The 72,089-nt window shown below is 46.0% G+C and overlaps 1 protein-coding gene across 7 annotated transcripts; it reads left to right on the top strand.

The window, feature by feature from the left end:
* Positions 1–41,003: 41,003 nt before the first annotated feature.
* LOC123189746 (endoribonuclease Dicer homolog 4) lies at positions 41,004–69,955 on the top strand. 7 transcript variants are annotated; one of them, XM_044602231.1, is made up of 25 exons: positions 41,004–41,270; positions 42,184–42,361; positions 42,538–42,648; positions 42,962–43,102; positions 51,093–51,165; positions 54,376–54,440; positions 54,535–54,669; positions 54,786–54,914; positions 55,865–56,000; positions 57,014–57,107; positions 57,414–57,606; positions 58,367–58,527; positions 58,633–58,839; positions 58,930–59,195; positions 59,269–59,543; positions 59,631–60,058; positions 60,909–61,009; positions 62,324–62,529; positions 62,617–62,826; positions 64,677–65,120; positions 65,215–65,487; positions 65,901–66,230; positions 67,769–68,123; positions 68,626–68,740; positions 69,586–69,955. In XM_044602231.1, the coding sequence occupies exons 1-25, from the start codon at positions 41,197–41,199 to the stop codon at positions 69,752–69,754; spliced, it is 4,869 nt and encodes a 1,622-aa protein (XP_044458166.1). In that variant the 5' UTR covers positions 41,004–41,196; the 3' UTR covers positions 69,755–69,955. The 7 variants fall into 7 exon arrangements, with proteins under 7 accessions (XP_044458166.1, XP_044458165.1, XP_044458167.1 ...); XM_044602230.1 differs by having other exon boundaries at positions 62,321–62,529; XM_044602232.1 differs by lacking the exon at positions 41,004–41,270 and having other exon boundaries at positions 51,082–51,165; positions 62,321–62,529.
* Positions 69,956–72,089: the final 2,134 nt, after the last annotated feature.

Genomic DNA, 72,089 nt, shown 5'->3' with positions numbered 1-72,089 from the left:
TATCTTGTTCTAAGTATCGAGTTGTAATTTTTGAGTTGTAAATAAATAGAAGTGTGATAACCATCATTCATAGAGCATTGTCCTAAAAAAGAGGGATAAAGGCCAAATAAAAAAATAAAGGCCAAATAATATATATATAAGGGACAATGCTACTATCCTTTGCCACACTTGTGCTTCAAAGTAGCACCATAATCTTCATGATAGAGTCTTTTGTCACTTTCATATACTAGTGGGAAATTTTCATTATAGAACTTGGCTTGTATATTCCAACAATGGGCCTCCTCAAGTGCCCTAGGTCTTCGTGAGAAAGCAAGTTGGATGCACACCCACTTAGTTTCTTTTGTTGAGCTTTCATACATTTATAGCTCTAGTGCATCCGTTGCATGGCAATCCCTACTCCTTGCATTAAAATCAATCGAGGGGCATCTCCATAGCCCATTGATTAGCCTCGTTGATGTGAGACTTTCTCCTTTTTTGTCTTCTCCACATAACCCCCATCATCATATTCTATTCCACCCATAGTGCTATATCCATGGCTCGCGCTCATATATTGCCTGAAAATTTATAGGTTTGAGATTACTAAAGTATGAAACAATTTCTTGGCTTGTCATCGGGGTTGTGCATGATGAGAGCATTCTTGTGTGACGAAAATGGAGCATGACTAAACTATATGATTTTGTAGGGATGAACTTTCTTTGGCCATGTTATTTTGAGAGGACATAATTGCTTAGTTAGTATGCTTGAAGTATTATTATTTTTATGTCAATATGAACTTTTATCTTGAATCTTTCGGATCTGAATATTCATACCGCAATTAAGAATAATTACATTAAAATTATGCCAAGTAGCACTCCACATCAAAAATTCTGTTTTTATCATTTACCTACTTGAGGACGAGCAGGAATTAAGCTTGGGGATGCTTGATACGTCTCCAACGTATCTATAATTTTTTATTGCCCCATGCTATATTATCTACTGTTTTGGACATTATTGGGCTTTATTATCCACTTTTATATTATTTTTGGGACTAACCTATTAACCGGAGGCCCAGCCCAGAATTGATGTTTTTTTGCCTATTTTAGGGTTTCGAAGAAAAGGAATATCAAACGGAGTCCAAACGGAATAAAACCTTCAGGAACGTGATTTTCTCACCGAACATGATCAGGGAGACTTGGACCCTACGTCAAGAAACAAAGGAGGAGGCCACGAGGTAGGGGGCATGCCTACCCCCCTAGGCGCGCCCTCCACCCTCGTGGGCCCCCAGTTGCTCCACCAACGTACTCCTTCCTCCTATATATACCTACGTACCCCCAAACGATCAGATACGGAGCCAAAACCCTAATTCCACCGCCATAACTTTCTGTATCCACGAGATCCCATCTTGGGGACTATTCCGGAGCTCCGCCGGAGGGGGTATCCATCACGGAGGGCTTCTACGTCATCACCATAGCCTCTCCGATGAAGTGTGAGTAGTTTACCTCAGACCTTCGGGTCCATAGTTGTTAGCTAGATGGCTTCTTCTCTCTTTTTGGATCTCAATACAATGTTATCCCCCTCTCTTATGGAGATCTATTCGATGTAATATTCTTTTTGCGGTGTGTTTGTTGAGACTGATGAATTGTGGGTTTATGATCAAGTCTATCTATGAACAATATTTGAATCTTCTCTGAATTCTTTTATGTATGATTGGTTATCTTTGCAAGTCTCTTCGAATTATCAGTTTGGTTTGGCCTACTAGATTGATCTTTCTTGCAATGGGAGAAGTGCTTAGCTTTGGGTTCAATCTTGTGGTGTCCTTTCCCAGTGACAGTAGGGGCAGCAAGGCACGTATTGTATTGTTGCCATCAAGGATAACAAGATGTTTTTTTATCATATTGCATGAATTTATCCCTCTACATCATGTCATCTTGCTTAAGGCGTTACTCTGTTTTCATGAACTTAATACTCTAGATGCATGCTGGATAGCGGTCGATGAGTGGAGTAATAGTAGTAGATGCAGGCAGGAGTCGGTCTACTTGTCTCGGACGTGATGCCTATATACATACCTAGATATTCTCATAACTATGCTCAATTCTGTCAATTGCTCAATGGTAATTTGTTCACCCACATTAAAATACTTATGCTCTCGAGAGAAGCCACTAGTGAAACCTATGGCCCCCGGGTCTATCTTCCATCATGTTAATCTTCCAATACTTAGTTATTTTCATTGGCTTTTATTTTACTTTGCATCTTTATCATAAAAATACCAAAAATATTATCTTATCATGTCTATCAGATCTCACTCTCGTAAGTGACCGTGTAGGGATTGACAACCCCTTATCGCGTTGGTTGCGAGGATTTATTTGTTTTGTGTAGGTGCGAGGGACTCGCGCGTAGCCTCCTACTGGATTGATACCTTGGTTCTCAAAAACCGAGGGAACTACTTACTCTACTCTGCTGCATCACCCTTTCCTCTTCAAGGGAAAACCAACGCAAGTGCTCAAGAGGTTGCAAGTGCTCAACAGTAATTCGTTCACCCACCGTAAAATACCTATGCTCTTGAGAGAAGCCACTAGTGAAACCTATGGCCCCCGGGTCTATATTCATCATATTATTCTTCCAATACTTAGTAATTTGCTTTGCTTTTATTTTACTTTGCATCTTTATCATAAAAATACCAAAAATATTATCTTATCGTATCTATCAGATCTCACTCTCGTAAGTGGCCGTGTAGGGATTGACAACCCCTTATCGCGTTGGTTGCGAGTATTTATTTGTTTTGTGCAGGTGCAAGGGACTTGCGTGTAGCCTCCTACTGGATTGATACCTTGGTTCTCAAAACTGAGGGAAATACTTACGCTACTTTGCTGCATCACCCTTTCCTCTTCAAGGGGAAACCAACGCAGTGCTCAAGAGGTAGCAGCTATTTAGTTAATTATTTTTGCAAATGATTAATAGATAAATTCCTCACGTCCAGCAATTTATTTTAGAATTTTTGGGGTTCCAGATCTTGCACTAGCTACAGATTACTACAGACTGTTCTGTTTTTGGTAGATTCTGTTTTTCGTGTGTTGTTTTGCTTATTTTGATGAATCTATGGCTAGTAAAATAGTTTATAAACCATATAGAAGTTGGAATACAGTATGTTTAACACCAATATAAATAAAGAATGAGTTCATTACAGTACCTTGAAGTGGTGTTTTGTTTTCTTTCGCTAACGGAGCTCATGAGATTTTCTACTTTAAGTTTTGTGTTGTGAAGTTTTCAAGTTTTGGGTAAGGATTTGATGTATTATGGAACAAGGAGTGGCAAGATCCTAAGCTTGGGGATGCCCATGCCACCCACAAGATAATCTAAGGACAGCAAAAAGCCAAAGCTTGGGGATGCCCCGGAAGGCATCCCCTCTTTCGTGTACTTCAATCGGTAACTTTACTTGGAGCTATATTTTTATTCACCACATGATATGTGTTTTGCTTGGAGCGTCTTGTATGATTTGAGTATTTTATTTTTAGTTTACCACAATCATATTTGCTGTACACACCTTTTGAGAGAGACACACATGATTTGGAAATTATTAGAATACTCTATGTGCTTCACTTATATCTTTTGAGTTATATAGTTTTTGCTCTAGTGCTTCACTTATATGTTTTAGAGCACGTCGGTGGATTTGTTTTATAGAAACTATTGTTCTCTCATGCTTCACTTTGATTATTTTGGGAGTCCTACAAAACAGCATGGTAATTTGTTTTAGTTATGTTAGGCATCCAAGATTAATAATAAATTTCTCTTATGAGTGTGTTGAATACGAAGAGAAGTTTGATACTTGATAATTGTTTTGAGATATGGAGATGGTGATATTAGAGTCATGCTAGTTGAGTAGTTGTGAATTTGAGAAATACTTGTGTTAAAGTTTGTGATTCCCGTAGCATGCACGTATGGTGAACCGTTATGTGATGAAGTCGGAGCATGATTTATTTATTGATTGTCTTCCTTATGAGTGGCGGTCGGGGACGAGCGATGGTCTTTTCCTACCAATCTATCCCCCTAGGAGCATGCACGTAATACTTTGCTTTGATAACTTGTAGATTTTTGCAATAAGTATATGAGTTCTTTATGACTAATGTTGAGTCCATGGATCATACGCACTCTCACCCTTCCACCATTGCTAGCCTCTCTAATACTGCGCACCTTTCACCGGTATCATACACCCTGTTGGAAATATGCCCTAGAGGCAATAATAAAAGCATTATTATTATATTTCCTTGTTCATGATAATTGTCTTTATTCATGCTATAATTGTGTTATCCGGAAATCGTAATACATGTGTGAATAATAGACACCAACATGTCCCTAGTAAGCCTCTAGTTGACTAGCTCGTTGATCAACAGATAGTCATGGTTTCCTGACTATGGACATTGGATCATTAGGAGAATGATGTGATGGACAAGACCCAATCCTAAACATAGCACAAGATCGTATAGTTCGTTTGCTAGAGTTTTCCAATGTCAAGTATCTTTTCCTTAGACCATGAGATCGTGTAACTCCCGGATACCGTAGGAGTGCTTTGGGTGTACCAAACGTCACAACGTAACTGGGTGACTATAAAGGTATACTACGGGTATCTCCGAAAGTGTCTGTTGGGTTGACACGGATCAAGACTGGGATTTGTCACTCCGTATGACGGAGAGGTATCACTGGGCCCACTCGGTAATGCATCATCATAATGAGCTCAAAGTGACCAAGTGTCTGGTCACGGGATCATGCATTACGGTATGAGTAAAGTGACTTGCTGGTAACGAGATTGAACGAGGTATTGGGATACCGACGATCGAATCTCGGGCAAGTAACATACCGATTGACAAAGGGAATTGTATACGGGGTTGCTTGAATCCTCGACATCATGGTTCATCCGATGAGATCATCGAGGAGCATGTGGGAGCCAACATGGGTATCCAGATCCCGCTATTGGTTATTGACCGGAGAGCGATCTCGGTCATGTCTACATGTCTCCCGAACCCGTAGGGTTTACACACTTAAGGTTCGGTGACGCTAGGGTTGTAGGGATATGTATATGCAGTAACCTGAATGTTGTTCGGAGTCCCGGATGAGATCCCGTACGTCACGAGGAGTTCCGGAATGGTCCGGAGGTAAAGAATTATATATAGAAAGTGCTATTTCGGGCATCGGGACAAGTTTCGGGGTCACCGGTATTGTACCGGGACCACCGGAAGGGTCCCGGGGGTCCACCGAGTGGGGCCACCTGCCCCGGGGGGGCCACATGGGCTGTAGGGGGTGCGCCTTGGCCTATATGGGCCAAGGGCACCAGCCCCAAGAGGCCCATGCGCCTAGGGTTCTAGAAGGGAAGAGTCCCAAAGGGGGAAGGCACCTCCTAGGTGCCTTGGGGAGGAGGGAGTCCTCCCTTGGCCGCCGCCCCCTAGGAGATTGGATCTCCTAGGCCGGCGCCCCCCCTGGGCTCCCTATATATAGTGGGGGAAGGAGGGCCTCTCAACCACGCCTTTGGTGCCTCCCTCTCCCTCTCCAACACATCCTCCTCCTCGATAGTGCTTAGCGAAGTCCTGCCGGAGTACTGCAGCTCCATCACCACCACGCCGTCGTGCTGCTGCTGGAGCCATCTCCCTCAACCTCTCCTTTCCCCTTGCTGGATCAAGAAGGAGGAGACGTTACGCTGACCGTACGTGTGTTGAACGCGGAGGTGCCGTCCGTTCGGCGCTAGGATCTCCGGTGATTTGGATCACGTCGAGTACGCCTTCCTCATCCCCGTTCTTTGAACGCTTCCGCGCGTGATCTACAAAGGTATGTAGATGCAATCCAATCACTCGTTGCTAGATGAACTACTAGATGGATCTTGGTGAAACCGTAGGAAATTTTTTGTTTTCTGCAACGTTCCCCAACAGTGGCATCATGAGCTAGGTCTATGCGTAGTTCTCTTGCACGAGTAGAACACAATTTGTTGTGGGCGTTGATGTTGTCAACTTTCTTGCCGCTACTAGTCTTATCTTGCTTCAACGGTATTGTGGGATGAAGCGGCCCGGACCAACCTTACACGTACGCTTACGTGAGACCGGTTCCACCGACTAACATGCACAAGTTGCATAAGGTGGCTGGCGGGTGTCTGTCTCTCCCACTTTAGTTGGAGCGGATTCGATGAAAAGGGTCCTTATGAAGGGTAAATAGAAGTTGACAAATCACGTTGTGGCTTTCATGTAGGTAAGAAAACGTTCTTGCTAGAACCCTACTTCAGCCACGTAAAACTTGCAACAACAATTAGAGGACGTCTAACTTGTTTTTGCAGCAAGTGCTTTGTGATATGATATGGCCAAAGTTGTGATGAATGATGAATGATCTATATGTGATGTATGAGATGTTCATGCTATTGTAATAGGAATCACGACTTGCATGTTGATGAGTATGACAACCAGCAGGAGCCATAGGAGTTGTCTATATTTTTTGTATGACCTGCGTGTCATTGAGAAACGCCATGTAAATTACTTTACTTTATTGCTAAACGCGTTAGCCATAGTAGTAGAAGTAATAGTTGGTGAGCAACTTCATGGAGACACGATGATGGAGATCATGTTGTCATGCCGGTGACAAGATGATCATGGAGCCCCAAGATGGAGATAAAAGGAGCTATGTGATATTGGCCATATCATGTCACTATTATTATTTGATTGCATGTGATGTTTATCATGTTTTTGCATCTTGTTTACTTAGAACAACGGTAGTAAATAAGATGATCCCTCATAATAATTTCAAGAAAGTGTTCCCCCTAACTGTGCACCGTTGCGACAGTTCGTTGTTTCGAAGCACCACATGATGATCGGGTGTGATAGATTCTAACGTTCACATACAACGGGTGTAAGACAGATTTACACATGCAAAACACTTAGGTTGACTTGACGAGCCTAGCATGTACAGACATGGCCTCGGAACACAGAAGACTGAAAGGTCGAGCATGAGCCGTATAGAAGATACGATCAACATGAAGATGTTCACCGACGTTGGCTAGTCTGTCTCACGTGATGATCGGACACGGCCTAGTTAACTCGGATCATGTTATACTTAGATTACAGGAGGGATGTTTATCTAAGTGGGAGTTCATTGAATAATTTGATTAGATGAACTTAATTATCATGAACTTAGTCTAAAATCTTTACAATATGTCTTGTAGATCAAATGGCCAACATAGTCCTCAACTTCAACGCGTTCCTAGAGAAAACCAAGCTGAAAGACGATGGCAGTAACTACACGGACTGGGTCCGGAACCTGAGGATCATCCTCATAGCTGCCAAGAAAGATTATGTCCTACAAGCACCGCTAGGTGATGCACCTGTTCTCCCTGCAGAACAAGATGTTATGAACGCTTGGCGGGCACGTACTGATGACTACTCCCTCGTTCAGTGCGGCATGCTTTACAGCTTAGAGCCGGGGCTCCAAAAGCGTTTTGAGAGACACGGAGCATATGAGATGTTCGAAGAGCTGAAAATGGTTTTCCAAGCTCATGCCCGGGTCGAGAGATATGAAGTCTCCGACAAATTCTTCAGCTGTAAGATGGAGGAAAATAGTTCTGTCAGTGAGCACATACTCACAATGTCTGGGTTACATAACCGCTTGACTCAGCTGGGAGTTAATCTCCTGGATGACGTGGTCATTGACAGAATCCTTCAGTCGCTTCCACCGAGCTACAAGAGCTTTGTGATGAACTTCAATATGCAGGGGATGGAAAAGACCATTCCTGAAGTATTTGCAATGCTGAAATCAGCAGAGGTAGAAGTCAAAAAGGAACATCAAGTGTTGATGGTGAATAAAACCACTAAGTTCAAGAAAGTCAAGGGTAAGAAAACCTTCAAGAAAGACGGCAAGGGAGTTGCCGCGCCTGGCAAGCAAGCTGCCGGGAAGAAGCCAAAGAATGGACCCAAGCCCGAGACTGAGTGCTTTTATTGCAAGGAAAGTGGTCACTGGAAGCGGAACTGCCCCAAATACTTAGCGGACAAGAAGGCCGGCAAAACGAAAGGTATATGTGATATACATGTAATTGATGTGTACCTTACCAGTACTCGTAGTAGCTCCTGGGTATTTGATACCGGTGCAGTTGCTCACATTTGTAACTCAAAGCAGGAGCTGCGGAATAAGCGGAGACTGGCGAAGGACGAGGTCACGATGCGCGTCAGGAATGGTTCCAAGGTCGATGTGATCGCCGTCGGCACGCTACCTCTACATTTACCTACGGGATTAGTTTTGAACCTCAATAATTGTTATTTAGTGCCAAGTTTGAGCATGAACATTGTATCAGGATCTAGTTTAATTCGAGATGGCTACTCATTTAAATCCGAGAATAATGGTTGTTCTTTTTATATGAGAGATATGTTTTATGGTCATGCTCCGATGGTGAATGGTTTATTCTTAATGAATCTCGAGCGTAATGCTACACATATTCATAGTGTGAATACCAAAAGATGTAAGATTGATAATGATAGTCCCACATACTTGTGGCACTGCCGCCTTGGTCACATAGGTGTCAAACGCATGAAGAAGCTCCATACTGATGGACTTTTAGAGTCTCTTGATTCCAAATCATTTGACACGTGCGAACCATGCCTCATGGGTAAAATGACCAAGACTCCGTTCTCAGGAACAATGGAGCGAGCAACCAACTTATTGGAAATCATACATACTGATGTGTGCGGTCCAATGAGTGTTGAGGCTCGCGGTGGCTATCGTTATGTTCTCACCCTCACTGGTGACTTGAGTAGATATGGGTATGTCTACTTAATGAAACACAAGTCTGAGACCTTTGAAAAGTTCAAGGAATTTCAGAGTGAGGTTGAGAATCAACGTGACAGAAAAATCAAGTTCCTACGATCAGATCGTGGAGGGGAATACTTGAGTCACGAGTTTGGCACACACTTAAGAAAATGTGGAATAGTTTCACAGCTCACGCCGCCTGGAACACCTCAGCGTAATGGTGTGTCCGAATGTCGTAATCGCACTCTATTAGATATGGTGCGATCTATGATGTCTCTAGCCGATTTACCACTATCTTTTTGGGGCTATGCTTTAGAGACTGCCGCATTCACTTTAAATAGGGCTCCGTCGAAATCCGTTGAGACGACACCGTTTGAATTATGGTTTGGGAAGAAACCTAAGTTGTCGTTTCTAAAAGTTTGGGGATGCGATGCTTATGTCAGGAAACTTCAACCTGAAAAGCTCGAACCCAAATCGGAAAAATGCGTCTTCATAGGATACCCTAAAGAAACTATTGGGTATACCTTCTACCTCAGATCAAGGCAAGATCTTTGTTGCCAAGAATGGGTCCTTTCTAGAGAAAGAGTTTCTCTCGAAAGAAGTAAGTGGGAGGAAAGTAGAGCTTGATGAAGTATTACCTCTTGAACCGGAAAATGGCGCAACTCAAGAAAATGTTCCTGAGGTGCCTGCACCGACTAGAGAGGAAGTTAATGATAATGATCAAGATACTTCTGATCAAGCTCCTACTGAAATTCGTAGGTCCACAAGGACACGTTCCGCACCAGAGTGGTACGGCAACCCTGTCTTGGAAATCATGTTGTTGGACAACGGTGAACCTTCGAACTATGAAGAAGCGATGGCGGGCCCGGATTCTGACAAATGGCTAGAAGCCATGAAATCCGAGATAGGATCCATGTATGAAAACGAAGTATGGACTTTGACTGACTTGCCCGTTGAGCGGCGAGCCATAGAAAATAAATGGATCTTTAAGAAGAAGACAGACGCGGATGGTAATGTGACCATCTATAAAGCTCGGCTTGTCGCTAAGGGTTATCGACAAGTTCAAGGGGTTGACTACGATGAGACTTTATCACCGGTAGCGAAGCTGAAGTCCGTCTGAATCATGTTAGCTATTGCCGCATCCTATGATTATGAAATATGGCAAATGGACGTCAAAACGGCATTCCTTAATGGTTTCCTTAAGGAAGAATTGTATATGATGCAGCCGGAAGGTTTTGTCAATCCTAAGAATGCTGACAAGGTGTGCAAGCTCCAACGCTCGATTTATGGGCTGGTGCAAGCATCTCGGAGTTGGAACATTCGCTTTGATGAGATGATCAAAGCGTTTGGGTTTACGCAGACTTATGGAGAAGCATGCGTTTACAAGAAAGTGAGTGGGAGCTCTGTAGCATTTCTCATATTATATGTAGATGACATACTTTTGATGGGAAATGATATAGAACTCTTGGACAGCATTAAGGCCTACTTGAATAAGAGTTTTTCAATGAAGGACCTTGGAGAAGCTGCTTATATATTAGGCATCAAGATCTACAGAGATAGATCAAGACGCCTCATAGGCCTTTCACAAAGCACATACCTTGATAAGATATTGAAGAAGTTCAATATGGATCAGTCTAAGAAGGGGTTCTTGCCTGTGTTGCAAGGTGTGAAATTGAGCTCAGCTCAATGTCCGACCACGGCAGAAGATATAGAAGAGATGAGTGTCATCCCCTATGCCTCAGCCATAGGTTCTATTATGTATGCCATGCTGTGTACCAGACCTGATGTAAACCTTGCCGTAAGTTTGGTAGGAAGGTACCAAAGTAATCCCGGCAAGGAACACTGGACAGCGGTCAAGAATATCCTGAAGTACCTAAAAAGGACTAAGGAAATGTTTCTCGTTTATGGAAGTGACAAAGAGCTCGTCGTAAAGGGTTACGTCCACGCTAGCTTCGACACAGATCTGGATGACTCTAAGTCACAAACCGGATACGTGTATATTTTGAATGGTGGGGCAGTAAGCTGGTGCAGTTGCAAGCAGAGCGTCGTGGCGGGGTCTACATGTGAAGCGGAGTACATGGCAGCCTCGGAGGCAGCGCATGAAGCGATTTGGGTGAAGGAGTTCATCACCGACCTAGGAGTCATACCCAATGCGTCGGGGCCGATCAAGCTCTTATGTGACAACACTGGAGGTATTGCTCTTGCCAAGGAGCCCAGGTTTCACAAGAAGACAAGGCACATCAAGCGTCACTTCAACTCCATTCATGAAAATGTTCAAGATGGAGACATAGATATTTGTAAAGTACACACGGACCTGAATGTAGCAGATCTGTTGACTAAACCTCTCCCTAGAGCAAAACATGATCAACACTAGAATTCCATGGGTGTTCGATTCATCACAATGTAACTAGATTATTGACTCTAGTGCAAGTGGGAGACTGTTGGAAATATGACCTATAGGCAATAATAAAAGCATTATTATTATATTTCCTTGTTCATGATAATTGTCTTTATTCATGCTATAATTGTGTTATCCGGAAATCGTAATACATGTGTGAATAATAGACACCAACATGTCCCTAGTAAGCCTCTAGTTGACTAGCTCGTTGATCAACAGATAGTCATGGTTTCCTGACTATGGACATTGGATGTCATTGATAACGAGATCACATCGTTAGGAGAATGATGTGATGAACAAGACCCAATCCTAAACATAGCACAAGATCGTATAGTTCGTTTGCTAGAGTTTTCCAATGTCAAGTATCTTTTCCTTAGACCATGAGATCGTGTAACTCCCGGATACCGTAGGAGTGCTTTGGGTGTACCAAATGTCACAACGTAACTGGGTGACTATAAAGGTATACTACGGGTATCTCCGAAAGTGTCTGTTGGGTTGACACGAATCAAGACTGGGATTTGTCACTCCGTGACGGAGAGGTATCACTAGGCCCACTCGGTAATGCATCATCATAATGAGCTCAAAGTGACCAAGTGTCTGGTCATGGGATCATGCATTACGGTACGAGTAAAGTGACTTGCCGGTAACGAGATTGAACGAGGTATTGGGATACCGACGATCGAATCTCGGGCAAGTAACATACCGATTGACAAAGGGAATTGTATACGGGGTTGCTTGAATCCTCGACATCGTGGTTCATCCGATGAGATCATCGAGGAGCATGTGGGAGCCAACATGGGTATCCAGATCCCGATGTTGGTTATTGACTGGAGAGCGATCTCGGTCATGTCTACATGTCTCCCGAACCCGTAGGGTCTACACACTTAAGGTTCGGTGACGCTAGGGTTGTAGGGATATGTATATGCAGTAACCCGAATGTTGTTCGGAGTCCCGGATGAGATCCCGGACGTCACGAGGAGTTCTGGAATGGTCCGGAGGTAAAGAATTATATATAGGAAGTGCTATTTCGGGCATCGAGACAAGTTTCGGGGTCACCGGTATTGTACCAGGACCACCGGAAGGGTCCCGGGGGTCAAAACAACCACCATACCTACCTATCATGGCATTTCCATATCCATTCCAAGATATATTGCCATGCAACTTTCCACCGTTCCGTTTTCTATGACACGCTCCATCATTGTCATATTGCTTTGCATGATCATGTAGTTGACATTGTATTTTTGGCAAAGCCACCGTTCATAATTCTTTCATACATGTCACTCTTGATTCATTGCATATCCCGGTACACCGCCGGAGGCATTCACATAGAGTCATATTTTGTTCTAAGTATTGAGTTGTAATTGTTGAGTTGTAAGTAAATAAAAGTGTGATGATCATCATTTTTAGAGCATTGTCCCAAGTGAGGACAGGATGATGGAGACTATGATTCCCCCACAAGTCGGGATGAGACTCCGGACGGAAAATTAATAAAAAATAAAAAAGAGGCCAAATAAACCCAAATAAAAAAAGAGGCCATAAAAAAAATAAAAGGCCCAAATAAAAAAATATGAGATAAAAAGAGAGAAGGGACAAAGCTACTATCCTTTTACCACACTTGTGCTTCAAAGTAGCACCATGATCTTCATAATAGAGAGTCTCCTATGTTATCACTTTCATATACTAGTGGGAATTATTCATTATAGAACTTGGCTTGTATATTCCAATGATGGGCTTCCTCAAAATGCCCTAGGTCTTCGTGAGCTAGCGAGTTGGATGCACACCCACTTAGTTCCTTTTGTTGAGCTTTCATATACTTATAGCTCTAGTGCATCCGTTGCATGGTAATCCCTACTCACTCACATTGATGTCTATTGATGTGCATCTCCATAGCCCGTTGATACGCCTAGTTGATGTGAGACTATCTTCCCTTTTTCATCTCCTCCACAACCACCATTATATTCCACCTAAAGTGCTATGTCCATGGCTCACGCTCATGTATTGCGTGAAGATTGAAAAAGTTTGAGAACACCAAAAGTATGAAACAATTGCTTGGCTTGTCATCGGGGTTGTGCATGATTTAAATACTTTGTGTGGTGAAGATAGAGCATAGCCAGACTATATGATTTTGTAGGGATAACTTTCTTTGGCCATGTTATTTTGAAGAGACATAATTGCTGAGTTAGTATGCTTGAAGTATTATTATTTCTATGTCAACATTGAACTTTTGTCTTGAATCTTTCGGATCTGAATATTCATACCACAATTAAGAAGAATTACATTGAAAATATGCCAGGTAGCATTCCACATCAAAAATTTTGTTTTTATCATTTACCTACTCGAGGACGAGCAGGAATTAAGCTCGAGGATGCTTGATACGTCTCCAATGTATCTATAATTTTTTATTGTTCCATGCTATATTATATTCTATTTTGGACATTATTGGGCTTTATTATACACTTTTATATTATTTTTGGGACTAACCTACTAACCAGAGGCCCAACACAGAATTGTTGTTTTTTTGCCTATTTTAGGGTTTCGAAGAAAAGGAATATCAAACGGAGTCCAAACAGAATGAAACCTTCGGGAACGTGATTTTTGGAACGAACAAGATCCAGGAGACTTGGACCCTACGTCAAGCAACCAACAGGGAATCCACGAGGTAGGGGTGTGTGCCTACCCCCCCAGGTGCACCCTCCACCCTCGTGGGCCCCCTGTTGCTCCACTGACGTACTCCTTCCTCCTATATATACCTACATACCCCAAACGATCAGATACAGAGCCAAAACCCTAATTCCACCGCCGTAACTTTCTGTATCCACGAGAGCCCATCTTGGGGCCTGTTCCGGAGCTCCGCTGGAGGGGGCATCGATCATGGAGGGCTTCTACATCAATACCATAGCCTCTCCGATGAAGTGTGAGTAGTTTTACTCAGACCTTCGGGTCCATAGTTATTAGCTAGATGGCTTCTTCTCTCTTTTTGGATCTCAATACAAAGTTCTCTCCCTCTCTCGTGGAGATCTATTCGATGTAATCTTCTTTTGTGATGTGTTTGTTGAGACCTATGAATTGTGGGTTTATGATCAAGTTTATCTATGAACAATATTTGAATCTTCTCTGAATTCTTTTATGTATGATTGGTTATCTTTGCAAGTCTCTTCGAATTATCAGTTTGGTTTGGCCTACTAGATTGATCTTTCTTGCAATGGGAGAAGTGCTTAGCTTTGGGTTCAATCTTGCGGTGTCCTTTCCCAGTGACAGTAGGGCAGCAAGGCACGTATTGTATTGTTGCCATCGAGGATAACAAGATGGGGGTTTTATCATATTGCATGAATTTATCCCTCTACATCATGTCATCTTGCTTAAAGCATTACTATGTTCTTATGAACTTAATACTCTAGATGCATGCTGGATAGCGATCGACGTGTGGAGTAATAGTAGTAGATGCAGACAGGAGTCGGTCTACTTGTCTTGGACGTGATGCCTATATACATGATCATACCTAGATATTCTCATAACTATGCTCAATTCTGTCAATTGCTCAACAATAATTTGTTCACCCACATTAAAATACTTATGCTATCGAGAGAAGCCACTAGTGAAACCTATGGCCCCCGGGTCTATCTTCCATCATATTAATCTTCCAATACTTAGTTATTTTCATTGCCTTTTATTTTACTTTGCATCTTTATCATAAAAATACCAAAAATATTATCTTATCATATCTATCAGATCTCACTCTCGTAAGTGACTATGTAGGGATTGACAACCCCTTATCGTGTTGGTTGCGAGGATTTATTTGTTTTGTGTAGGTGCGAGGGACTCGCGTGTAGCCTCCTACTGGATTGATACCTTGGTTCTCAAAAACTGAGGGAAATACTTACGCTACTCTGCTACATCACCCTTTCCTCTTCAAGGGAAAACCAACGCAAGTGCTCAAGAGGTAGCAAAGATCAATGATCAATTATTGTGTCTCTGGGGTGCCCCACTACCATCGTATATAAAGGAGCAAGGGGGAGGCTGGCCGGTCCTCTATGGCGTGCCAGGAGGAGGAGTCCTCCTCCTAGTAGGAGTAGGACTCCCCTCTTTCCTTCTCCTACTAGGAGGGGAAAGGAAGGGGAAGAGGGAGAAGGAAAGGGGGGCGCCGCCCCCCCCCCCTCTCCTAGTCCAATTTGGACCATAGGGGGAGGGGCGCGTGGCCTGCCCTAGGCCAGCCCTCTCTCTCTCTCTCCACTAAGGCCCATAAGGCCCATTATTTCTCCCGAGGGGGTTCCAGTAACCCTCCGGCACTCCAGTTTTCTCCGAAACCACCGGGAACACTTCCAGTGTCCGAATATAGTCGTCCAATATATCGATCTTTACGTCTGGACCATTTTGAGACTCCTCGTCATGTCCGTGATCATATCCAGGAATCCGAACTATGTTTGGTACATCAAAACACAAAAACTCATAATACCGACCATCAATGAACTTTAAGCGTGCGGACCCTACGGGTTCGAGAACTATGTAGACATGAACGAGACACGTCTCCGGTCAATAACCAATAGCAGAACCTGAATGCTCATATTGTCTCCCACATATTATACGAAGATCTTTATCGGTCAAACCATATAACAACATACATTGTTCCCTTTGTCATTAGTATGTTACTTGCCCGAGATTCGATCGTCGGTATCTCAATACCTAGTTCAATCTCATTACCGGCAAGTCTCTTTACTCGTTCTGTAATACATCATCCCGCAACTAACTCATTAGTTACAATGCTTGCAAGGCTTATAGTGATGTGCATTACTGAGTGGGCCCAGAGATACCTCTCCGACAATCGGAGTGACAGATCCTAATCTTGAAATACGCCAACTCAACAAGTACCTTCGGAGACACCTGTAGAGTACCTTTATAATCCCCCAGTTACGTTGTGATGTTTGGTAGCACACAAAGTGTTCCTCCGGTAAACGGGAGTTGCATAATCTCATAGTCATAGGAACATGTATAAGTCATGAAGAAAGCAACAGCAGCATACTAAATGATCAAGTGCTAAGCTAACGGAATGGGTCAAGTCAATCACATCATTCTCCTAATGATGTGATCCCGTTAACCAAATGACGACTCATGTATATGGCTAGGAAACATAACCATATTTGATCAATGAGCTAGTCAAGTAGAGGCATACTAGTGACACTCTGTTCGTCTATGTATTCACACATGTATCATGTTTCCGGTTAATACAATTCTAGCATGAATAATAAACATTTATCATGATATAAGGAAATAAATAATAACTTTATTATTGCATCTAGGGCATATTTCCTTTAGGTACTACCGCGTGAGCAGCGCACGGTACTTCCGCACCCAGCGCGGCAGTAATTTTTTACTGCCGCCTGGGGAGCGGTACTTCCGCCCAGGCGGTACTACCGCAATGACATGCGGTACTACCGCGCTGTCGAGGGCGCGTGGGGGTTAAGAGCGGGCAGGGGGAGTTCCAACTCCCCCATACCCATTCATCTATTTCTCCCCACGCCATCTCTCTCTCTCTCGCTCAAGAATGACGCCGGAGGTCCTCGCCGGATCTCCGACTCCGGCCGCTCTCCTCGGATTCCATCTGGTGGGATCATTCCCCACCACTCCCTATTGCCATGGAACAAGGTTCTCCCCAAATCCCTCTCTCTTTGGTTCGTTTGCTTGCTTCTAGGCTTTTGGGGAGATGCATGTCTTCTTGAGATTTTAGGCCAAATCTATGCAAGAGTAGGATGTAGGAGAGTAGCAATGCGTAGAGATTGTGCTTGCTTTGTTGCCCCGGGGTGGATTTGATCAACCGTAGTACCGCATCGTTGTCACGGTTATGCTTAGATCCAATTGTGGACTCGGATCTGCCGCCGTGCGGTACTACCACATCTCTGGTGCGGTACCAATGCTCCTCTGGAGCGGTACTATCGTGCGAGGCGCGGCACTAAAATTTTACTGCTGCTCCAAGACACGGTACTACCGTGACTAGGAGCAGCACTAGAATTTTAGTATCGCGCAGCCATGCGGTACTACCGTTTCTGTCAAATCTCTCTTGTGGCAACTCTCAAGTGCGAGTTCTATTTGTTTCATTTGTTTTGTTGAGGTCTTTGCATTGATCCTTCTCGCTTCTCGTGTGTGTTTTTGTGTTTTGTGTCTTAGGTGGTGGCACCGGTGCTCCTGCTCGCCGTTCCAATCCCAGTCGTGACACGGGCTCCAAGCGTCTGCGCAACCAAGACAAAGTTCCTGAGGGCTCCAATGCCCCCCCACCCGCAGGACCAAGACCACCGCCACCAAGCTCAAGGAGCCCACCAAGGGTATGGATGAGATTCCTCTTGCTGAGTTTGCCACTCAAAGAAAAATCAACCCCTATGTGAATCCTCATGCCAACTTCAGCGGGAATGATCTATTCTGGACCAAGCAGTAGTATCTCACTTATGTGGATGTGATCAAGGCTAAGCAGACCCTCTATGTGGACATGCACTGGATTGACATGCATCACATGCGAGATGAGAAGAACCGTGATTACTTTGGTGATGCTCTGGACCTCGTGGAGCAGTTTAGCATTGAGCATGTGATCTCATTCCATTTGGATTATGACCCTGAGATTGTGGCCTAGTTCTTTGCCACGGTCCACTTCCATGTTGATGAGGCACGGAGGATGACCTGGATTACCAACGGACAACGACTGACTACTACATGGAAGGACTTCATGGATTTGCTTCAGGTTCTCGATGAGGGGCTCAACACACCCGTTGGTGTACGCCCTCATGCCAATCCCAAGTCAGCCAACAAGGATAAGCTTCTACCCTACTATGTTGAGAAATCGCTTCCCAGTGGCAAGAAGACATGGGCGTTGAACCCCTTCCTCGACATCATGTATCGCGTCTTCCGCGACTCTCTCTTTCCCCGCATTGGTGACAAGGACAAAGTGCATGCCTATCTTATGGATATGATGCTCATCTATGAGGAGGCTCGTCTCTCTCAGACTCAACCACTTGATGTCTCACACATCATGTGATGCGAGCTTCAGTTTGCAATGTTCACCCGTAAGGTTCCCATCTATGAACCTTACCTGATTCTGCTGATCTCGAGGACTTGGGAGAAGCTCCTTCCCAATGATGAGTTTCTTGCCCCTGCCTGGTTTCGTCATGACCCCATCCGGCTCCGTATCAAGCCCCAGTGGGCCAACACTACTACCCGTGCTGAGGCAGCGGCTGCTCAGATGGATGTGGATGCAGATGAGGTTGAGGAGGAGGACGCTGATAAGGACAGCTCTACTGGCTACTCACCTTCATCTTCCGAGCCCTCTTGGGCTAAGAAGCTGAAGAACAAGATGAAGGCTATGTTCTGCATGCATGCCAAGGGGCAGTACCGGTCTCATGTTGCTCAGAAGGAGAGTCACCGCCACTACAAGCGAATCTTGGGGGCGTTTGGTGAGCAGATATCCAGCGGATATGAGAGGGTCATCACGCCAGAGATAGCCTGGATGGCGAAGCAGGGCTACAAGTGGACTGACTCTGAGGAGGATCAGGAGGAGACCGTCCCAGCTACCGAGTCTGACGAGGAGCATGCGAGTGATTACTCCGCTTGAGCCACCACTTGTGTTGTAGGCTTCCTCTCTGCCTTTTTGGCGTCTCGATGCCAAAGGGGGAGAGAGTGTAGGATTTGCGAGTCGTGTTTGTTTCGTGTGTCGTTTGCTTTTGTTCCGTTGAACCTCGTTTGCTTTCGTTTGGTTTGCGCTTGTGAGACCTATCTATCATATGGTGTAAGACATATGCACTCTATCATACCTTATTGAGCCTATGTTATCTTGTGCTATTTATATTATGCTCATATGTCCTATCTTGCTTAGTGTTAGCCTTTTTGTTGCAAGATATGCCTTGTCTCTAAAATATAGGGGGAGTGTTGATCCTAGTATGTGTGCCGTGCAGTCCAAAGCACTCATCGAGATAGCACACATCTAGGGGGATCCCATCTATATTTTAGAGGTATGGGGTTTGCCCATGCTTTATGTTGTCTCTTTTATGCAAATCCCGTGTTGTCATCAATCCACAAAAAAGGGGGAGATTGTAAGGGCATATTTATCCCTTAGTTGTTTTGGTGATTGATGACAATGTTTTTGCAGACTAATCGTGTGCTTTGAGTATTTCAGACATTTCATCACTAGGCACAAGACATTTTGGTGCCCCTCGAAGACTATTGAAGACGGCGTTTCTCTACGTTTCTTTTCGGTGGACTTGAATCGTAGGAAACTCGTACTATTAGAGGGGGTCCGCTTTGAAAAGGTTTGGGTGGAATCATCACGTACACATCTTCTCCTTTGCACCGCCTTTCCTTTGGCACTTTGGAGCATCCTCCGTCTTTTCTCGTCTATGCAAATTGTCGTGTTGGCTGAGCTTGGGCATGCGGTAGTACTGCTCCTAGGAGTGGTAGTACCGCAGGCCCTTGCGGTAATACCGGGCCCAGGCACGGTAGTATCGCAAGCACCCACGGTAGTACCGCTCCTTTGGAGTTGTAGTACCGTTGCCCCAGGCCAGGCGCTGCTGCGGCTGCAGTAGTAGGAGCGGATGTGATTTTTTACATCCGCGCCCTACGTGGTAGTACCGCGCCCTGTGCACGGTAGTACCGTGCGTTGTGGTCTGGCTCAGCAGCCTGCGCGGCATTAGGAGCGGATGTAATTTTTTACATTCGCACCCCGTGCGGTAGTACCGCCCCTGGCACACGGTACTACCGTGTCAGATTTTTGCATTGACTCCAACTCAACGGAAGTTGCCATGGATGTATTTTTATATGTCTGTGCCTTCTCAAAAACTGGAACATCCCTGCCTTGCGGTAGTACCACAAGGGGAACGGTAGTACCACGCCAGCGGTTCTACCGCCCTCTACTTCAGTGCATTTGGGCTGTCCTGGTTTGTGCTGCTCGGGCGGTAGTACCGCGGGGCCCTGCGGTAGTACCGCATGACCCTGCGGTAGTACCGCGGCCCTGGCGCGGTAGTACCGTGCTACGCAGGCTGGGTTGGTGGATAATGGTTGGATTTGTTCTTCCACTATATAAGGGGTGTCTTCTTCTCCGAGTTGACTATCTCTTCCATCCCCAAGCTCCATTATTGCTCCAAGCTCCATTTTCACCCGATCTCTCTCCCTAGCCAATCAAACTTGTTGATTCTCTAGGGATTGGTTGAGAAGGCCTAGATCTACACTTCCACCAAGAGAAATTTGATTCCCCCCACTCATCCCTTGCGGGTCTTGTTACTCTTGGGTGTTTGAGCACCCTAGACGGTTGAGGTCACCGCGGAGCCATATTCCATTGTGGTGAAGCTTTGCGGTATCGTTGGGAGCCTCCAATTAAGTTGTGGAGATAGCCCCAACCTTGTTTGTAAAGGTCCGATCGCCGCCTCCAAGGGCACCATTAGTGGAATCACGGCATCTTGCATTGTGTGAGGGTATGAGGAGAATACAGTGGCCCTAGTGGCTTCTTGGGGAGCATTGTGCCTCCACACCGCTCCAACAGAGACGTACTTCCCTTCAAAAGGAAGGAACTTCAGTAACACATCCTCATCTTCACCGGCTCCACTCTTGGTTATCTCGTGCCTTTACTTGTGCAAGCTTATTTGTGATATATCCCTTACTTGCTTGTGTACTTGTTCTTGTTGCATCATATAGGTTGCTCACCTAGTTGCATATCTAGACAACCTACTTTGATGCAAAGTTTAAATTGGTAAAAAAAGTTAAAAATTGTTAGTTGCCTATTCACCCCCCCTCTAGTCAACTATATCGATCCTTTTAGTATGTACACCAAGATAATACTTTTCAACTACCATACCAATCTTATTGATAACAAAGTTTGGTATGGCCTTTGTTGGAAATATGCCCTAGAGGCAATAATAAAAGCATTATTATTATATTTCCTTGTTCATGATAATTGTCTTTATTCATGCTATAATTGTGTTATCCGGAAATCGTAATACATGTGTGAATAATACACACCAACATGTCCCTAGTAAGCCTCTAGTTGACTAGCTCGTTGATCAACAGATAGTCATGGTTTCCTGACTATGGACATTGGATGTCATTGATAACGAGATCACATCGTTAGGAGAATGATGTGATGGACAAGACCCAATCCTAAACATAGCACAAGATCGTATAGTTCGTTTGCTAGAGTTTTCCAATGTCAAGTATCTTTTCCTTAGACCATGAGATCGTGTAACTCCCGGATACCGTAGGAGTGCTTTGGGTGTACCAAACGTCACAACATAACTGGGTGACTATAAAGGTATACTACGGGTATCTCCGAAAGTCTCTGTTGGGTTGACATAGATCAAGACTAGGATTTGTCACTCCGTATGACGGAGAGGTATCACTGGGCCCACTCGGTAATGCATCATCATAATGAGCTCAAAGTGACCAAGTGTCTGGTCACGGGATCATGCATTACGGTACGAGTAAAGTGACTTGCCGGTAACGAGATTGAACGAGGTATTGGGATACCGACGATCGAATCTCGGGCAAGTAACATACCGATTGACAAAGGGAATTGTATACGGGGTTGCTTGAATCCTCGACATCGTGGTTCATCCAATGAGATCATCGAGGAGCATGTGGGAGCCAACATGGGTATCCAGATCCCGCTGTTGGTTATTGACCGGAGAGCGATCTCGGTCATGTCTACATGTCTCCCGAACCCGTAGGGTCTACACACTTAAGGTTCGGTGACGCTAGGGTTGTAGGGATATGTATATGCAGTAACCCGAATGTTGTTCGGAGTCCCGGATGAGATCTCGGACGTCATGAGGAGTTTCGGAATGGTCCGAAGGTAAAGAATTATATATAGGAAGTGCTATTTCGGGCATCGGGACAAGTTTCGAGGTCACCGGTATTGTACCGGGACCACCGGAAGGGTCCCGGGGGTCCACCGGGTGGGGCCAACTGCCCCGGGGGGCACATGGGCTATAGGGGGTGCGCCTTGGCCTATATGGGCCAAGGGCACCAGCCCCAAGAGGCCCATGCTCCTAGGGTTCTAGAAGGGAAGAGTCCCAAAGGGGGAAGGCACCTCCTAGGTGCCTTGGGGAGGAGGGAGTCCTTCCTTGGCCGCCACCCCCTAGGAGATTGGATCTCCTAGGCCGGCGCCCCCCTGGGCTCCCTATATATAGTGGGGGAAGGAGGGCCTCTCAACCACGCCTTTGGTGCCTCCCTCTCCCTCTCCAACACATCCTCCTCCTCCATAGTGCTTAGCGAAGCCCTGCCGGAGTACTACAGCTCCATCACCACCACGCCGTCGTGCTGCTGCTGGAGCCATCTCCCTCAACCTCTCCTTTCCCCTTGCTGGATCAATAAGGAGGAGACGTTACGCTGACCATACGTGTGTTGAACGCGGAGGTGCCGTCCGTTCGGCGCTAGGATCTCCGGTGATTTGGATCACGTCGAGTACGCCTTCCTCATCCCCGTTCTTTGAACGCTTCCGCGCGTGATCTACAAAGGTATGTAGATGCAATCCAATCACTCGTTGCTAGATGAACTCCTAGATGGATCTTGGTGAAACTGTAGGAAATTTTTTGTTTTCTGCAACGTTCCCCAACAGTGGCATCATGAGCTAGGTCTATGCGTAGTTCTCTTGCACGAGTAGAACACAATTTGTTGTGGGAGTTGATGTTGTCAACTTTCTTGCCGCTACTAGTCTTATCTTGCTTCAACGGTATTGTGGGATGAAGCGGCCCGGACCAACCTTACACGTACGCTTACGTGAGACCGGTTCCACCGACTAACATGCACAAGTTGCATAAGGTGGTTGGCGGGTGTCTGTCTCTCCCACTTTAGTTGGAGCAGATTCGATGAAAAGGGTCCTTATGAAGGGTAAATAGAAGTTGACAAATCACGTTGTGGCTTTCACGTAGGTAAGAAAACGTTCTTGCTAGAACCCTACTTCAGCCACGTAAAACTTGCAACAACAATTAGAGGACATCTAACTTGTTTTTGCAGCAAGTGCTTTGTGATATGATATGGCCAAAGTTGTGATGAATGATGAATGATCTATATGTGATGTATGAGATGTTCATGCTATTGTAATAGGAATCACGACTTGCATGTCGATGAGTATGACAACCGGCAGGAGCCATAGGAGTTGTCTATATTTTTTGTATGACCTGCGTGGTATTGAGAAACGCCATGTAAATTACTTTACTTTATTGCTAAACGTGTTAGCCATAGTAGTAGAAGTAATAGTTGGCGAGCAACTTCATGGAGACACGATGATGGAGATCATGGTGTCATGCCGGTGACAAGATGATCATGGAGCCCCAAGATGGAGATCAAAGGAGCTATGTGATATTGGCCATATCATGTCACTATTATTATTTGATTGCATGTGATGTTTATCACGTTTTTGCATCTTGTTTACTTAGAACAACGGTAGTAAATAAGATGATCCCTCATAATAATTTCAAGAAAGTGTTCCCCCTAACTGTGCACCGTTGCGACAGTTCGTTGTTTCGAAGCACCACATGATGATCGGGTGTGATAGATTCTAACGTTCACATACAACGGGTGTAAGACAGATTTGCACATGCAAAACACTTAGGTTGACTTGACGAGCCTAGCATGTACAGACATGGCCTCGGAACACAGAAGGCCGAAAGGTCGAGCATGAGCCGTATAGAAGATACGATCAACATGAAGATGTTCACCGACGTTGGCTAGTCCGTCTCACGTGATGATCGGACACGGCCTAGTTAACTCATGTTATACTTAGATTACAGGAGGGATGTTTATCTAAGTGGGAGTTCATTGAATAATTTGATTAGATGAACTTAATTATCATGAACTTAGTCTAAAATCTTTACAATATGTCTTGTAGATCAAATGGCCAACGTAGTCCTCAACTTCAACACGTTCCTAGAGAAAACCAAGCTAAAAGACGATGGCAGTAACTACACGGACTGGGTCCGGAACCTGAGGATCATCCTCATAGCTGCCAAGAAAGATTATGTCCTACAAGCACCGCTAGGTGATGCACCTGTTCTCCCTACAGAACAAGACGTTATGAACGCTTGGCGGGCACGTACCGATGACTACTCCCTCGTTCAGTGCGGCATGCTTTACAGCTTAGAGCCGGGGCTCCAAAAGCATTTTGAGAGACACGAAGCATATGAGATGTTCGAAGAGCTGAAAATGGTTTTCCAAGCTCATGCCCGGGTCGAGAGATATGAAGTCTCCGACAAATTCTTCAGCTGTAAGATGGAGGAAAATAGTTCTATTAGTGAGCACATACTCACAATGTCTGGGTTACATAACCGCTTGACTCAGCTGGGAGTTAATCTCCCGGATGACGCGGTCATTGACAGAATCCTTTAGTCGCTTCCACCGAGCTACAAGAGCTTTGTGATGAACTTCAATATGCAGGGGATGGAAAAGACCATTCCTGAAGTATTTGCAATGCTGAACTCAGCAGATGTAGAAGTCAAAAAGGAACATCAAGTGTTGATGGTGAATAAAACCACTAAGTTCAAGAAAGGCAAGGGTAAGAAAACCTTCAAGAAAGACGGCAAGGGAGTTGCCTCGCCCGGCAAGCAAGCTACCAGGAAGAAGCCAAAGAATGGACCCAAGCCCGAGACTGAGTGCTTTTATTGCAAGGAAAGTGGTCACTGGAAGCGGAACTGCCCCAAATACTTAGCGGACAAGAAGGCCGGCAAAACGAAAGGTATATGTGATATACATGTAATTGATGTGTACCTTACCAGTACTCGTAGTAGCTCCTGGGTATTTGATACCGGTGCAGTTGCTCACGTTTGTAACTCAAAGCAGGAGCTGCGGAATAAGTGGAGACTGGCGAAGGACGAGGTGACAATGCGCGCCGGGAATGGTTCCAAGGTTGATGTGATCGTTGTCGGCACGCTACCTCTACATTTACCTACGAGATTAGTTTTGAACCTCAATACTTGTTATTTAGTGCCAAGTTTGAGCATGAACATTCTATCAGGATCTTGTTTAATTCGAGATGGCTACTCATTTAAATCCGAGAATAATGGTTGTTCTATTTATATGAGAGATATGTTTTATGGTCATGCTCCGATGGTGAATGGTTTATTCTTAATGAATCTCGAGCGTAATGCTACACATATTCATAGTGTGAATACTAAAAGATGTAAGATTGATAATGATAGTCCCACATACTTGTGGCACTGCCGCCTTGGTCACATAGGTGTCAAACGCATGAAGAAGCTCCATATTGATGGACTTTTAGAGTCTCTTGATTACGAATCATTTGACACGTGCGAACCATGCCTCATGGGTAAAATGACCAAGACTCCGTTCTCAGGAACAATGGAGCGAGCAACCAACTTATTGGAAATCATACATACTGATGTGTGCGGTCCAATGAGTGTTGAGGCTCGCGGTGGCTATCGTTATGTTCTCACCCTCACTGATGACTTGAGTAGATATGGGTATGTCTACTTAATGAAACACAAGTCTGAGACCTTTGAAAAGTTCAAGGAATTTCAGAGTGAGGTTGAGAATCAACGTGACAGAAAAATCAAGTTCCTACGATCAGATCATGGAGGAGAATACTTGAGTCATGAGTTTGGCACACACTTAAGAAAATGTGGAATAGTTTCACAGCTCACGCCGCCTGGAACACCTCAGCGTAATGGTGTGTCAAACGTCGTAATCGCACTCTATTAGATATGGTGCGATCTATGATGTCTCTTGCTGATTTACCGCTATCTTTTTGGGGCTATGCTTTAGAGACTGCCGCATTCACTTTAAATAGGGCTCCATCGAAATCCGTTGAGACGACACCGTTTGAATTATGGTTTGGGAAGAAACCTAAGTTGTCGTTTCTAAAAGTTTGGGGATGCGATGCTTATGTCAAGAAACTTCAACCTGAAAAGCTCGAACCCAAATCGGAAAAATGCGTCTTCATAGGATACCCTAAAGAAACTATTGGGTATACCTTCTACCTCAGATCCGAAGGCAAGATCTTTGTTGCCAAGAATGGGTCCTTTCTAGAGAAAGAGTTTCTCTCGAAAGAAGTAAGTGGGAGGAAAGTAGAGCTTGATGAAGTATTACCTCTTGAACCGGAAAATGGCGCAACTCAAGAAAATGTTCCTGAGGTGCCTGCACCGACTAGAGAGGAAGTTAATGATAATGATCAAGATACTTCTGATCAAGCTCCTACTGAAATTCGTAGGTCCACAAGGACACGTTCCGCACCAGAGTGGTACGACAACCCTGTCTTGGAAATCATGTTGTTGGACAACGGTGAACCTTCGAACTATGAAGAAGCGATGGCGGGCCCGGATTCCGACAAATGGCTAGAAGCCATGAAATCCGAGATAGGATCCATGTATGAAAACGAAGTATGGACTTTGACTGACTTGCCCGTTGAGCGGCGAGCCATAGAAAATAAATGGATCTTTAAGAAGAAGACAGACGCGGATGGTAATGTGACCATCTATAAAGCTTGGCTTGTCGCTAAGGGTTATCGACAAGTTCAAGGGGTTGACTACGATGAGACTTTCTCACCGGTAGCGAAGCTGAAGTCCGTCTGAATCATGTTAGCTATTGCCGCATTCTATGATTATGAAATATGGCAAATGGACGTCAAAACGGCATTCCTTAATGGTTTCCTTAAGGAAGAATTGTATATGATGCAGCCGGAAGGTTTTGTCGATCCTAAGAATGCTGACAAGGTGTGCAAGCTCCAACGCTCGATTTATGGGCTGGTGCAAGCATCTCGGAGTTGGAACATTCGCTTTGATGAGATGATCAAAGCGTTTGGGTTTACGCAGACTTATGGAGAAGCATGCGTTTACAAGAAAGTGAGTGGGAGCTCTGTAGCATTTCTCATATTATATGTAGATGACATACTTTTGATGGGAAATGATATAGAACTCTTGGACAGCATTAAGGCCTACTTGAATAAGAGTTTTTCAATGAAGGACCTTGGAGAAGCTGCTTATATATTAGGCATCAAGATCTACAGAGATAGATCAAGACGCCTCATAGGTCTTTCACAAAGCACATACCTTGATAAGATATTGAAGAAGTTCAATATGGATCAGTCTAAGAAGGGGTTCTTGCCTGTGTTGCAAGGTGTGAAATTGAGCTCAGCTCAATGTCCGACCACGGCAGAAGATATAGAAGAGATGAGTGTCATCCCCTATGCCTCAGCCATAGGTTCTATTATGTATGCCATGCTGTGTACCAGACCTGATGTAAACCTTGCCGTAAGTTTGGTAGGAAGGTACCAAAGTAATCCCGGCAAGGAACACTGGACAGCGGTCAAGAATATCCTGAAGTACCTAAAAAGGACTAAGGAAATGTTTCTCGTTTATGGAGGTGACGAAGAGCTCGTCGTAAAGGGTTACGTCGATGCTAGCTTCGACACAGATCTAGATGACTCTAAGTTACAAACCGGATACGTGTATATTTTGAATGGTGGGGCAGTAAGCTGGTGCAGTTGCAAGCAGAGCGTCGTGGCGGGATCTACATGTGAAGCAGAGTACATGGCAGCCTCGGAGGCAGCGCATGAAGCGATTTGGGTGAAGGAGTTCATCACCGACCTAGGAGTCATACCCAATGCGTCGGGGCCGATCAAGCTCTTCTGTGACAACACTGGAGCTATTGCTCTTGCCAAGGAGCCCAGGTTTCACAAGAAGACAAGGCACATCAAGCGTCGCTTCAACTCCATTCGTGAAAATGTTCAAGATGGAGACATAGATATTTGTAAAGTACACACGGACCTGAATGTAGCAGATCCGTTGACTAAACCTCTCCCTAGAGCAAAACATGATCAACACCAAAATTCCATGGGTGTTCGATTCATCACAATGTAACTAGATTATTGACTCTAGTGCAAGTGGGAGACTGTTGGAAATATGCCCTAGAGGCAATAATAAAAGCATTATTATTATATTTCCTTGTTCATGATAATTGTCTTTATTCATGCTATAATTGTGTTATCCGGAAATCGTAATACAAGTGTGAATAATAGACACCAACATGTCCCTAGTAAGCCTCTAGTTGACTAGCTCGTTGATCAACAGATAGTCATGGTTTCCTAACTATGGACATTGGATGTCATTGATAACGAGATCACATCGTTAGGAGAATGATGTGATGGACAAGACCCAATCCTAAACATAGCACAAGATTGTATAGTTCGTTTGCTAGAGTTTTCCAATGTCAAGTATCTTTTCCTTAGACCATGAGATCGTGTAACTCTCGGATACCGTAGGAGTGCTTTGGGTGTACCAAACGTCACAACGTAACTGGGTGACTATAAAGGTATACTACGGGTATCTCCGAAAGTGTCTGTTGGGTTGACACGGATCAAGACTGGGATTTGTCACTCCGTATGATGGAGAGGTATCACTGGGCCCACTCGGTAATGCATCATCATAATGAGCTCAAAGTTACCAAGTGTTTGGTCACGGGATCATGCATTACGGTACGAGTAAAGTGACTTGCCGGTAACGAGATTGAACGAGGTATTGGGATACCGACGATCGAATCTCGGGCAAGTAACATACCGATTGACAAAGGGAATTGTATACGGGGTTGCTTGAATCCTCGACATCGTGGTTCATCCGATGAGATCATCGAGGAGCATGTGGGAGCCAACATGGGTATCCAGATCCCGCTGTTGGTTATTGACCGGAGAGCGGTCTCGGTCATGTCTACATGTCTCCCGAACCCGTAGGGTCTACACACTTAAGGTTCGGTGACGCTAGGGTTGTAGGGATATGTATATGCAGTAACCCGAATGTTGTTCGGAGTCCCGAATGAGATCCCGGACGTCACGAGGAGTTCCGGAATGGTCCGGAGGTAAAGAATTATATATAGGAAGTGCTATTTCGGGCATCGGGACAAGTTTCGGGGTCACCGGTATTGTACCGGGACCACCGAAAGGGTCCCGGGGGTCCACCGGGTGGGGCCACCTGCCCCGGGGGGCCACATGGGATGTAGGGGGTGCGCCTTGGCCTATATGGGCCAAGGGCACCAGCCCCAAGAGGCCCATGCGCCTAGGGTTCTAGAAGGGAAGAGTCCCAAAGGGGGAAGGCACCTCCTAGGTGCCTTGGGGAGGAGGGAGTCCTCCCTTGGCCCCCGCCCCCTAGGAGATTGGATCTTCTAGGCCGGCGCCCCCCCTGGGCTCCCTATATATAGTGGGGGAAGGAGGGCCTCTCAACCACGCCTTTGGTGCCTCCCTCTCCCTCTCCAACACATCCTCCTCCTCCATAGTGCTTAGCGAAGCCCTGCCGGAGTACTGCAGCTCCATCACCACCACGCCGTCGTGCTGCTGCTGGAGCCATCTCCCTCAACCTCTCCTTTCCCCTTGCTGGATCAAGAAGGACGAGACGTTACGCTGACCGTACGTGTGTTGAACGCGGAGGTGCCGTCCGTTCGGCGCTAGGATCTCCGGTGATTTGGATCACATCGAGTACGCCTTCCTCATCCCCGTTCTTTGAACGCTTCCGCGCGTGATCTATAAAGGTATGTAGATGCAATCCAATCACTAGTTGCTAGATGAACTCCTAGATGGATATTGGTGAAACCGTAGGAAAATTTTTGTTTTCTGCAACGTTCCCCAACAGCCTTCTGCTCCTATTTGCACTTAACCTCTCCTTGACCAATCCTTGGTATCCCGGGTATCCGCAAGGCCTTACGACTAGGTAGAGACAAGGGACACAACCGTTGCACAACACATTGAAACAACATTATTACTCAAAATAAAGTAACAATCCTATTACATGAGTACATAGGGCAATGAGGCTATACCTCAACCTTTAGCCTGAAAGGACTACTCACACATCGCAAACAATTCGCAGGAAAAAACAATGTACTCCCTCCGTCCGAAAATACTTGTTCTAGAAATAGATAAAATTGATGTATCTATAACTAAAACAAGTCTAGATACAACCATTTCTAGAACAAGTATTTCCTGACAGAGGGAGTAGAAGATAGTACTTGAAGATGAATGGTTAAATAGTCTTACAGTGTTGTTATATGCGAAGTACTCTCGATTACAAGTATAATGGCTATGGAGATGGGGACTTCGGAGGCGGAGATGGATATGGATATGGCTGTTGTAGATGGGAGTGGTGGCGCCTGCGAAGGGATGACTCGGTGGATGTGCGACTTTTGTCACCAAAGGGTTTTCTTCTCCTTTATATAGTCCATGTGTGAGAAATAGGGTTTTTGGTTTGTTGCCATGCAAATTGCTAACGAGTTGTCGGTGTTCTGGGAACGGGGGTCCCCAGACTTGCCTACCTGCGGCCTGCGGCGTGGCTCGGGTGGGGGCCCAGCACGGCACATCTTCATCAGCCCAAGCTCAAGACCCTCGCGAGGGGCCAAGCCTCGTGGGGCGGACGACAGGAAGCTTCCTCAAGAGCGGCCTCATCAGGCAGGCTCGCGAGGAGCGGAGAGATCAATGCAAGGGTACCTCGCGAGGATCCCATGACGTAAGCCATGACGATCAAGGCCAGGCGGGCACCAGGCGGGCGCCGGCCTGCGCAGGGTCCTTGTTTCCCCTTTGGTGCAAAGGGGGCAAGCACAGGCCAAAGCATCGGGCAAAGGTTACCATTCCGGTGCAACGAGACCAAGACCAGCCAGACGGCCAGACGGAGGTCACTGTGGAGCCCAAGACGGTGTCATCACCAGTGCTTTTGGCAGCCGAAGACCACCTTTGGTCAGGATAACTTGTACTAGATGTTCCCTTTCAAAATGGCCAATTGTTGGCGCCCTTCCCGCTCAATTATTCGGGGAGAGGCCCAGGGCCTCTATAAATAGAGCTAGCCTCCACAAAGAAGGAGGAGAGGGGAAAAGGAGAGAAAAAGAGAGAAGAAACCCAGTAGAGACTAAGTAGAACACACCGTACCAGCTCAAGAACACCCCTCGAGAGGCTGTTCTTCCCCTGTACTGTCCATCATCAGCCCCAGAGGCAATCCACCACACCACACACTGGAGTAGGGTATTACACCGCAACGCTGGCCCGAACCAGTATAAACCTCGTGTCTCTTGTGTTGTTCATCATTTTCATCTTAGTTCGTACGAGAGGATCGAACGTAGATTGGTAGGGGAGAGATCTCCGCGTGCACCCCAGTGTTCGAACCTCAAGGGTTTGCCGGAACCCGAAATCTGACATTTGGCGCGCCAGGTAGGGGTGCACCGGAATCTTTCTTCCGTTGTTCGCGTGTGATCTTCCATCGTGTCCATGGCTGACGCTCGTCGGGCTCGCGCCGAGCGCCGGGCTGCTCGCGCCACTCGCGTCACCCAGACGGCGCCCGTCGGCGGCCCCCCTCGTCGTTCCCTGTCGCCCGCCACCAACGCCTCCATCGGCCTGGCGGGGAATGAGCAACAGGCCTCGTCCCAGCATCCTTCGGTGCGGTGGGATGGCCGCACCGCCACCCCGTCGCTGACTCCAACTGGCTCGTCGTCCCACGTCCGTCGCGCACCCATGGATGCACACGCCTCACTGCTCTTGGCGCAGGAGCTCCTGCACTATCGCCCCGTCGACGACCTCTACGAGGACTGGCTCGCCCGCATCACCGAGCTCGTCAGTGCCACAGGAGGCTCCCCCTTGCGGTCCCTCTCGCTGCCTCACCCTCCGTCCCGCGCAGGGAGCGAGGATCAGGAGGTGCCTCCGTCGCCTCCTCCCCAAGAAGGTGCCTTGGCTCCAAGGCGCGCAACCCCAGGGTGAGACTCTCCATGTCCGGCGCCTGCGCAGCAAGAAGGGAGCTGCCAAGAGATCCCACGTCCCCGGGAAGGTGGTCGCGCGCTCCCAGCGCCAGCGCGCCAAGATCGCGCCCCAGCGCCTCCACGACAAGACCCCGCGCTGCTCCCAGTGGCGGTGCATGGTGACCCGTAAGAACGAGTCCAGCACCAGCAAAGGGCGCCGGTGGCCACGGCGGGCTGCCTCGCCTTCACCCCCGAGCTGCGAGGCGTCACATGGCCAGGCAAGTTCAAGCCTGACCTCCCTCCCCGCTACGATGGCACATCGGACCCCGCGGAGTTCCTGCAGCTCTACGAGCTGGGCATCATAGCCGCCAACGGAGACAAGAAGGTCATGGTGAATTGGTTCCCCATGGCGCTCAAGGACGGCGCCCGCACCTGGCTCCCGGCATGATCTCCTCCTGGAGCGAGATGCGCACCCGCTTCATCGCCAACTTCCAGGGCACTTGCGACCGGCCCCCGGCCGTGAGCGACCTGCGCCGCATCAAGCAACAGCTAGGAGAAACCCTGCAGAAGTACATCAGCGCTTCAACTACACTCGCCTCAAGATCCCCAAGGTAACTGAAGAAGCTATCATCTCAGCCTTCTCCGACGGCGTGCGCGACATTAAGATGAAGGAAGAGCTAGCAATCCATGAAGACCTGTGCACATCCCTGGAGCTGTTCAACTTGGCAACCAAGTGTGCCAGGGCTGAGGAAGGGCGTCTCTCCCTCCTCGAGCTCCCGACGGTCGACCCGGAAGAAAAGAAGCTCAAGGCCAAAAATGTGAAGCGCAAGGGGGCTACCGTGCTAGCAGCGGAACCGGACACCAAGCGAGGCAGGGATCAGTCTGAGTCATCCAAGGGCGGACGGTACTGCATGTACCACGACCTCCACACCCACAAAATCAACGAATGTCAAGAGCTCAGAGCCGTGTGAGATGGGCGAATCGACCGACGCCCAGAGCGCAACGACAGGGGCTATGGTCGAGGAGGAGGAAGAGGCGGCGGATGATGGGAAGACCGTGGCCTTCGCCAGGGATGGCGTGACCGCCCTCGCGAGGACCGCTGGCAGGACCAGCCTCGCAAGGGAGGCTGGAGGGACCAGTCTCATGAGGACCGCCCCCACGGCAACGCAGGCCTCCCTCCTCTGTCGCCTCCACCAAGGAGGAACGAAGACCAACACCAAGACGACGGGGCTGGGGGCTTCCAAGAGCCGCGGGCAATTGCTTGCATCTTGGGTGGCGCCCAGGCCCCATCCTGACGACGCGTCTTCAAGCAGTTTGCTCACGAGGTGAATGCAGTCCTTCCCAAGCTTGAGGCCACGCGCCCTCTCAGGTGGTCTACGTGCGCAATCACGTTCAGTTCCACAGACCAGCTCAAGTGTGCGGCAATGGCCAGAACCCTCCTGATGCTTTGCTCCCCAGTTATCAGCAACGTGCAGGTCACCAGGACCCTCATCGATGGCGGGGCAGGACTCAACGTCCTGTCCGTCGAGACGTTCGACAATCTCCAAGTGCCGTACGACCAGCTTCAGCCGATCAAGTCTTTCTCAGGGGTCACCGATGGTTCCACTGTTCCAATTGGGCAGGTTCGCCTTCCGGTCACCTTCGGGCAACACAACAACTACCGCACCAAGCTCATTGACTTCAACGTCGCTCACATCTACCTGCCGTACAATGCCATCCTCGGGTACCCAGCCCTAGCCAAGTTTATGGCAGTGACTCACCATGGTTACAATGTCCTCAAGATGCCAGGAAGCGGTGGAGTCATCACCGTACGCTGTGAAGAAAGGGACGCAGTGTGCTTGCTCGAGCGCGCGTTCCAAGCCGCGGTAATTGAAGACCCAGATCGCAGGAGCGGGAGGCCTCCCGAGGCGACCCTCAAGAAGAAGAAGGCCTCACCTGGCCCGAGCCACAAGGAGGCAGGCACCTCCGAAGGTATTGCGTCAGGATTCGCGCCCGATCAGGGAGCGCCACCCTATCACGCATAGGAAGGCGCGCCCGGCGCCCTCCTCAGGCAGGGCTCGGGGGCTCTCTCTTGGAGAGCCGCCGACCTTGCCAAGGTCGCGGGGGAGGCGCTCGAGCACCACTTGGAGGGGTGCTTTCAAACACGCTTCCCTCAGGAAGGTACAAGTCAAAGGAGACCAAACCCTCAGGAGTTCATCGCAAGGAACACCCATGAGCTACAAGAGTCCAGAGTCATGCGTAGCAGCCGCTGCTTACCCGCCGTGGCCCCGCATCTAGGCGAGGATGGAGGACTGCGCGTCTGCGTCGACGTACCAAGGCTCAACCGAGCTGCGTCTCAGGAGCGCCTATGGCCTCCGGCCGTAGGGCGCTGCGAGGGACCACCTCACAGCTACATTCGCATGCCCTTCGGCCTGCCGAGCGTGGTCGCCGCACATCAGCGCCTGTTGAGGAGCATTCTGGAGGCTCAGGAGGTCAGGCATCGCACGGTCCTAGCGGAGGTGGCGATGGTCCCCGAAGACCTGCACGTGCCACCAGAGCCTCCCGAGGCCCCTGGGCTTGGGGGCTCATGAGGGCCGACGTCTTCACCGCATCATCACTGACAATGGTTCACAATTCACCAGTAATCTCTTCAAAACATACTATGCTAACCTTGGAACGCAGATATGCTACACTTCGGTAGCACACCCCCGGAGCAATGGCCAAGCTGAACAAGCCAACGCGGAGGTCCTGAGGGGCCTCAAGGCCAGGACCTTCAAGAAGAAGCTGGAGGCCTGTGGCAGGGGCTGGCACGACAAGCTCCAGTCCGTGCTGTGGTCAATCCGCACGACAGCGACCAAGCCGACTGGCGAGACCCCGTTCTTCCTCGTCTACGGAGCGGAGGCTTTTCTCCCTCACGAGGCAGGCGTCGCTCCGCATGGGTCCTGGCATTCGACGAGGCTCAGCAGGACGCCATGCGGGGGACGGATCTCGTGCTGGGGGAGGAATGCCGTCGGGAAGCCGCACTGTGAGCGGCAAGGTATCAACAGGCGCTACGACAATACCACAGCCGCAACATCCGCCCCAGGACCCTTGAGGTAGGGTATCTCGTGCTCAGACGGGTTCTCTTCAGGGAGGGGCTGCACGAGCTCTCTCCTATGTGGGAGGGCCCGTTCAAGGTTGTTCATGTTTCCAGGCCTGGCTCCGCGCGCTTGGAGACTCCGAAGGGAGTACCCATCCAGAACGCATGGAACATTCAACATCTCCGGAGGTTCTACCCCTGAGCGAGGCCTAGCGCCTGGGAAAGGCCTGGTGCCTGTGAAGAAGGCCAATGCCTGTGAAGCTATCGCGTTTTGGGAAAGGCCCGGTGCCTGTGAAGAAGGCCAATACCCGTGAAGCTATCGCGTTTTGGGAAAGGCCCGGTGCCTGTGAAGAAGGCCAATGCCTGTGAAGCTATTGCGTTTTGGGAAAGGCCCGGTGCCTGTGAAGAAGGCCAATGCCTGTGAAGCTATCGCGTTTTGGGAAAGGCCCGGTGCCTGTGAAGCTCGCCGCTCGTGACACTCTCACGTAATAATGAGTGGGGCTGTACACGCCCCGGAGTCTCCGGAGTGCCGCCCTTGGGCCTCGGGGGCTCCCGCCCACGCCCAGTGGCAGCACTTAGCTCCGCACTGGTGAGAAGACGTTTAAGACTAGAATAGGTGCCAGACGCGGCTTTTTCCATTTGCTTTCTGCAGTTGGCTTGTTTATCCCTGTTTGAAGTCTTATTGGAGTTGTTGGCGTTCCTGGCTTGTGATTCTCTGTCTTTTTCACTGCTTGCCTCGTTTTCTCTCGCACAAGTCTCGCGAGATAGGTTCGCGGGCGCCCTCGCAAGCGTCTTCTGCCCCGATCATCTGGAGCTTTCCTGTCTGAGTCCTCTGCAGGAGCACCTCTCCCCGTCCATGCCTCACGGGCATCGCGAAACGAACGCAGGACCTAGGCTGATCGCCCCCGCTGCCGGGACCAAAGGTTACCCCTCTAACTAATCCTTGCAGGGCATGAAGCATACGGCGAGGCCTTAGCCTCGGGAGGCGAGAGCCGCGTCAAGCTCCACCAAGCTCAAATGACTCCCGCACATGGACATGCAGCACGGAAACATAGCGCAGAAATGGCAAAAGCAACGCGACACTTGACAGCAACAGTTCTAACACGCCCCACGGGGCCCTGTACTACTTTCTTCTTACGCAGGAAAGGAAGGAAACAAAATGGACACGACCTGTCCAACACCAACCTATAGCAAAAGCTCGAGCTGCTCCTGGGGCTCAGGCGGACGCCTCCTCTCGCTTCACCAGGGCGCGGCGGCGGGTGGACCCGCTGCCTTCACCCAGGCGGGCGCAACGACGCGGGGGCTGGTCGCGGCCACCGCTGGAGGAGCTGCTTCCTGAGGAAGAGTCGCCGAAGCTTGGCGAGCCCCGAGCACCGCCGCCGGCACGCCTGGCACTGTCTTCATCCTGGTCGGTGCCGGGGCTGGGCAGGCGGCCGCGGTCACCATCTTCGGGGCAGCACCCAGCGCGGCGACCATCTTCCCCGAACACCCTCACGTAGAGGGTGGCGTCGCCATCGAACTTGAAGTGCAGGGTGCACCGCTGACTCAGGCCACGCGCGCGGGCAAACGTTTGCCAGCCGCGAGTCAGGGCCCCATTTCCGGAAGGGGAGACCTCCAGCGAAGCCCAGAAGGCCCTGCTGCAGCAACCATCCGCCTGGATCCAGAAGCTGCACCGGGCGCTGGCCGACAGTTCACCTACGAAGAAGCGGGGGAGCTGGAGCCAGGCGCTGGTCAGGTCCGCCGACCACACGCCGAACTCCGGCAGCACCTCCGCCGAGCGAAAGCGTGGCCTGGGAGGCCGCGCGATCACGACATGCCTCGCCTCAGCAACCGAGCGCTCACCACCACGCAGGGAGCCGCCTCCGTGGCCGCGGGAAGCCGCTGCGGGGACCGCGGGATGCTTGCGAGGACGACCCCGGCCGCGCTTGGCCGGGGGGGAGTCGGGCACTGCCTGGCGGGCTTTTCCCTTCTCTGCGGTCGAGAATCTCTTCGGAGCCATGAGAACAGCGAGTGGCCAAGAAGAAGAAGGGAGTAGCAGAAAGGGGTGAACTGAAGAAGCTCACACGGCCCCGTTCTTATAGCCGGGAAGGCCAACCGCCGAGCACCACGATCGCAGGTAATCATGACCCATGTCTCTGCATGCAAGGACTTGTCGAGCCGTGCGGTCGCCGAGGCATCGTGGGGAAGCGCAGACGCCCACGCCCAATCAACCGCCACGCGGTGCCCAAGGCCGCAGGCTGTTAGGGCCCGCGGCGCTTCGTGCTTGCCCCTTCGCTTCTCTGCTAAGCCAAGCCCGCGCGCACCTTGGGCCCGGGGGCTACTGTCAGCGTTCTGGGAACGGGGGTCTCCAGACTTGCCTGCCTGCGGCCTGCGGCGTGGCTTGGGTGGGGGCCCAGCACGACACATCTTCATCAACCCAAGCTCAAGACCCTCGCGAGGGGCCAAGCCTCGCGGGGCAGACGATAGGAAGCTTCCTCAAGAGCGGCCTCATCAGGCAGGCTCGCGAGGAGGCGGAGAGATCAATGCAAGGGTACCTCGCGAGGATCCCATGACGCAAGCCATGACGATCAAGGCCAGGCGGGCGCCGGCCTACGTAGGGTCCTTGTTTCCCCTTTGGTGCAAAGGGGGCAAGCACAGGCCAAGGCATCGGGCAAAGGTTACCATTCGGGTGCAACGAGACCAAGACCAGCCGGATGGCCGGATGGAGGTCACCGTGGAGCCCAAGACGGCGTCATCACCAGTGCTTTTGGCAGCCGAAGACCACCTTTGGTCAGGATAACTTGTACTAAATGTTCCCCTTCAAAATGGCCAATTGTTGGCGCCCTTCCCGCTCAATTATTCGGGGAGAGGCCCAGGGCCTCTATAAATAGAGCTAGCCTCCACAAAGAAGGAGGAGAGGGGAAAAGGAGAGAAAAAGAGAGAAGAAACCCAGTAGAGACTAAGTAGAACACACCGCACCAGCTCAAGAACACCCCTCGAGAGGCTGTTCTTCCCCTGTACTGTCCATCATCAGCCCCAGAGGCAATCCACCACACCACACACTGGAGTAGGGTATTACACCGCAACAGTGGCCCGAACCAGTATAAACCTCGTGTCTCTTGTGTTGTTCATCATTTTCATCTTAGTTCGTACGAGTGGATCGGACGTAGATCGGTAGGGGAGAGATCTCCGCACGCACCCTAGTCTTTGAACCTTAAGGGTCTGCCGGAACCCGAAATCCAACACGGGTGCCTTCACGAACGATGTTACTGATGATGTCATGGAGGCGGTGGTGCATGGTACAGTCGCGGGTACACCTCCACACGTTCTCCGACGATACTAGATGCACCACCGGGACGGGGGCTAGGCGGGGAGAACCTTATTCCATCTTCAAGAAGCCGCCGCCATCTCGTCTTACTGAGTAGAATAAAAACCCTAATAAAACTTGAAGAAGCATCCAAAAACAGAGCCCTCTCGCTGGCAAGGGTCAGGATCCATCTGCGCACCCATGGCCCACAGGCCACAAGAGACGTGGCAGATCGGCGCCGCTGCCGATGAGAGGCAGAAATTATAGCGCCTTTCATAGACAAAGGGAGAAGAGATGCACGGCCATCGTGCTCTTTGACTGACGACATACACAAGGTGTTTGGCAAAGGGCCATATAATCATTTTCTTTTCCCTTGTCGTAAGTTTTGCAGTAATGTGGAAGTATACCTGAGTTGGATTTTTGTTATGCAAAAGGAGGTGAAAATTAACGCAGCAAAAAGTATTGCGAGTTACGTTTAGGAATATGCTAATGGACAACTTCTCCATGCCAACATTTTGTAGGAAACTCCTAGTTAGTGTTTTCTGGAGTTTAGAGCAACTCCAACGGGGCGACCCAAACGAACGCGCGCCTTGTCCGCTTTTTGTTCGTTTGGGTCGGCCAGGCGGACGCCGGCGTCTGCATTTTAAAATGGGTCGGCTTGACCGCCCAACGGGGAGGCCGATCCAAATATGGCGGCATGAAAAAAAAACAAGTTGCATGAAACAAAGTCCACCTACATCTAATAAACATTAAATAAAAACATTAAAAAAGTCTATGCCCGCCTGCTGCCGCCCCACACGCTGCCCTAGACGTCGTCAGCCTTGCCCTTGCCCTTGCCCTTGCCCTCGACGTCGCCGTCGTCGGTGAGGTCGATGAAGACCGGAGCAGGGCCAACCCACCCGAACGCCGCCTGGTACGCTGCCAGGGCAGCCTCATCCGGCGTCTGCTGGGGCGGCGGCATTGCGGCAAGCCGCGCGCGCTCCTCCTCCTCCTCCTCGAGTCGGAGCGCCTCCGCGTCGCGTTGGAGCATGGCCTCGTAGCGCATCTGCTCCTCGCGGTCGCCCTGTTCCTGGCGGAGCCAGTGCTCCTTCCATCGCTCGAGGTGGGCCGCCTCTTCCTCCGGCGTCGCGGCGAAGTAGACGGGAGGCGCGCTCACCCACTCGCGGTACTGGCCCGTCCACGAGTAGGCCTCCTCCGGCCAAGTGGGTGGAGGTGGGGAGCGCTTACGCGACAGCTTCGACTCCGGCTTGGGCTGTACGGGCGGCGACGGTGGAGGCGGCGGCACGAAGAGCGGGGTGTGGACGGAGTCCCCCGCCGCCGACAGGGCAAGGGCTTGCTCCAGCCCATCCCAGTGCGCGTCCTCCTCGATGCGGCTAGCCTCCAGCGCGTGCTGTAGGCCCTCCTCGAGGGCGGCTTGGTACTCCGCCTCCGTCTCCATGTCCTCCGGCTCTACCTGCGGGGGCGGCAGTGGAAACGGCGGCGGGACGACGTCGACACCCGAGCGCCGTTGCTCCTCGTGTTCGAGGGCGAACCAAGCCTTCCAGTTAGGAGAGTCGGCGGCGTACTCGGGCAGCCCACGCTGCTCCGGTGTGAGCAGCGCGCGGCGCCGGCGCACCTCGTCGTCGTGCGCCCGCTAGGTCCGCGGAACCGCCGGCACCGGGATCCGGTTTGGATCCAAATGCCAATGGTGCGGCAGCGTCACGTCGGGGGAGGGGAGGGGCTGCCTGTACTCCCAGTGCCACCGCGCTTGGTGCACCGGGATGTGCAGGCGCCGGCGTCCAGGGCGAAAACGCGCCGGCGGTGGAGGGGGAGGGGGAAGGGGAGCACGGGATGACGAGGCGCCGGGGGTGCCCTTCCCCTTGCTATTGCTTTTGCCGAAGAGGCCCATGGCGCGCTAGGGTTTGCGGTCGCCGGCGAGGAAGCAAAGGAAGTGGTGGGGGCCAGATGTAGACGGGAGAAGTGGATGAGGCCGACCCCGCCGCACGCGTGGTTAAAAAAGGACGCGCGCACTGGCTGACGCGTGGGCCCGCTGTCGGTGGTCGTCATAAATAAGACGACCGGTGGCGGTTGGGTGGCCGCCAGGTGGGGACGCGGCGGACGGCGAGGAGACGCGCGACACGTCCGTTTCGCGTCTGCGCCGGCGCATTCCAGGCGCAATTTTGGGCCAAAAATGGGTAGACGCGGACGCTGGGCGGACACGATTTGAGTTTGGATCGGCGCATTGGGCCGCCACTTTATCTGCGCCGATCCAAATGAACGCGGGTGGACAAAATGAGTCGCCCCATTGAAGTTCCTATTAGAAATACCATCAATAAATGATTGCATTTTCTTAGCAATGTGGGCATACACACATATGTGCTCTTTAGCATTTGAATTATTTGACTTAATTTTGACATCCCCTCTGGTAGAGGAAGCAGTAAACTGCTGCAGCGGTTGCCCAGTACGGAGCATCGGGGATGCTTTATCACTGAGAGAGGTTACAGAACCATCTACTCGCATTCAAGTTTCCTTAAAAAAATTGCTCGCATTCAAGCCAGCAACATCGAGCCGCTGGACCTGTACTGTTCTACCGCGGCTCCGCACGCATGACGCTGATCACCTGGGCCCAGATGACTCCTCGCCCCCGCACGGCCCACGGGCTAGATCCTGCCTGCGTGTGTGTGCCGCACGCACAGGACGAGGAGAGCCCAATGACAGTCTCGTCTCCGTCCTGCCTGTGTCCCATCGTGCCTGTGGCCCCAGCCGTCAGCGAGCACGGATTCGACCCGTGGGTCCCACGCTTCCGCTGCGCCCTCTCGTGCTCCCCGAGCACCCTTTCCCCTTTGGACTCGACACGACCCGCTCGGCCCCCTTGCCTTCATCACCATGTGCGGTTTTTCCCATCTCCGTCTCGCCGACTGACTCCTCGTCCTCCCCGAGCAGTCCTTCTCCCCCCGCTTTGCAGCCTCCTCCGCGGCGCCCAGCAGTTGCGCCCCGGGGCACACAAGAGAGAGAAAGGGAGAGGGAGCCTCGCTTCCGCGCGAAGCTTCCGCCATGGGCGACATCTCGACCGCGGCGGCGAGCGCGGGGGAGCGCAAGCCCAAGGACCCGAGGACGATCGCGCGCAAGTAAGCGCCCTAACCCCCCGCATCCTCCTTATGTTCCCCACCTCATTTTTTGCATTTCCGCGGTGCCGCGTATGCTTCGGATTTGTTTTGGGGCCAAGCAGCGGGGCTTCCGAGCGGAACCAGAGTCAGTCGCCCCTGTTTGTTTCCCGAAGATTTCCGGCTCTGGGGGTTGGTTCATGCCTCCGTTGCTGATTTGGGAGCTCTTGGAGGTTTTAGATGGGCTTCAAATGCTTCGTGATGCGCTTGTTGTTTTTGGCTGTTGATTATAGATAATGTTAGATTTAGCAGTTCGTGCTCTGCAGTCCACTGTTTCGATTTCTTCCCCATTTCGTGTCGATTTATCTGATTAAATGACCCATCAGTTGTGATTAATTCTAAATTGCTTCCAGTTTAATTGCTATCTGTGTGCACAGTTTAATGCTCCGTGGACTAGTTGTTCGGAAAGCGATCCCCATTCTTAATCTATACGATTCGATCCTGTCGCAGACTTGCTTTGGGAAAGCTCTGCCAATCTTCTCAGTGGTCGCTCTTCAGTTTTTATGATAACGGTAGGTGGGGCACATCAAACCTGTCGCAGTTACACCTTGACAATGCAGGACGCCTGCTAAAAGAACATGCCGATGAATAAATGGACTAATAATTGACCGAGATTTCGTGGTGTCTCTGCAGTACCTCGCATCCCTAGTCTGGCGACATCCTTTTCTTTGATAGAATCCCCAGTGCTGTACTTTCTGCTACTCCGCCTTTATTTGTCAGTGTCACGAGACAAACAATTGGCGGTGTGTTGCAAAGCTTTTGTTGATCAATGGTTACATTGTGTCATTAAACTTTACTCAGATTGGATAACAACATTATATCTTACTCTGTTTCATTATACAGATTTTGGATAACAACATTATATCTTGTGCTTTAGGTATCAGCTGGATCTCTGCAAGAGGGCTCTCGAGGAGAACATCATAGTGTACCTAGGCACGGGATGCGGGAAGACCCATATAGCCGTGCTGCTCATTTACGAACTTGGCCATCTCATTCGCAAACCCAGACGTGATGTCTGCATCTTCCTCGCCCCAACAGTCCCCCTTGTTCTCCAGGTTGATTACTGTCTAACTTTGCACACATCACATTTTTAGGATAAGTTATGTAATTGGGCACGCGACTGCATAATTTCTCTCAAGGTTATAACTGCATTTTCCAGACTGAGCACAACTGTACATGTTTAATTAGTGCTCTTCTTCTCTGAAAACAAAACCGCTCTCCTTTTTTACAGCAAGCGACGGTGATTGCTAATTCCACCAATTTCAGAGTTCAAAGTTACTATGGGGATGGTAAAAACCCAAGAAATCATGAGGACTGGGAGACAGAGATGGGGGAATCCGAGGTAAGGTTTGCTCGACATTCTCCTTGCAGGTCAATCACAATGATATTCCAGCTTGGAAAATGTTGTAAGGGGCTATTTGCCTTATCATAAATTAGTTTATGACGCCTGAGTACTTAGCTAACTTTCACCCAGAGATAAATGAACACACCCGTGTAATTTCTTGTGAATTAGAGGTCTTTAATTCTGCGTACATGTAAACAACAGACCCGTCAGTCTAATAATCTGCACATCCATTTTTGTCAAAATATGATAGAGTTTTGTTCTATGTGCATAGTTTTGCACCTAATTTGCATCACTTTCTATGCCACTGCAGGTTCTTGTAATGACTCCCCAGATTTTGTTGCATAGTTTGCGGCATTGTTTCATCAAGATGGACTCAATTGCACTTCTGATATTCGATGAATGCCATCACGCACAAGCACACAAGCGGCATCCATATGCACAAATTATGAAGGTAGTGTCAAGATCTTCTTCCTGCAGTACAATTTGCAATGCACAGACTATCTTCATATGATGGAATAATTAGGTTTGTCATTTCTTGACCACCCAATGGTAGCATTGCATCATTGAATTTTCTTTGCACTTGAACTCGTCTCAATAAAACTACTCCCTCCGGTCCTTTTTAGTTTGCATATAAGATTTGACTGAAGTCAAGCCTCGTAAAGTTTGACCAACTTCATAGAAAAAAGTGCCAACATTCACAATCTGAAATCAATACCACTAGATGTGTCATGACTTAAAGTTACATATTATATAACTTTAGCATGGCCGATGTTGATATTTTTTCATATAAATACAGTCAAACTTTGTGAAGTTTGACTCCAGAGAATTCTAATATGCAGAGTAAAAAGGACCGGAGGGAGTACACCCACATGCCACCGTTGTTAATAAAACACTATTGGAGTTTAAATTGTTTGGTGCATGCTGATGGGAGAATTCATGCGTGTAGGTCAAGTTTTTCTAATAAATGGAGAATTAAATGAAAATAACATGTCTATGTTACTGGTTCGATATCTCCATATATTTGGTCATCAACCAATATATATGTTGGTCGACATATGTGTCATTGTATGTTTACCAACTAAGGATCACTTTAAAACTATAATTATTAAGATAACACAAACAAGTTGAATACTTGTCATCCATACTATTCAAGGATAATTATGCTGATGCCTCACAACAATACGATGTTTGTACATGATTTGTTTGGCCGCGGAGTTACGCTTGGGCCACCTGGGATCACTAGACAATGATTTGCCTATGTTCAACCCCTCTCGAGACGGTTAATGGCCCTACTCTTGCTTTGCTTGGATTATATCTCGAGATGGGAGTACAATTGCTGTTACAATGAGGGAATCTGTCGAGTTGATATGCAACTCAATGACTACTATGGACGAACTAGGTAATGACTCTAGATCTCTAGGGTTTCTGTCTCTTGTGGAAATGATCAAGTTGCTCCTCTTTTGTGGCCTTGGCCTCCTTTATATACCTATGGTATGGCGGTGGCCTCATCTCCTAGTAGGCATCCCCCTCCATGCATAAGTAGGATTCTAGACTATTCATGAGTAGGACTCGTGGTCTCTTTCCAAGTACCCTCAAGGCTTCCTTGTAGGAACTAGGAACATATCCCAACTAGGTTGGTGAGCTCCATGGGCCCTAGGGCTTGCATATACCTAGGCATGTATACGACATATACAGTACATGCATATGGTAGAACGACTACTCGTCTTACTGATACTGTTCAAAGAACATGTTGTGCATTGAATCATGAACTCACAAAATTATAATCATCATTATGATTAACTCTTGCATATATCTCCAACAATACACGCATAACACATACTCGTTGAATGATTAGAAATACATAATAAAGGAATGTTCCTCTTTGGATCGCATGGTTCTCAAAAGACAAGTATAGGGAAGACATAGGATTAGAGTGTCATGACTTCTTGAGTCCTATAGGAAGTCGAAGCATAGGAATTTGCAGCATACTCTTTGAATGTTCCATAGGTATCTTGTGAGAATATTGAGAGAAGGTGCATGCAAGGTACAAAGGAAATTTTTAACCAGATATATCCTTTTGCTCGAAATCCTATGAAATCGGGGCGTAGGGATGCAATCCATATGAGGTTCCTATGGATTGAAATCCTCCAAAATTCCTAGAGAGATTCCTCCACTCAAAGAAGCACCAACATTCATGTAACTATGAGAGTATGCGTAACAAGTTACACATATTAGACTTGCATATATTAGCCATGTAATATCCTGTTATATATGGAGGTTTGTACATATTGTACCGCACATATGCGTGCTTATATAGCCTATTGTCTCGTGGGAATATACGTTGCATATTTCCCGCATGGTATCAAGGCCTAGAGTTTTTTCTCTGCGGCCGCAACTCGTACTTTGATCAGTTTCAGCCTTTTTCTCTATTCTCTTATCAATTTCGTCTGATCTCCACCTCGTCGTCGTTGCTTTCCATATCACTCTAGGAAGGGGACATCCTAGTTGTAGATGAAGGCATCACCAGTATCACCTTGCCTAGCTCGCACCTCATCCAAATCAAGCCTCCTGTTGTTTGCTTGCCTTCTAGGGCGTGCAGCAGATCAGGACTCCTCCCTTAGGTTGCGCCATCATTGTCGATTCTAGGCCGTTCCCGCCTTCAGACCAGCGGATGCAATTGTCTCCTTGAAGCCCTCGACATCCTCCTTGATCTGGCCTGTGCCACTGACTCCGCTCACCCTCGCACGACCGTCGTGATTCTTGGGTCATCTCTGTCTATCGACCAGGTCGTTGCTCACATTGTAGCCTCACCGACCACTGTTGCCCTTCCTTCCCACCCGCGTAACTCCTCCTATCCTGTGGCCAAGCGAGCCCCACTACATGTCTCCATTCTCAGATCGAGTTGAGCCAGTTTGCTCTATTCTAGAAAAATTGCAATGTCTTCGTCATAAGACTTCATTCCCACCCCTTATTGCCCGACGACTTTCGAAGAGTTAACTACCACAGAGTTCGTCGCCCGCATGCGCATTCACTTATGTGGTCTTTGTCTCTTGGGTGTTCTCTTCGGTGAGGTCTCCTGTCCGTTGTGCCATGTTGCTCCTGTCGAGCCTACGCTATCAACTCTTGTCCCGGGTGCCACTCGGCATTAGATTGTTGCTGCCAAGGTTGCTGATGATGTTGTCGTTGTTTACTGTCATAAGGTCAAAAACGTCTTACATTATGGGACGGAGGGAGTACAAGGTGGCTATACTCTTATCATTGTTAGGAAATACACAACTTGTATTTCTAGGTGGCCCTAGGCCAGTATATATACATGTACAGGTGCGATACAATAAGCAGAAAACCCGCTACAGAACAGGGAAAATACAAGTACATGGCTAAATATATAACTTAACACCCCTCCTCAAACTTATGGTGGATCAACAACACCGAGTTTGGAGAGATAGAAGCCATGTTGTGCTCTAGTCTGGGCCTTCATAAAGAAATCCGCCAACTGTAACTTGGAAGGCACATACTAAAGAGCAATAACCTGATCCTGCACACCAGTGCGCACGAAAGAAGCATCAACACCAATATGCTTGGTGAACTCGTGCTTCACAGGGTCGCGCGCAATGCTAATAGCGCGTGTATTGTCAGAGAAAACCAAAGTGGGTGTAGAGCAGAGTATGTGTAGTGACAGAAACACCAAACTCCTGAAGTAACCACCATGCCCGAGTCACCTTTATTGTCAAAAGAGCCATAACTCAGCCTTTGCACTCGAATGGGAAACTGCAGTTTGTTTCGTTGTCTTCACGACAATGAGAGAACCACGAAGAAAACACAGTAAGCAGAAAGTGAACGGGTGATCCGAGCCTAGCCCACGTAGCATCCGAATAGGTCTAAAGCTGTAATGAACCGGAGCAGGGAAAGAACAGACGATGAGAGATCGTGCCACAAAGATATGGGAGAACACAAAGGAGGTGACTAAGTGAACCGAAGTGGGAGCAGAGACAAACTAACTCAAAATATGGACTGGATAAGAGATATCCGGACGAGTGACAACTAGATAGATAAGACTCCCAACAGGATGACGATAAGACATCTGATTGGACAATGAGTCACCATTAGTAGCATGGAGGTGAACACTGAGCTCCATGGGAGTCTCAATAGTGCGCTCTGAGCGTGTGTTCGACCGTGATCGGACCCACAAGTGGAGCTCCATGGGACCGCCTGGACCGTGCTCTAAGCGCGTGTTCAACTGCTACCGGACCAACCTTTGGCCATCTCTCTGGGTTCGAGGAAAGGGGCGAAAGGCGTGAGTTGTGGGTGTGTAGCAATGGAGAAGGCAGGAAGAAGGGTGAGATTGGAAGTGGAGGAGGAAGGAGGAGGAAATTACCCTCTTTTCCCCTTCCTCTACCCATCATAGTGAACCGAATCGAAGGGTTCTGCGGCATGCCACATGTCCCACGTCCTTAGCAGTTTCCCATTCACAGATGTGGGCACGGGGATCCAGGCACTATCATCATTTCGATGCGAAACCGATGGGTGCCTCAACGACCCCCCTTACTAATATGTCAAGACAAGCCGGGGCTGGCTCGTGACGTTCCCATTCACATAAGGCCTGACGTTAAACATCAGTTTGCGAAGCCGCGACTTCCAAGGAATCCCCATGCTACAACACCTTGAGGTTGCACCAGCTCAGACAAGCCCCACAAATAGAGTTAAGCCCGAGGCCTCGGCTAGGCGCAAGTTTTGACGAAGAGCTCCGAACTCCTGGAGCCCTCGCTATTCGCCCCCATCAACAAAGATGGCATCTCAAAAGTCTCGTGATGGGCAGGCCCAAAGGGTCCTTCAAGGCCGAGCCACCGAAGGACAAGCCTTGATAACCAGCAAAGAGACAAGGAGCTCGCCTGGGTTTCTCTTTCCTGAAGACTACTGATGGTGTAATACACCAGGGGTGGCTTCTCGAAGGGGAGCTCAACAACAGGCCTGCCACGGGGCCCAGGAGGCCCACCAACGAACGATCTGGCAATAAGGAGCCTGGATGATCAAATATGCATCTAGAGACTATCTTGGTCCCCAAGTCAATATGACGGCGGCCAGATTGGATCACCTCATGTAAAAGGTGGGGCCTAAGGGGCTTTCATTCCAATCTACATTCGTAGAATAATACTCTTGGTAGACTCATACTCCATCCCTCATTGTAACCCTCGCATGAGGTATCCCACCATGAATACAAACACAAACAGGATGTAGGGTGTTACTCCTTCCCGGAGGCCCGAACCTAGGTAATTTCTTCGTGCGTCGTCGGGTCTGGTACTCCCGGCCATGTTTGCTACCCTACTAGGGTACTGACGGGTTTATGCACCGTCACTGTTCCCGCATATAAAAATACAATGAGCACAACAAAGCTTCGGTAGGTTTGAGCTTGACTCGATCAAGTGAGTTTGCACTATAACAAAATAATGTTCACAAAAATAAAAAAATGATTAAGTTCAACCAAGCTTGAGTAGGCTCAAGCTCAGCTCAGGCAAAATTACCTCCAAACAAGCCTTGTTGAACTGTTCAAGCTCTAGCTTGATAAGCTTGTGAGCTTGACCTGAAGCTCAAGCTCGGCTCATTTAGTGCTCATGCCGAGCTCGAGCCGATCCGAAAGCGAGTCGAACTCGAATAGTTCATGGAGCTCAAACTTTTTTTATAGCCCTACTTGTTTCCCTTCCTCCCGTGTTTGTCCCATCAAGTGGGCCGACAAGGTTAAGGCTCGCTCTAATGGTTCTCTTGAGCGTTACAAGGTTTGTCTTGTGGCTCGTGGCTTACAACAGGAGCATGGTCATGACTATAACGAGATGTTTGCTCCTGTGGCCCACATGACCAATGTTCGCACTCTTCTTGATGTGGCTTCTATTCACCACTTGTCTATCTTGTTATGGATGCAACTTGATTGTATTGCATAGCCCATGGGGCAAATATATAGTACAATAAGCATAGAGTACAAGGAAGAGAATCTAGACTAACACGAATAGGTAAACGAACCTAGACTAGTACTAACTCCCCCCCACCCACCCCCAATGACGAGCATTGCATAACACAAGAATATATATTATTTGGAATCTAATGGTTTGAGCCAAAGGAGGGTAGCGAGAAGATGCATCAGAGGAAGACAACCCATCACGAGAACATACAAGATAAGTATCAAATGAAGATGGGCCTAAGAAGACAGACACATCAAGGAAATGAAGCATTACACAAAAGATCGTAGCCGAAGAAACCGGTGGTGAAAGAATCTCGACGACAAGAGAATGGGAATACATTTATGACAATGCAAATGGAGACCACAGAAGTCCTATAGAATACAACCAGGACCGGAAATGCTGCAAAGTGTACAGAAAAGGACAAGGACCAGAAAAGAAGGCTGATAGATAAATGTTTGGTGACTAGTGTTGAAGTGCATATGTGGATTGCCTAGCCCTTTCCACTAGTTCGGACTTTTGGTTGCGTTGGCTCGTGCATGAAGCTTAACATCTTCTCAGAACTAAGGTCTTGAGTTCAAGTCCTGGCTTTCACAATTTATTCAAAAATTGCTGCTGCCCCCATAGGCCTCTTGAGCCATACCTCTGAGTCTATTCACGTGTTGATTTCTCGCGTCACACGTGAGAGGGGGTGCTTTTGGACACAAAGGGCTAGGCAATTCCCACTAGTCCAAAACTCCGAACTGATGGAAAGGGCTAGGCAATCCACATATACACTTCAACACCTGTGACGTGGAAAGTCAACACGTGGATAGACTCAGAGGTATGGCCCAAGAGGCCTATATGTGGACACAAAGGGGGGACAACATTTTTAGATAAATTGTGAAAGCCAGGACTTGAACTCAAGACCTTAGCCCTGATACCATGTTAAGCTTCATGCACTAGCCAACGCAACCAAGAGTCCGAACTGATGGAAAGGGCTAGGCAATCCACATATACTTTTAACAACTAGCATGACAGATAAACATGGAAGAGCAGCGGACTTGGTGGACACAACGGAAAAATAAAAAGCTGGAAGCTAGGAAGCACACACGAGCCAATAAAGCAGGAGTCATCATGTCTGTAGGAGAGGTTGTGCAGGTGAGATGCCGACAAGGAGCAGTAAAGAACAATAACTATTGACGAGCACCCAACACCGATGGTTGGTGCATGTGCGAGACCGAGTCAATGAAATGACCACCATCAAGAATCATCGAATAGCGCGGGAGAGAAAGGACACCCGATGATGACATTGTACCTGCCATTTTTTAATTTTTTTGGTGAAGAAAACTAATCTGCCAAGGGGCCCTGTACGGGCCATGCAACAGCACTAGGCAAGCATTGTAGGGAGAGCAGCGTGTGAGTCAACAGGCGAGCAGTCCTATGAGTTGTCCTTTGCTGTAGAGGTGCAACATGAGCAAGGATGAAAAGGTGCGAGGAGGCCGTCGACCAGGGATGGTCTGCAGACAATGGAGGTCACCGGAGCTCCAATCGGCGGAGCCAATGAGAGGCGACGTAGGAGGGTGCTGTCTCGCCGTAGGCCCAATCTGAGCCAAGAGGTGATGTCTAGGTGCAGGGAGGCATCACGAATCGTGGGAAGGGAGGTTGTTGGAGATGTGAGGGCGGCAGGACTGACCTGGAGGACGACGACACGTCGACCAACACCATGTGGGCATCAGCCTTGGTGGAGCCGAAGGGAAGTGCACGACGTTGAAGGGCCCGAGGCAGCGGTGCAACCAGCACCAGACGGACTGGTGGGAGGCGTGGGAGGTTGGCTTCGACCTGGTGGAGAGAAGAAGCGCTCATGAGCTGGCTTGGTTGTATTATGGACCATTAATCTGATGGCCACTCGTTTCCTGCTTCTTTGTCGTCATCTCATCATCAAACAGTGTCAGTGTCATGCAGATATTCAGTCTCACCACGTTGCTAGTTGGAAGTTGGAACAACTAGTTGACTTTAATTACAATAAGCAGTTAATTAATGCAGAAGCTGAATGACTGCTAATATGTGTTGAATACTACCCCTTTAGTTTCCTAGAAGATGCCACTTTTGCATTGCAATATGGCTTTACATTTGCACCATCTAAATCTCACTCACACCACTAGTTTGCATTGCAATATTTCCATTGAACCTAGCAAATTATATATTCTGTAGATACTTTTTGAGACAGTTGTAGGCATATGGTTTTCAAGTATCTGTTCCCAATATTTTCTTTTGTTAAATATAGTAGTCAGAGTTTCAAAAGTTTGACCCTACCTATGTCTAAAATGACGGGCTTTCAAGGAGTATTGTTTAACAAATTCAGTGAACGGCAGAACTTGCAATCTGAAAAACATGTTTCAGGAATTCTACATTAATAACGTTGTTTCAGGAAATCATATACCTGAAACATTGTTTATGAATTCTACATGATAACTCTGTTCAGTCTGAAAAACATTTGTAGCATTGTTTCAGGAATTCTACAATAATGACATGGTGAAGCCCCCTCGCATTTTTGGCATGACTGCTTCACCAGTAATGGGAAAAGGTAATTGTAATCTAATGTCAGTCCTATCAGGAAACATTTCACAGTTATGGTTTTTTAATTACCTTTGGTGGCCAACCACATTCTCTTGCAATCGTGATATTTGATCTCACCTTTTGTGTTATCTGAGAGTTAGGACATAGTATTGCTCTCTCTTATTTGCAATTAAATTTGGAGCCATTATTTTTTCCTCTAGGAATTATTTATCGCATCGTAAATGTGGCCAGATTTTCTAGATAGTTATGTGGATCTCCTTGAACAGAAATGCACATCCTGTTTTCACTTCAATAGCATTTTTGTGTACCTTAGGACTTAGTAGTTCGCAGTCATGTTGGCATAGGATAATTATTGTTTTAATTAGTGTAATCCTAGTTAATAGTCTTGCGCTTTTTGTCTACCTTTTTTCCTGAGGTCAGTCTTCTATATGTTGATGGCATGATCATCAGTGGAGATGAATTTGAGTTCATTGCCTTTTAGAAGGCCTGTCTTAGCGAGCACTTTATTATGCCTGATTTTGGTCCTCTTCGCTGCCTTCCTGGATTGAAGGTTCATCTACCTCCGGTGGCTTCTCCATATCCCAAGAGAAAAGAAGGCTCGTCTTAGTTAGCAGTTTCTTATGTCTGATCTTGGTGCTCTTTGCTACCTCCTTGGATCGAGGTTTCTTCTACCTCCGGTGACTTCTTCATATCCAAGAAAGCAGAAGGCTTGTCTTAGTGAGCAGTTTCTTATGTCTGGTCTTGGAACTTTCTTCGTTACCTCCTTGGATTGAGGTTTCTTCTACCTCTGATGGCTTCTTCGTATCCCAAGCGAAAAGAAGGCTCGTCTTAGTGAGCAGTTTCTTGTGTCTGATCTTGGTCCTCTTTGTTGCCTCTTGGATCGAGGCTTTTTCTACCTCCGATGGCTTCTTCATGTCCCAAGAGGAAAGAAGGCTCGTCTTAGTGAGCAGTTCTTATGTTTGATCTTGGTCCTCTTCGCTACCTCCTTGGATTGAGGTTTCTTCTATCTCTGATGGCTTATTCATGTCCCAAGAGAAGTACATCCAAGATCCTCTTGCTTTTCTTACTAGTGAATGTACGTTAATGGTTGACTCCGATGGAGCTCACTGTCCACCTCCCAAGCTTCTATTCGTGAGCCTTTTGCTGCTCTTACTGATGAGTGCATCGTTAACTGTTGAGACCGATGGAGCTCAATGTCCACCTCCAAGCTTCTAAGGTGAGCCTTTCCTAATCTAACTCGTTGTCATCATCATGTTGACAGTCTTGTCTATCTAGCCGTCATTCATCCAGATATTTCATATCAAGTTCACATTCTGAGTCAGCACTCCCCTTCAGGTTCACTATGGTCACCTCCTTTTATTTCTGCGAGATCTCTCTTGCATCTTTTCTTTCAATGCTCCAGTTTGCTAAAGCTTCATGCTATTCAAATGCTACTTGGATTAGCTATCCGAAGGGCTGCCAATCGCATTTTGCTTGCTCATTGCCTGGAAGACAAAGAAACATACTGTAGTTTCCTGTTCGAGTGTAGAGGCGAATTGCGAGCTATGATTCTCTTGACAGTAGTACTGACTTGGCTACAGTGGTTGTCCGAGGATTTTGGTGTTTCTGTAACTACACCAACTTCTCTTTGTCTGACAATACATGTGTTATCAACATTGCGCGCGACCCTATGAAGCGTGAGCTTACCAAGCATATGGCGCTGATGCTTCATGCGGTCCCGTGCAGGATCAAGTGATTGTGCTCTTTAGTATGTGTTTTCCCAGCTTCAGTTGATGGATTTCTTCTTGAAGACCCAAACTAGAGCACAACACAGCTTTTACCTGTCCAAATTAGGTGGTGTTGATCCACCACAAGTTTGGGGGTTGTGGGTTTTAGAGTTGTATATGTTTTTCCAGATATTAACTACATAATCCCTATTATATACTTATAAGAGATTTTTTGCATATCTATCACACCTGTACATGATTAGCTACGTGATCCCTATTATATATAAGAGTTTTTCTGCATATTTGCCACCTGTACGTGTGTGTATATATATATATATATATTGGCTTATGGTCTCATGGAAATACAAGTTGCATATTTCTCACAGTTATAGCCACTCCTTGACGCCTTTTGCTGTTATGTCTTAATCCTTCTGATCTGCAAGCCTCTTCTCTTGTTCCTCTACCTGCTTGTTACAATGTCTATTGCCAAAGGCACATGACACTTGTGATACGCTATTGGTTTGCTGGGACTCTTTTTAGCGAGCAATGGTAGGGGAACCCCCCACCTGAAGTGAAAATTTTATTGAACAAAAACTCGATACGTACAAGGAGATTTACGACGCGGCAAGCTAAGAGAACTTATGCCAGACACACGGGAGCGCCATTCGACCAGCATGCCATTGCTGAGACGATATGAGAAGTGCAAATCCGAGAGGGCGGCGTGCTCCAGGATCATCCTCCAAACAGCGAGTGGCGTGAGATGCTCACCATTGAAGACTAATCGGTTCTGGCTTTTCAGAAGCACCGAGCGCAAGGAGGACCAAGGTGTGGCGGATGGAATGGTGCAGATGCGCTATGGACTGCTCATAGAAGACGCAGAACCGGTGAAAGAGCACACCAGACCGGGCTAGGACCGATTGTCTGCTGAGATGCCAAGCCAGAAACAAATTAAATAGGACGTGGACAAGAACCTTGTCTGGCACCGTGTCGAAAGGGCTGGAGGCTGAGCCAATCCACCATTGTCAGAATAGGAAGCCCTGTATGCGTGTGTTGCCATGGCGAGCGAGCCGGAAGAAGGTCTACACTTTCTGCAGAGCAAAATGGTCCCAGTTAATGTTTGCCAAGATCTAGGCCTATACTGGAGCGACAAAGAATGGGGTAGGCTGCTGCCCATGACATGCTTGTCGGCTTTGCCAGCCACAAGTCGGATGGACAGCCAATTGGTCGAGCTCTGCATCAGCCGCTGTGGTGAATGGTGAGGCAAGATTGCAAGGGTAGGTTGAGGGAAACCCCAGCAATCACCTCAGCAATGGCAGCCTTGGCACATTTTTTTTTGATTAATATAAAATGCTACAGCTGTTACCGGGGATCTTAGAAATTAGTTGTTGGACTAGCATTGCACTAACTTGAAATATTAGGTTGGTCTCTAGTGTTGCCTACTCCCTGCAATATAAGTTTTTTTTTTTTTACCATTTGTGGTCATGCATCTGTTCTTATGTTTTATATGACAGGCGGGTCTAACAAGCTTAATTACACCAAATGTATCAACAGCCTTGAAGAATTATTGCATGCCAAGGTACATACTACTAGTGTTCCCCAAGAGTTCTGCTGGGTTTAGGAATAATACTTATTGACATTTGTCTTTGCAAAACTTCTCTCATGTTGGATAGGTCTGTTCGGTTGATAATGCAGAGCTGGAAAGTGTGCTTGCTTTTCCTGATATGGAGGTGTACACTTATGTCCCGCTTAGTCACTCTAATCTTACTGTAACTTACAACAAAGAACTTGATCGCTCAAAGCTTGAGGTAAAGTTTTGTTCTGCTATATAGTCGATTATTATTATTTCAAATTCCAATTATACAAGCTTGTGTTTTCTGTTCTTTTTCATCTCCTTTTTGTTATTTCTATGAGTTTGAAACAGAGTGAACGCATACTACGCGAGAGCCTATACGATTTCAAGGATTCTCAGAAGAAACTAAAGTCCCTGGGGAGGTTGCATGGAAATTTAGTATTCTGTTTGCAAGAACTTGGTTCGTTTGGAGCTCTGCAAGTAAGTTGACACTGTTTTATCAAATACGTTGATAATGAAATGTCCTTAAGCCTTGTTGTCGGATTCACTCTAATTTGGAACGTCCTTTCTCTTCAGTTAGTTGGTTCAATTTTTTTCTTTTGGGGTGTGGCTTGGGAGCTGTTATCGGATGCTCCTCGCTTTTATGTGAAAGCGTCCATTTTAGGAACTTCGTAAATACAAGATAAATAATAGATTGTGTTGTGTTTAATAAAGAATGTTTCTTGAGAATTTGTTATAGAATTAGAAATAACACTATTTTTGGGTGAAAGTTTATATTGTTCATATGCGATGCGATGTTCACTTAGCTTGTAACAAATGTTCCGAGTGGATTTACTACGAGCCTATGGATGTACAAGTGCTTCATACATGCATACATGGTGTTTCCGTAGATTGCAAGAAAGTTTTGTTAGTTCTCCTGTGGTGGCACCCCCCCCCCCCCCACACACACACACACACATGGGGGATCACAATGGTAGCTGCCCTTGTCATCTACCGACTCCAAATTCAAATCCGCCTAAGGTGCTGATTCCCCACTAACGGACTCTAAATTCTGCCCAAGGCGAACCTCTGCTAAGTCAGATTTTCCTCCTCTAGTTGGCTGCCGTTTGAGTGTCTAACCTTTTGAAGTTGGGAGCATAACGTGTACGCAGGCGTGTATGATCTTGTTTGTCATGGATTCTATATTTCTTGCTTTAATCTTTGCTTATGCTTTTATTTGCTATTTAGTTGTAGTGTTCTTGACTGTTTTCTCCTTTGTTATACCACCTCCATTCCTAAATATAAGACGTTGGGGTAGTTTAAATTAAACTGCCCCAACGTCTTATATTTAGGAATGGAGGTAGTACAAGTGTTTTTTTTTACTTTTTTGTTGCCTCCTTTTAAGATAGCATCAGATGTGTTATTCCCTATTTTGTTTGATTTTAGCGCAGGCTGCAAAGGCTTTCCTTTCATCTGATGGTGATGTTTTGGACAGAAAGGAGTCTGACATGAACGACAATTCTACCAGATTTAAGCATCATTACCTAAACAAAGCAATTTCTGTTCTGAATTGCAACATATTAGACGGTGAGTTGTTATGCGTGTTCTCACCTAATTGTTCTCCTTTTACCCCTATGTTAGTTCCTAGATTTATCTGGTCCACCTTCCCTATAAATTCTGGCAGTGGATTTTTTTTTTAGTTTTTAACAACAAATCGTCCTGGTTATTGGCTGGATTTGATATCCTGCCTGTAATGCTGATCCAAAATTTTCAAAGCATAAAAGAGAAATATGAACTCATTCATCTTCCTAAAATAACAATATATCTTACAAAACTTTCCATGAAAACATACTGGAGTAGCTTTTCTTTTAGCATCATACTGGAGTAGTCGACGCCAGGGCTTCACCTGTTCAAATTTCCTGCTGCCTACCATCATTGCATCTTGGCCGTTTCTAGCATTTTTAGATGGTAGTGGATTGGGCTTCGCACTTATAGGTGTCTGGACTCTATATATGTGGTACTTATAATCCAAAGATAAATATTTAGGGAAAAACTTCAAACTAAAATTTGCAAAAGCAACCTCCATCGAATTGACCAGGAGTTCATAGACTGGAGGCGATCAGCTGTCACATCCATTCCGTCTTTGCAAGTAAAAGGTTATCGTCATTGAATGCTTACAACATGGTGGATTTGGAAGTAGCAAAACCCTGGTGTCTCAACAAGGCCTGGCATAGCTACGCTGCTGGACACTACCCATGCAGAGGCAGGACTGTAGGCTAAGGCAGGAGGGCGACCGATTGCTTACGAGATTACCTTCCAAGCTTAGTGCTTATGGGTGGGACGTGTGTTGTGGCCTTTGTACATACATAAACATGTTCGATCTCTGAATGCATTGTTTTTTATTTGCAAAAGCATGCTTGATTTTGTGCTAAAAACTAGAACTTGGACATCTTCCTGTTTCCTTAATAACAATTAGTACTCTGGAATCGTTGAGGATATGTGCCTTTCGATAAGGTTTTTATTGGAAATAGTTGCCATCTTAAATGCATATTTTTTTTTCTGATTAGCCCTTCACGAATCTGACAAGACGTGCTTTCTAGGTACCCATGATGATTCATTTCATCTAGAGATGCTAGAAGAACCTTTCTTCTCAAATAAAATTGTGGTTCTTATTAAAATTCTCTCGAGATACAGGTGAGCGTACTCGTCAGTGCTACTATCTTTTTTCATAACATTCTTTATGCTTTGGATTTGTACGTACACATTATGGTACCGGAGTATCTGTACTTAATTTAGGGTGTAACGAAATCTTGTTACTGATTGGGTAGCAGTAATTCCTTTCCACCGGCTTACATTTTCCACATGATAATGTGAAAATGCAAGAAGAATCTAGCTGGAAACCACTATTCAAACATTGTAATTATAACCACTTGAGAAAGTTTCAACATCTATCTGTTCTCATCATCCTGCTTATTTTGCTCTGGTTTCTGCAATAAGCAGGCTAGAGGAAAACATGAAGTGCATAGTTTTCGTGAAAAGAATAACTGTTGCAAGAGCAATAGCACATATCCTCCAAAATTTGAAAGGCCTTGATCTTTGGAAATGTGAGTTCCTTGTGGGACGCCACTCGGGACCAAAGAACATGTCAAGGCAGAAGATGGATGCTATTGTTGAAAATTTCTCTTCTGGCGAGGTATAATAATTGGTGTAATTAGGCATTCATACCTTCTACATGAATTCTTCCGAAGACAATAAAAAGTGTTCTTTGGATAACTATTTTGAATATGTCACATCCTGCATTTATTCTTGGCCTGCTCTTTCTTCAAGAGTAAGTTAACATTTTTTGTGATGTAAATATGTAATTGAGCACACCTGGGAGCATAATCATAACTAGGTGGTTCGTACTGATCTTGGTTGTTGTTGAGGTGGATTTTTAATTTCTTATTGGTGCGCACCTAACTATGAATATAACTGGTTGGCATACAACATCAGGGCCAGCATACACAGACTCTGAGATCCACCAGTTGAGTCAGCGAGTCGGCAGTTTAGTCAAGTATAAGCCAAATTCAGTTTAACTAGGCCATGGGCTAATCGTTTCTGATGGACATTAGTGAGCTCCTATGTTGTAACGGCTGAGTGAGTAGGCACTTACAATATACAAGGATTGACACGGGACAGACTGAAGGATTGGTTCTTGGCTTGTAAAGTGTTGTTAGATTATACTAATAATAAAGACATAGGGTTTTAGTAGGTCTTTTTGACTCAAGCAGGGTTCTATCCTGGATAGGACTCGTGGGACTAAGGGCTTTAGGCCTACATTTGTATTATCCTTGAGTTGGTAATGCATGTGGTAAATTACTTGCGATACACGCCCCAAAATCTAACGTTGGCCTTATACCCGTATATCTACTATGCTTCTTGCATCACAATTCCTTTGCCTTTGCTGTTTGCAGGTGAATCTTTTGATTGCTACCAGTGTAGGTGAAGAGGGTCTGGACATTCAGACTTGTTGCCTCGTTGTGCGGTTTGATCTTCCAGAAACTGTTGCCAGTTTTATCCAGTCGAGGGGACGTGCTCGGATGACAAATTCTAAATATGTTGTTCTCCTGGAGAGGTGATTTTTCCATTAAATAGATAGACAATTGGTGTTAATATTATAGGTTTGATTGTACTTTAGTCCTTGATTTTTGCCCTTCTTATTCATTCTGATACATACCAGGGGCAATCATTCTCAAGAAAAGTTGCTTAATGACTATATTGATGGTGAAGGCATTATGAATGGAGAGATAGACTTGAGAACTTCAAATGATGTGTTTGATCACCTCGAGGAGAAAAGTTATCGAGTGGAAAAAACGGGTGCTTCCATTAGCACTGCATGTAGTGTATCTCTACTGCATCGCTACTGCTACAACCTTCCCAAGGACATGTAAGGCCTGCTGTGTACATCAACCTGTTATGATCCCATGCTTTTATTCATTAGTTCTTTGTTGTACTAATATGACTAAACTTCTTGAAGGTTCTTCAATCCTTCCCCAGCATTCATCTACATTGATGACACTGAGGGGATAATCTGCAGAGTAATTCTTCCACCAAATGCTGCTTTTCGTCAAGTGGATGGCCAACCATGCCAATCAAATGACGAGGCTAAGAGGGATGCATGCTTAGAGGCATACGTGAAATTGTATGAATTGGGTGCTTTGACAGATTTTCTTCTGCCTGGTTCAGGTTCAGGAAAGAACAGGGCATCAACAACAAACGGTTCAGCAAGCAACAGTCATGATGGTATGTTCACTCACTTGTTCTTACATTGTCATAATACTGGTGATTCGGCTCAGCTATTGTTTGCATATTTCAGATGAAAGTCTAAGAGAAGAGCTTCATGAGATGTTAATTCCCACAATTCTCAAACCTTCAACATGCAAACTGGACTGTCCATTGAACTTGCATTTCTACTATATTCAATTCTTTCCCATACCAGCAGATAGACATTATCGGATATTTGGTCTTTTTGTGATCAACTCCCTTCCTATGGAAGCTGAAAAGTTGGAGGTTGATTTGCATCTGGCTCGCGGCAGGATTGTGAAAGCAGGAATGAAACATTTAGGGACGATATCATTTGACGAAGAACAGGCACCGTCTTGCTCATTTTTTCATATGTTAACATGTGATCATTTATTGAATGGCGTATAAAATGTTAACATTGTTTTTTCTTGTCAGATGATGCTGGCACGCAATTTCCAAGAAATGTTTCTGAAGGTTCTCCTGGACAGATCTGAGTTCACTGTATCTCATGTTATGTTGTTGGGCAACAGTGAAACGCTACAGTTTAATTCAACCTTTTACCTGCTGCTTCCAATCAAGCAGGAATTGTATGGTGATATATTTATGATTGACTGGCAAACAGTTAAGCGCTGTTTATCATCACCGGTTTTTAAAGATCCAACTGGTGTGTCTGCGCATGGATCATATTTGCCAGATGAGTCTTTAAGGCTTCTTGATAATATGTACAGTAAAACTGATGTCGTTGGCAGTCTAATCTTTGCTCCCCATATTAAGACATTTTTCGTCATTGATGTCATTCTGAATGAACTAAATGCTAGAAGTGAATACGACGGTGCTACTTATGAAGATCATTACAAGGAAAGGTAACAAACTGAAGGATTATTTGCATCCCCCTTCTTTGCTTTCAATTCTCATGCTACCGTCATTGAGCACTCACTAGGTCATGTATAGCTACATAACCAACCTTAAGATTGCGAGCTATCTGTACCATTTATGAATATACAAATTTATGTTTAGTATGATAATTTGTATCTACTTCACCTATGTCTTCTAGGCATAGCCGGTCCCAAGCCCAGGTAAAGGAGGAGGGTTGTGATAGGCTTGGCGAGCCAACGTAAAAACTAGCCAGTCCCATGGGTATGAAACCCATTTGAGCGAGAGTAGTACTAGGATTTCATATCTAAGGGTTGTCCTCGTGAAAGGGTTTCATATCTAAGGGTTGTGATAGGCTTGGCGAGCCAACGTAAAAACTAGCCAGTCCTTTGGGTATGAAACCCATTTGGGCGAGAGTAGTACTAGGATGGGTGACCTCCTGGGAAGTCCTCGTGAAAGGGTTTTATATCTAGCCTACCCCAACTTGTTTGGGACAAAAGGCTTAGTAAGGGAGGAGGAATGTGTATCTACTTCATGTTACGAAAAGTAGGCCATGCAAGTCAAAGATATAATATCATGGGACCACCCCAGTAGAAATCCCCATAAGAAGCTTTAGTTTTGGGAAACATGTTAGCAAATGTGCTGCTTCTGTCCTGGCTTTACAAGTAGTCTATGTGATGGTCGTATGATAGGTCCACTGAACTGATCCTAGTCATCCCTGGTAGCCTTTTCTCGGCAACTAACCAACTTTTTTTATAAGCAGTTTAAAAGAAATGTTGCGATATTTCTGCTTAAGTGCTTTATTGATGTTCTAATGAACTGATGGACTTTTCAAATCAGGTTTGGTATCAAACTATCACATCCCGAGCAGCCACTTCTGCACGCTAAGCAGCTCTGCAATCTGCATAATTTGCTTCATGACCGATTACGGGAGACCACAGGTTACACTTTTTGTCCCTTCAGAACTAGTACCTTTATAAACTGTTTCCTGTTTTGGACTCTTCTTTATCCAAGCATCACTATTTTGCTTAGCATTAAAATACTTCTAAGTGTTCAACTTGCCGTAAAGTGAAGAAATATTTGTGATGGTCGTCTGTAGTTTTTTTAGAGGGCATGCATCTTTTCATTAAGAGGAGAAGCAAAACATAAGTACAATGTTAGGAAATATGCAACTTGTCTTTCCAGATGACCATGGGCCGATCATCTCTGCAGGAGTGTACAATTTTTAACACACGTGTCGATCGTCTCTTAACGCCACTTGCACCCTGTGATGGTAGTGAGCCAATATTGCTCTATGTAAATTCTTGCTGTCAAATTTTCTTGAACCGCTTGTGAATTGCTTTCAACATTCTGGAACTACTTGTGGATGCATTGGACCTAGGGGTGGGCATATTAACCGAGAACCGTTGCACCGAACCGAAAGAACCGGGACCGAAACCGAAAAGTTTGGTTCCTATTTCGGTTATTAAATCTATAGAACCGAAATTTATTCTCTAATTTCGGTTTTAACACTTGGTTAGCCGAAAAGACCTAACAACCCGAAACTACAGAGCATGCCTCGCACCTCCGTATTTTTCTGTTGAAGAAATACACCACACACTTCCTGTATTCTGTGTCCCCGCTGTCCTAGGCCAGCTGGCCCAGCTAGCCCAACACGGCAGCTCCAAGTCTCTCTATGCCTTTTTCACTTATCTCACTTTAGCCACGTACACGTCTGGTATGGCCCAAAAAGTGTAGCAATCGGCCCATGCAAAAATAGGTTTGCTGTAGTACCACATCGGATAGCCACTAAGAAAGGAAGCGTGTGAAAGGCTATAAAAGGTACTAGCTAGCTAGCCATGTTTCATGTGCCTGCTCGTACGGAAACTTGCGGAGTAAGGCCAAGGAAGAAAATGTATCCGTGCGCATGAAGTTCGGATCTGTTCGGTTGGAACCGATGACAGAACCGATTGTTCGGTTCCAAGAAAATTCGGTTACCTAATTCTGCAAGAGCCGATTGGTCTGCAATTTTTAGAAACCGAAAAACTTTGTGACCTGAAAAACCGAACCGATCGGTCCGGTTAGACCGAATGCCCAGGCCTAATTGGACCTAGTTCTTGCTTCTCTGGTTTAAGCTTTTGAGCACTGTTGATTCAATCCATTTATGAATTGTATTCTGAATATACTGCTCTACTATGATTCCTTAAATGTACCCTATCTAGGTATAGTATTTCTGATGGTGTTCCTTTTCTTATTTTGTTATTTGTATTTAGAAGAAGGTCGTGAATTGATGGAGCACTTTGTGGAGTTGCCTCCAGAGCTATGTTCTTTGAAGATAATTGGGTTTTCGAAGGATATGTGTAGCTCCCTGTCTTTGTTACCATCGTTGATGTGTCGGTTGGAGAATTTGCTGGTAGCTATTGAGTTGAAGGATGTCATGTTGTCTTCATTCTCAGAGGCTTCTCAAATTAGTGCCTCTGGTGTAAGTCATGCAATTTTCGCACCCTTCATGCTGAACTTCTAGTTTGAATTACCTATCCATGCTGCAAATGATGTTAATCTATTTCAGATCCTTGAAGCACTTACCACCGAAAGGTGTTTGGAGAGGATTTCTTTGGAGCGCTTTGAAGTCTTAGGTGATGCTTTTTTGAAGTATGTAGTTGGACGTCACAACTTTCTTACATATGAAGGACTTGATGAAGGGCAATTGACCAGCAGACGTTCTGCTATAGTGAATAATTCACATTTATATGAGTTATCAATCAAAAGAAATTTGCAGGTTAGATATTGTTTTCAGTGAACCCAATATCTGTTTCCCTTCCAAGTTTTGTGTGACCTATGGGTTGTGTTATCTTTGTTTCAAATGTAGACCAAGTTCAGTAGGCTCATCTTCTGCCCATGTTATGCCTTGATTTGTCTGATCATGACCAGAACATGTAGGGAAGAGCTAGATCAGGGTCGTCAAGAGAGACCATGGACAAAGAGAAGAGATAATCATTTTTATTTGTTGTCAATTGATTGCACCCTATGAGTTTATATAGCACCCTACTCAATCTCTTCAGATTCTTGACTGGATACAACTCCTTGGATAACCCCTATCGCCAGGGTTTCTGACCTAGTACATCTCATTTAAATAAAAAGGGGTTAATCTCAACTGGATTAGTGTCTAACCAGACCTAGGACACCAGCTCGGCTTGACTAGCTGAGTCTAATACAACTTAAAACGGAGTCATGCAGGATTAGCTCTGCCTCTTGAGGGCCGGTCCTGGGGCGACAGAACTGGTCGCATGTGGCTCCCATGTGGGTTCACCATTGGTACCCTATGCCCAACACAACAGCTTTTTAAGGTTAAAATTGGAGAGGGTTTTCCCGCATCTGGATCGATTTCACAGCCTTCAGTTTTTTTTTTCAAAATGTTTCAAAAGGCGCTAATGCATAACAAATCAGCTTAGAAAGGGAAAATAAAGTGACAAACATAATTGTCAGAATGTGTCCAGCTTCTGCGGAGCCAACCATTCAAGCGATGAAATTAAAATCCAAAACTACAACAACCAAGGACTGAAGCTGGTCCAACCAGTGTACAGACGAAGGGCATTCACCCTGGAGATCACATCACCATCTTGCTAGACAAATCCTGCAAGGAGATGACACATGTATGATGATGTTGCGGGATCTAACCATTGATTGGCAGATTGAGAGTCTGCTTCCGGATAGTAGGTACCACTGCACAAGACCGCCGTACCCTCGTCGGATCCAATCAGTGAAGGCCTGGTCTCAAACATGAAGACAGTGAAGAAGACCGCTGTTGCCAGATCCAACCATTGAAGGCCCGATCAAGGGTTTCTACCCCGTAAAGGATGAACCATTGCTCTAAGCTGCCGTCTATGACAGCTGATAAAGTGTAACTACAATCATCACAAGAAAAGCAAGATTAGTTCACAATCTGCCAGAGAAGGCCTTTTCTAGATGGACTCGCCATGTGACTATCAGAATTGAACTTAAAGCTGCATGTTTCTGTCAATGTTGCGAACGATAGCCAGGCATATACTCATTAGCGTAACTGAACGATAGCCTACTTTGGAATAGTTACTGATAGTGACATTATAGCCTTTATGAGCTCTATATTATCTTGGCCTGACCATAATTATCTACAGCTAATAAAGTGAACTACAATCACCACAAGAAAAGCAAGATTAAGCCGCAATCTGCCAGAAAAGGCCTTTCCTGGATGGACTCACCATGTGACTATAGGAACTGAACTTAAAGCCACACTTTTTTGTCAACATTGCACATGATAGCCATATACTCGTTATCCTCCTTACTTAGGAATAATTGCTGATTGTGACATTATAACTTTGATGAGCTCTGTATTATCTTGGACTGACCATAATTATCTACGACGGTAGTCAAACATTCTGTTTATCCTTATGATCTAATTTAAGTACATCCTCTTATTTAAAACATGGTTTGCTGCCTTGTAACATTTTAATAGAGGTCCATGATCCTTGTTTCTGTTGCAAAAAAAAAATCATTACACAAGATAATGAGTTATTTTCCCTGTCAAATACCTGCCATGAATTCTGTAGCGTAACTGAACATCTTTTTTTTTGCATGTCTGTGTAAACTTAGGTGTACATACGGGATCAACACTTTGAACCGACACAGTTCATTGCACTGGGAAGGCCTTGTAAAGTTGTTTGCAATGCTGACACAGAAGTGAATATACACACAGATAGTCGAGAAAACTGTAACTTGAGGTGTACAAAGTCGCATCATTGGTTGCATAGGAAGACTATAGCGGATGCTGTTGAATCGCTTGTCGGAGCATTTCTTGTTGAAGGTGGATTCAAAGCTGCATTTGCATTCCTTCACTGGGTGGGAATAGATGTTGATTTTAAAGATTCATCCCTATATAGAGTATTAGATGCAAGCTCCATCAATTTATCTCTCACGAACCACACCGACGTCGGTGAGCTTGAGGAATTAATCGGTTACAATTTCAAACACAAGGGTCTAATTCTCGAAGCATTTGTGCATCCTTCATTCAATAAACATTCTGGAGGATGCTACCAGGTCAGAGCTCCTTTTTTCTTGCATTGTCATTGGTGAACTGATGTAGTAATCAATGATTTACTTGGCTGACTATGTTCTTTTCGTATTTGATCAGAAATTGGAGTTCCTTGGAGATGCTGTTTTGGAATATTTGATAACCTCGTACCTCTACTCAGCTTATCCTGATCTAAAGCCTGGTCAAATAACCGATTTAAAATCGTTAGCTGTCAGTAATAATTCGCTTGCATATGTGGCAGTCCAGAAAGGTATCCATAAGTATCTTATAAAGGATTCAAATTATCTTTCGTCAGCAGTGAATAAGTTTGAGAATTATATTAGACTTCCCAATTCAGAGAAAGACTTGGTAGAAGAACCAGCATGCCCAAAGGTATTGTTATATCCTTGTAACTGCTACGCCTCTTTAGATAACCCATTTTTAGCGTGCACAATTACTGCTAAAATATAGTGATTATTAAAGTTTTCGATATAAGATGGGATAGTAGGGGTCAGCCGACTTAAAACACAAAACAAGTATTATCATTATCAATAATTGTATAGGAATCATACATTTTTTAGTACTATGGTTATATGATTTTCTTGAGTAACTAGTTGTTGCATTTGATAGGAATCATACATTTTTTTGTACTATGGTTATATGATTTTCTTGAGTAACTAGTTGCTGCATTTGATGTATTTGATTTCTGTTTGACTTGTAGGATTTCTTTAGCAATCACATACTTTATATGGCATAACATTTTTATGGCAAACACTTATATCCTTTTACTGTAATCTTGCTTGCAGGTTCTTGGTGATATTGTCGAATCTTGTGTTGCTGCAGTTCTTTTAGATTCAGGATTCAACCTGAACTACGTTTGGACGCTAGTGCTTATGCTTCTAAAGCCAGTGTTGAGCTTCTCTGACATGCACATGAATCCCATGAGAGAAATTCGGGAACTTTGTCAATCTCATGAACTTGAGTTAGGCCTTCCCGAACCTATGAAAGCCGATGGAGAGTACCACGTCAAAGTGGAAGTTAACATAAACAGCCAGGTGATAAGTTCTGCCGCTGCAAACCGGAATTCAAAAGTTGCTAGGAAGTTTGCTGCACAAGAAACACTTTCTAAACTGAAGGTATATTTTGGTTACTTGGCCTTCTATTTTTGGACTTGCCACAGAATTGTGACGTTTGAGCCATTCCAGTTGGGTGCACAAAAAGCAATTTCTAAACTGAAGATCTGCCTTTGGTGCCTTTGACTTTTGTTTTGCAATTACCATGAAATACGATAATCTCAAATGGTTTCATTTGTTTTTTATAAACTGTCAACATGCATTATGGTATTTGGTTTAAATATTCTGGTCCATCATGGGATGATACCATGATTTTGATGGGATGACACTTCCCATGTATGTAATTAGCATTGTGCTTACGAGGGATGAGGTGGCAATGGACCAACACATTCCATTCCTAAATTCAAACCAAACAAGTGCGCCTCATTCATTTTCCGGTTCCTTGAACTAAACACTTTATATGTTCATGACCGCAGATAAATTGCACACCTAATCACCAAACTATGCTGCACATATCTACCACGATCGCCGCAACGCATCGAAGCTTGCCGCCATATCGAGAACTGCATTTTTCATCCCCAAATTATGTGCTTGAAAGACATAAATACATCAAATGCCAATCCTTTTTTTTTCCTTTTTGTGTCTGGGTATCACCATGACAACCTCACGACATTGACAAGGTAGAAGAGGCTGGTGATCAGGAACAACGATGGTGTGATTAGGGTTAGGCGGGAAATGAAGCTCTATACCATGTAGGAATTAGAGGAAATAATTATGTGTGTGGATTACAATCCCAACCAGACTTTAATATGTATACAACCAGCCAGTGGTGGTGCCAGGACTACAAACATGTGATGTCAAACATATTTCTCTCTGAATCTTATATTATTTCTTGTATTTGCACATGTAATTTGTATGTAAAGGTTTTGCTCAAAACCTGTGTAGTCAATTGACTATGCAGTCATAACATGGCCTGGCCACTGCAACCAGTCTCTTTTTAGTTCGTCTTGAACATGCATTTCAGACTTTTCCTTGAACATGCATCAAAATGTTTGCCATTGTTTGTTAGAAGAACCCTGGAAAAGGTCTGGAAGTAAAAAACCAACAAAGGGTGGATACAATTGGACTTTTATAGACTGGAATCAGAATACTTTTAATATATCCTAATACTAATTCTCCAACAGATATGTCTCCTGATTGTTTTCTGAGACATCCTACTTGAGGAACATTGCCCGGCTCACGAACTAGTGCCTTGTCATTTCCCCCCCACACTTATGGTCATTATGTGATTCATGTCTTGTGAAAATGGTTATTATATACTCCCTCCGTCCCATAATGTAAGACGTTTTTTGACACTACACTAGTGTCGAAAAATGTCCCATATTACGGGACGGGAGGGAGTATAATTTAACCATGTAAGTTCACTTGCTATGTTACATGTTTTTTTCTGACCAATTGAATATTTATTTTGGTTATTATTTCTATGGTGGTGTCAGGCAAATTACTGTAACATGATAATTTTCAGTATTGTTGAATGATTCTGTTACTTAAAAGGCTAAAGCGAACTTACTGCTTTTGTGAATCCTTGTGCACTCTTGCAGAATTATGGATACACACATAAAAACAAGTCACTGGAAGAGATTTTGCGAGATGCTAGGAAGAAAGAACCAGAACTACTAGGTTATAATGAAGAACCAATCAAAGTCGAGGCTGACATATCTGCAGAAACGAATAATCTGAAGATAGGTAAAGAAAGGGATGCAAACATCTCTTTCCAAAATACAGCAATTTCTATTCGTGGGACTCTTAGAACCTCTAGCCAAAGAACAGCAGGGAATACCATGTTTTCCAAGGATGATGTCAGTATTGAAAGGAATAATCAGCTCAAGGTTGCAAAGCAGAATGCCTGTCTGCCGAAGGGAACAACTCAGAAAAATATTAGAAAGGAGTATCATGGTAATGCTAAATCTAATACATTTTTTATGCACCGTAATGCTCTCCATTAGAAAGTTGAAAAAAAATATGCACACTGTCGACTTTGACCTCACATACCTGGTGGCACTGTGAACAGCACTTAAATTTTGGATTAATTAGCCATTTGTTTTGTCTTTTAACCATGATATATATATTCTTATGAAGATACGAAATGTCTGTGGTACTTCTCAAGCACCAAGTTTGCAGTATTTGTGGTTTAAATTTGGTGTTGAAACATTCTACATGGAAAGAAGCAATTACACATTTCATCTGACTGTTTATTGTGCATTCAACTTGATTGTGTCAAAACAACTTCATCTATTGAGTGGGAGATAACAAATAGACCCAGATATATCGAGTTAATGTTTTAAGGCGATTGAGTTTGCTAAATTTGCAGGATATACAACTATGTTTTATTATTCACACTTCAAATTTTCTTCTAATTTTAAAGGAAGCGCCTTAACGCTTTTAATCACCTTTGCAGGTGATATGGTAAATAAAACAGCAAAGTCTTTCCTTTTTGAAGTATGTGCCGTAAGTTATTGGATACCCCCTGAATTTGAATTGTGCAAAGAAGAAGGGCCAAGCCATCTCCGAAGGTAAGCTTGCTTGAAGGAGAACATACATCAAGTTGCCTGCATTACAAATTACAATGAATTATAGTCTCCTTGTACGGTTCCTTTTCTTACAAAGTTTGTGGTTTCTTCAGTGTAGAAAATAAAAAATATGTTTCTTATCCATCATAATATATGTCCATTTCTAAGTTCCTTATTTTTGGTGTTTATCCTGGTAAGGAGAGTGGCATGTCAATTCTAGGTTAAATAGTGCTCTAAAAAGGAGGATTAAGCAGAATCTAAGCACAGACACTATTCTTAACCTCAAGCTTTGCATAAACGGTAGTTTCGGGTAGCTTAAGCTGGCAAGGACCGTCATTATTAAGCAGTTGCTTTAACAGTTTGAGAGCAGTGTACTTTTTTATGGAAAGGTCTCAAGAATATTTGTCAATATCTAACTTGTTTAGGAAAATTGCCAGCAAGTCTGGAAAGGTGTTATCTACTTTGTAGTGGTATTCTGGTATTTGTCATACAAGTTCACTGTGGTGTACTGCTTCAGAGCCAAGCATTTGCTACTAGTCAAATACTATGATCTCAGTGGGTATGATATAAAAAAAAGCAAGTTCAGACTATAGTGAACACATAAATTTAAAATCTTAAGACATGTTTCACTGTCATTTTATTTGGTTACGTGATAATGCTTCTTCGTGATATGCATTATATCCAATTCAGGCGTGAATATAAAATGCAACGTAAGTATATGAGGTGATAAATGTGTTGCTGTCTAGTCACATAGTGTGTTGTATTTGTTACAAAATGTTGTGGATACCAATTATTTTACTATCAAGGTGTGTACATGCTCCGCTAACTTCATGCGTGAAATGACACAGATTCACGTACAAGGTTACAGTTCAGATCAGGGGACCCTCGGAGACACTCTTGGAGTGCTACAGCGATGCTCAACTACATAAGAAGGCCGCACAAGAGCATGCCGCGCAGGGGGCTCTGTGGTATCTCAGGCAACATGGGTACCTAGCCAAAGATGAAGTTCGTGTGTAGAAACATCTCTGGATTCCATGGCCCCCGTTACCAGAGTAGTACAATACAACCATTTACTTATGTTGTGGTGTTACGATAGGATGTGTTGATAAATGTACAGCCCATGTATGGCGTATGGGTGATAGGACTTTATAGTTATTCGGTTCATTCATGCTCTGCCGATTTGTAAGATGACAATAAGGCCCTGTTTGGTTCAGCTTTTATCGATGGATTCCGCTACCGCGCAGCAGAATCTGAACCAAAAGACGAACCCAGCAGAATCCGATTTCAGAAATCCGCTGTCAAAATCTGAACCAAAAGTGAAAGCAGCCCAGGACGTGCTTTTCAAAATCTAATTCCGCTGCGGGCCAAAATTTGAAAAAGCTGTATCAGATGGTTTGCCAAATGACCTACATCTTTTTCACATCAGATTTTTCACAGCTATTTTTTCACAACAAATTTTTCACATTTGCTTTTAGAAATCCACAGCCGAACCAAACAGGGCCTAAAGCTGGCGACAAGGCAGAAGCCAAATCAAACCGCAACAATGAATAAACAACCAGCAGTGACAAGACGTTGGTGTCCAAGCTAAGCATGTGCATTTTCATGAACTGATTAAAATGCTACTTTGAGCAATCCTTTTTAAACCATTTCATTTTTTGCCATTATACGAGTTCTTTGTATTGTTTTTGCAAATCCTTTTGGAGAAATATACGCACTTAACAACCCTCAGCCGGTTTCAAAACTCAGGGCTACCTATTTATGTTCTATTTTTGCTACCATCATGCCCACATGGACAAAAAATAGCAAAGTCAGCATTACAGAAAAACCAAAATATCATAATTTACGTGCTTTTTCAAAAAATATAAAATAAATAATGGATAACAGAAATGTCTGAAATGATGTGGGAAATAATTAACCATGTAAGAAAGAAATTGTAGAAAATGAAAGCTGACAAAATTCAAATAAAATTCAAGAATACAGTAGTTAAGCTTATCAAGCTAAATTTATCTTCAGGAAGTCTTAATATTTTTTTTGAGCGCTGAAAGGTATGGCATCTGGCAAGTCGTGAACAAAACTTGATGTCGCCTCGAAATGCCCTTGGAGCGAGCTAACATTTTTTTGAGAGAACATCAACACATTATTAATCAAGCAACGTATACAAAGAGTCTTTCAGATACAATCAAGAGTAGAACGGAAAACACAAAGACCACTAGAGTTCATATAAGACTTAGCAAAAACATGAGCTAAAACATTAAAGGAAAACACTATCCTTCAGCCGACTTATGCACGTGGAGCGTCCGCCGCCTGCAGTGGCGGAGCTTTGTGGAGAGCAACATGGGCCATTGCCCCCAGCCCATAAGAAAGTTAGCAAATATCATCTAGTATTCAGCCCATATGTCCAATTAAAATCAGACTAAAAGCATGTTTCTTGCCCCTCCACAAATTCGGCCCAAGCTCCGCCACTGCCCGCCTGCGTAGCCATCAGATACATTTTGATTAAGCGCTCATGCTGGCCACCAGTCTCGTGCAGCCAATTTTTTTGCAACAAGTGTATTGTTTCAGAAGGTTTTTGCAACAGAGGTCTTGTTTCAGAAGAAAAAAAAACGATTCAATGGTGAAGTTTTTTTTCCGGGCTCTAGTTTTTGAAAGTTTAACAGAGGTCTTGTTTCAAAAAGAAAAAAAAATGGTTTGATGGTGAAGATGTTTTTCTTCTGCAACATGGCTCTTGTTTCAGAAGCATATCCCAGGTTGCAGAAAGCGTCGGAGGAGCGCCTGGTGTTAGAGCATACAAGGCCAAGCATTGCAACACGATGACTATTTCAGAAACATAGCGCTAGTTGCAGAAATCGACAGAGTGCCTGGTGTGAGAGCTCATTTGCCGTCGTGCTAGAGTAGAGGCAGCTGCTCGGGGTGCTGGGTCGGAGGAGGCGCGGCAACTCCGGCGGCTGGCGGCACTCCACAGCCGAGGTGCTCAGGCCATGGCGGGTGCTACCTCTTGAGCACTGCATTGGATTTCCCCGAAGAGAAGAGGATGATGCAGCAAAGTAGCGTAAGTATTTCCCTCGGTTTTTGAGAACCAAGGTATCAATCCAGTAGGAGGCTACGCGTGAGTCCCTCGTACCTACACATAAACAATAGCTCAACGCAACCAACACGCTTAGGGGTTGTCAATCCCTTCACGGTCACTTACGAAAGTGAGATCTGATAGAGATGATAAATAATATTTTTGGTATTTTTGGTATAGAGATGCAAAGTAAAAAGTAAAAGTAAAGTAAAAGCAAAACAATAATAAAGTGATGGAGATTGATATGATGAGAAAGAGACCCGGGGGCCATAGGTTTCACTAGTGGCT

The sequence above is a fragment of the Triticum aestivum genome, chromosome 2A (assembly GCF_018294505.1).
Source record: "Triticum aestivum cultivar Chinese Spring chromosome 2A, IWGSC CS RefSeq v2.1, whole genome shotgun sequence".
Taxonomy (NCBI): Eukaryota; Viridiplantae; Streptophyta; class Magnoliopsida; order Poales; family Poaceae; genus Triticum; species Triticum aestivum.
This window is presented reverse-complemented; position numbering and strand designations above follow the sequence as displayed.

Coding starts and splice junctions, on each gene's coding strand:
- LOC123189746 (XM_044602230.1), top strand. CDS start 41,197: ATGGGCGACATCTCGACCGCGGCGGCGAGCGCGGGGGAGCGCAAGCCC. Junction 42,362..42,537: donor CAGTCCCCCTTGTTCTCCAG/GTTGATTACTGT, acceptor CCTTTTTTACAG/CAAGCGACGGTGATTGCTAA. Junction 68,124..68,625: donor TATTAGAAAGGAGTATCATG/GTAATGCTAAAT, acceptor TCACCTTTGCAG/GTGATATGGTAAATAAAACA.